Source organism: Cenococcum geophilum (genome assembly GCF_001692895.1).
Source record: "Cenococcum geophilum 1.58 unplaced genomic scaffold K441scaffold_1, whole genome shotgun sequence".
In the NCBI taxonomy this organism is placed as follows: domain Eukaryota; kingdom Fungi; phylum Ascomycota; class Dothideomycetes; order Gloniales; family Gloniaceae; genus Cenococcum; species Cenococcum geophilum.
Genome location: NW_027137559.1, coordinates 1,163,349 through 1,234,017, shown reverse-complemented (window position 1 = coordinate 1,234,017; position 70,669 = coordinate 1,163,349). Strand labels below are relative to the sequence as shown.

At 38.6% G+C, this 70,669-nt stretch overlaps 9 protein-coding genes across 9 annotated transcripts; 5 read left to right on the top strand and 4 right to left on the bottom strand.

The window, feature by feature from the left end:
• Positions 1 to 46,147: 46,147 nt before the first annotated feature.
• Positions 46,148 to 48,225, top strand: K441DRAFT_672377 (uncharacterized protein; the record flags this gene model as incomplete). Its single annotated transcript, XM_067650544.1, has 4 exons — positions 46,148 to 46,443; positions 46,500 to 46,589; positions 46,652 to 47,690; positions 47,743 to 48,225. The coding sequence occupies 4 exons, from the start codon at positions 46,148 to 46,150 to the stop codon at positions 48,223 to 48,225; spliced, it is 1,908 nt and encodes a 635-aa protein (XP_067510235.1).
• A 612-nt stretch (positions 48,226 to 48,837) lies between these two features.
• K441DRAFT_1839 (uncharacterized protein) lies at positions 48,838 to 49,514 on the bottom strand. The gene has a single exon (XM_067640392.1). The coding sequence runs from the start codon at positions 49,421 to 49,423 to the stop codon at positions 48,944 to 48,946; it is 480 nt and encodes a 159-aa protein (XP_067510234.1). The 5' UTR covers positions 49,424 to 49,514; the 3' UTR covers positions 48,838 to 48,943.
• An 843-nt stretch (positions 49,515 to 50,357) lies between these two features.
• Positions 50,358 to 51,176, bottom strand: K441DRAFT_672376 (uncharacterized protein; the record flags this gene model as incomplete). The annotated part of the gene is made up of 2 exons (XM_067650543.1): positions 50,358 to 50,864; positions 50,910 to 51,176. 2 exons carry the CDS (start codon positions 51,174 to 51,176, stop codon positions 50,358 to 50,360), a joined length of 774 nt encoding a protein of 257 aa, XP_067510233.1.
• Positions 51,177 to 51,875: 699 nt separating this feature from the next.
• On the bottom strand, positions 51,876 to 52,529 carry K441DRAFT_532604 (mitochondrial 37S ribosomal uS8m domain-containing protein; the record flags this gene model as incomplete). The annotated part of the gene is made up of 2 exons (XM_067642244.1): positions 51,876 to 52,232; positions 52,269 to 52,529. 2 exons carry the CDS (start codon positions 52,527 to 52,529, stop codon positions 51,876 to 51,878), a joined length of 618 nt encoding a protein of 205 aa, XP_067510232.1.
• Positions 52,530 to 53,017: 488 nt separating this feature from the next.
• K441DRAFT_530904 (uncharacterized protein) lies at positions 53,018 to 54,650 on the top strand (the record flags this gene model as incomplete). The annotated part of the gene is made up of 3 exons (XM_067642189.1): positions 53,018 to 53,055; positions 53,106 to 53,272; positions 53,341 to 54,650. The coding sequence occupies 3 exons, from the start codon at positions 53,018 to 53,020 to the stop codon at positions 54,648 to 54,650; spliced, it is 1,515 nt and encodes a 504-aa protein (XP_067510231.1).
• A 588-nt stretch (positions 54,651 to 55,238) lies between these two features.
• Positions 55,239 to 57,089, top strand: K441DRAFT_1801 (uncharacterized protein). Its single transcript, XM_067640365.1, has 2 exons — positions 55,239 to 55,471; positions 55,555 to 57,089. The coding sequence occupies exons 1-2, from the start codon at positions 55,379 to 55,381 to the stop codon at positions 56,740 to 56,742; spliced, it is 1,281 nt and encodes a 426-aa protein (XP_067510230.1). The 5' UTR covers positions 55,239 to 55,378; the 3' UTR covers positions 56,743 to 57,089.
• A 1-nt stretch (position 57,090) lies between these two features.
• On the top strand, positions 57,091 to 59,109 carry K441DRAFT_1802 (peptide N-myristoyl transferase). Its single transcript, XM_067640366.1, has 3 exons — positions 57,091 to 57,906; positions 57,959 to 58,050; positions 58,100 to 59,109. Exons 1-3 carry the CDS (start codon positions 57,280 to 57,282, stop codon positions 58,908 to 58,910), a joined length of 1,530 nt encoding a protein of 509 aa, XP_067510229.1. The 5' UTR covers positions 57,091 to 57,279; the 3' UTR covers positions 58,911 to 59,109.
• A 531-nt stretch (positions 59,110 to 59,640) lies between these two features.
• Positions 59,641 to 61,878, top strand: K441DRAFT_650176 (restriction of telomere capping protein 5). The gene is made up of 2 exons (XM_067646994.1): positions 59,641 to 59,728; positions 59,823 to 61,878. Exons 1-2 carry the CDS (start codon positions 59,686 to 59,688, stop codon positions 61,670 to 61,672), a joined length of 1,893 nt encoding a protein of 630 aa, XP_067510228.1. The 5' UTR covers positions 59,641 to 59,685; the 3' UTR covers positions 61,673 to 61,878.
• Positions 61,879 to 61,908: 30 nt separating this feature from the next.
• Positions 61,909 to 62,610, bottom strand: K441DRAFT_650174 (uncharacterized protein). Its single transcript, XM_067646993.1, has 4 exons — positions 62,284 to 62,610; positions 62,184 to 62,222; positions 62,053 to 62,120; positions 61,909 to 62,001 (listed from the first exon to the last, which is right to left on the bottom strand). Exons 1-4 carry the CDS (start codon positions 62,479 to 62,481, stop codon positions 61,992 to 61,994), a joined length of 315 nt encoding a protein of 104 aa, XP_067510227.1. The 5' UTR covers positions 62,482 to 62,610; the 3' UTR covers positions 61,909 to 61,991.
• Between the last annotated feature and the right edge of the window lie 8,059 nt (positions 62,611 to 70,669).

Below are 70,669 nucleotides of genomic sequence, written 5' to 3'. Positions count from 1 at the left end.
AGCGCCCCTAGTAGTATATCTCTATAGACTTTTATAAACTACTAGTAAACCGTAACGGGTATAATATGGTTATAATCTTAGTTAACTATTTTAGTAAACGCCCTTTTTTAATCCCCTATTATAAGAATATTGATGCTAAAGAGGCGGCCTAATTATATATCTCTTATATCTACCAAATTTACGGACTACTAAATACTATTATATTAGACCGCGGACCGTAGTTTATATTGGCTTTCTAGAATAAGTTTACCCAGATTCTAGGAATTAGGCTAAAGCTTTCTATAGTATATTACCCCCAAATAAATAGTTAAATAGAGATTATAAATTAATACTTAGACTAGAGACTCCGGCCCTTTATTAACTACTTCTAAGATAACTAGGGCGAACTATTACCTCTAATAGACTACGCCCAGGCGACCCTACTCTATAACTTTACGGGATTTGCACCTATCTAACTAGAAATAGGGTATCTACCCTAAATAAGCTTTAACTGGGATAGGCTAGAAGGACCATAGACTATACGCGAAAAACTGTCTTATAAGGAAGCCTAGTAGTACACTAAGCGCTTAGAGGAAGCTTAGATAGTAGCCTATACAAACCTAAAAAAGGCCTAAAAATTAATAAAATAGAGGCAAATAAGTATAGGCGTAAGCCCGACTTTACCGTAAGTAATATAGTTTAGGTTATAACAAAGAACTAAAAGACGGAACGGCCTAGCTATAAGCTTGATTATTAGATAGTAGGACCGTATAAGGTCCTTAAGAAAATAGGCAACTTATACAAAGTAGAGCTCCTAGATTTAATTAAGGTTTACCCTATTTTCTTGCCGAATAAGCTACGGAAGGCTATAAACAACCTATTACCTAGATAAAAGAACAAACCCCCCCTATTAATTTAAGTTAGTGGCGATAATAAATAGGAAATTGAAGAGATACTGGCCTATAAGCTAGTAAGGAAAATGCTAAAGTACCGCGTTAGTTGGAAAGGCTATAACCTAAATCCTACCTAGTACCCTATATAGAACTTTATTAGCAATCTCCATAAGCTTTAAGAATTTTATAGCCGTTACCCTAATAAACCAGGACCGCTAAAGTACCTAGACAAATAGATAGAATGCTAGTATAATAAAGATAATAAGCTACCGGAAGAGCATAAAGATAAGAACGCCCTATAGGCATAATACGGATATATAAAGCCTAAGGGCAGGCTTTTGCGGAGGGGGGGGTAATATTATAGCACTAGCAGAAAGCGGCAGCTATAGTAGACATTATAGTAAATATAGGGCTTACGTAACTCTTACGTGACTAGGGATTATATATAACTCCTCGCGTTACTACTTATCCTTTCCTTTCCTTTTTTTTAGCTTTAGATTCTCGTTTATAGACAATCTAATTATATAGGCTTGTACGTCCCTTATACCGTACTTATGCCTCGATTAACTAAGTCGCTAATATTCTATTACCTATAGGTAGAGGGCTTCCTAGCTAGTATACTTAGGCGTATTACCTTTTTAAGGGGCCCTCGCTCCTTATATATATCTTATTCCTTATATACGTTTTAGTATTTAGTATTTTTTTTTTTTACTAGGTGGCCTTATACTATAACTATTCTCTATATAGTAGTTATATTAACATATAAGTCTACTAATAAAACTACTACTTTATATTCTAGTATAGCGCGTATTATTCTCCTATAGGCCCCTATAGTTCTATATAGGTACTAGTTTTATAATTTAGCTAGTAGCGCTAGGGAGCTTTTTATTAATACCTTATTACCTAGTCCTAGGCCCTAGATCTAGGAGCTATATAGTATTATTAGCCTTACTATAAATAAATAAATAAATAAATATCTATATAATTTCCTATATAATTATTTCTATAAATTCTATAATTAATTACTAGTATAAAAATATATATCTATACGCCTATATATTTATATAAAGCTCTATATAAAGTTCTATATAAGGCTCTATATAAAGCTCTGCTTAAAGCTCTACATAAAGCTTTGCATAAAGCTCTGTATAAAGCTCTGCTTAAAGCTCTGCACAAAGCTCTGCTTAAAGCTCTGCACAAGGCTCTGCTTAAAGCTCTGCACAAGGCTCTGCTCAAAGCTCCACATAAAGCCCCGCGCGAAGCCCTGCTCAAGGCTCTGCTCGAAGCTCTGCTCGAAGCTCTGCTCGAAGCTCTGCTCGAGGCTCTGCACGAGGCTCTGCACGAAGCTCTGCACGAGGCTCTGCACGAAGCTCTGCACGAGGCTCTGCACGAAGCTCTGCACGAGGCTCTGCACGAAGATCTGCACGAGGCTCTGCACGAAGCTCTGCACGAAGCTCTGCACGAAGCTCTGCACGAAGCTCTACTAAAGCTCTACGTAAAGCTTACCCCCTTCTGCAAGGCAAATCTATACCTACTAGCAGTCCTTAAGTATTATTTAAAGCTGGCTTATTAACCTAGGTACTCTAGCTGCGGTAAAAAGAGGGCGGCGGTAGTTGTAGGATGGGTGCAGTTGCTACAACTCTGGGGCGTTGGGCGCGATAATAAGATAACGAATTAGAATTGGGCAAATTGGGTAACATAGTCTTCTTTACCAGGTTTAATTTAGTAATTCTAGCCATTAGGAATAGCTTAAGGAGCTACAGAAGTTAAGATAATTTGGCTTAAAGTAGGCGTATATAGGCCTAAATACCCCGCGCGGGACTAACAAAAATCCGAACCGTGTACCAGACTTATCTTATAAATCAGACCCCCGGGGAGAAATTGCGCTACGACGTGAAAGGACTAGCGCTACGCTTGTGGACCTTACCCTAGTCCTGTGGACTCCTAGACCAATCAGATCACACTAAGAGGAATTTCTCCCTAAGGGTCTAAGAGCTTATGGGCGCCCTTTATATAAGAACTTAATGTTTCTTATTAGGCGATAACTCTTTCACTATAACGTATATCTTAACCCTTTTATAACGTCTAGTTATTATAAAAATTCTATAAGGCAGGAGCTCTTTAATTTCTCTATCTATTGCATTAAATAATAATGTCGTAGCTATATTATATAGTTGGTTACGTTAGTTATATTTTATTAGTCGCATTTTATTAGTCGCATTTTCTTATCGGTTGCATTTTCTCGTCGCAATCTTGCCTTACTGCTATGCCTTATATACTTCTCTATGTCTAATTATCTCTAAAATAATACGAGCTAAAAGCTCTTTTTCTTCTCTATCGCCTCTATATTGTTAGCGACTCAGTCAATCGAGACATTAGCACGGCAAAAGGGTCGCGCAAGCCTATACGATTGGATTGTCTATAAACGAGAATCTAAAGCTAAAGAAAAGGAAAGGAAAGGACAAGCAGCAACGCGAGGAGTTATATACGATCCCTAGTCACGTAAGAGTCACGTGAGCCCTGCGTCTACCATAACGTCTACCATAGCTGCCGCTTTCTGCTAGTGCTGTAACATTACCCCCCCCTTCGCAAAAGCCTGCCCTCAGGCTTTGTATGTCCGTATTATGCCCATAGGGCGTTCTTATCTTTATGCTCTTCCGGTAGCTTATTATCTTTATTATACTAGCATTCCATCCATTTATCTAGGTACTTTAGCGGTCCCGGTTTATTAGGGTAACGGCTATAGAATTCTTAAAGCTTATAGGGACTGCCAACAAAGTTCTATATAGGGTATTAGGTAGGATCTAGGTCATAGCCTTTCCAACTAACGCGGTACTTTAGCGTTTTCCTTACTAGCTTATAGGCCAGTATCTCTTTAATTTCCCATTTATTATCGCCACTAACTTAAATTAGCAGGGGGGGTTCGTTCTTTTATCTAGGTAATAGGTTGTTCGCAGCCTTCCGTAGCTTATCCGGTAAGAAAATAGGGTAAACCTTAATTAAATCTAGGAGCTCTACTTTATACGAGTTGCCTATTTTCTTAAGGACCTTATACGGTCCTGCCATCTAATAATTAAGCTTATGGCTAGGCCGTTCCGTCTTCCAGTTCTTTATTATAACCCAAACTATATCACCTACAGTAAAGTCGGGCTCGCGCCTATGCTTATTTACCTGCTGTTTTATTAATTTCTAGGCCTTTTTTAGGTTTGTATGGGCTACCGTCCAGGCTTCCTCTAAGCGCTTAGCGTACTACTAGGCTTCCTTATAAGATAATTTCTCGCGTACGGTCTATAGTCCTTCTAGCCTATCCCAGTCAAAGCTTATTTAGGGTAGATACCCCATTTCTAGTTAAATAGGTGCAAATCCCGTAGAGTTATAGGGTAGGGTCGCCTGGGCGTAGTCTATTAGAAGTAGCAGTTCGCCCTAGTTATTTTAGAAGTAGTTAATAAAGGGCCAGAGTCTCTAGTCCAAGTATTAATTTATAATCTCCGTCTAACTATCTATTTGGGGGTAGTACACTATAGAAAGCTTTAGCCTAATTTCTAAGATCTAGGTAAACTTATTCTAGAAAGCCAATATAAACTGCGGTCCGCGGTCCGATATAATAGTATCTAGTAGTCCGTAAATTCGGTAAATATAATAGATATATAGTCGGGCCGCCTCTTTAGCATCGATATTCTTATAACAGGGGATTAAGAAAGGGCGTTTGCCAAAACGGTTAACTAAGATTATAACCATATCGTACCCGTTACGGTCTACTGGTAGTTTATAAAAGTCTATAAAGATATACTGCCAGGGGCGCTCTGGTATTAGAAGTAGCTTTAATAGTCCTAGGGTCTTATCTCGTGGAATTATAGACCTACAGCAGTTGTTATAGTTCCTTATATAACGGTTAATATCCGTAACCATTCTAGGCCAGTAGTAACGGTCACCAATAATTTTATAGGTCTTATTTTTTCTGGGGTAAACCGTAGAGACCTAGGTATGTGCTTTAGTAATAAGCCAGGTTCGTAAGTTCTTTTCTTTTACTACTACTAGCCGTTCCCGGTGCTTAAGTAGTCCATTTTTAAAGGACCATAGGCTGGTAACATCCTTTACCTTTTCGCGGTACTCCTATAGAGAAGGGTCCGTACGGTTTACTTGTAGTAGTTTATTAATAAGGTTAAATTCCATAGGGTTAATAGGATATATCTCGGCGCTTGAAGATTTAGTACTTAGTTCTTCCTATATCCGAGGGTTAAGGTGCTCTGGTTGTAGTAGCATCTAGGTCTATAATAAGACCTTTACGGCCATCTAGTTATCTAGGTCCTATTTACGCCTTATAAAAGCGTCCGCACGGTTAGTGGCGCCTGGCCTGTATATAATTAGGAAGTTAAACTAAGATAGGATATCCGCCTAGCGCGCCTGCTAGGCCGTAAGGGCTTTCGTTATTATAAAATATTCTAAGGCCTTATAATCTAAAACCACTTAAATAGGTTCGGGGGTCCCTTCTAACTGTGCTCGCCAGTGCTAAAAGCTATAGATAATAGCTAACATTTCTTTGTTATAAATTGGGTAGTTTAGCTTAGCATCTACTATAGTCTTTAAGTAGTAAGTAATAGGGTGCCATTCCCCGTCCCTCTGCTTCTAGGAATAAACGCCAGTAATAACACCATCTAAGGCATCCGTTTCTAGCATTGAGGGCCGTTCTGGGTTAAAGTGGGCGAGTAAAGGAGCGGAGACTAGCCGTTTCTTAAGTTCATTAAAAGCCTACCTATATGCGGTGTTAAAGTAAAAGGGCTAGTCCTTTATTATAAGGCGGCTAAGGGGCCAAGTAATCCTGCTATAGTTCTTAATAAAGCGTCGGTAGAAGTTATAGAAGCCTAGAAATGACTATATCCCTTTTACGGTCCGTAGTAGTTCCTATTAATTAATTACGGCCGTCTTTTCTAGGTCTGCCTTAATTCCGTCCATACTAATAATAAACCCTAGGTACTTTATTTACTTTATACTTGTTGGACTCACAAGGGGATATCACGTAGCTACGGTTCGTAGATAGTATGATGATTGTTCTTCTTTTTCTTTCTTGAAGAAAGGGGTGAGGAACTTAAGGTTCCTCACCACGCTAGTGCCGCGGCGGCACGTGATGGCAACTTGCCACACGTGACGGCAATATACCTTATATGGTGACCATTTGCCTTTATTCCCAACACTAGCAACTCTTCTTTTATGGTTGCCATTTATATATATATACCGCTTAACTAGCGGAACAAAAATTAATCCTCCTTACTTACTATTGCCATTGCAATATAAGTCTCGCTGTCCCAAAATTTGCCTCTTAGCACGTGGTGCTTTCTTGCTTATAAGTTATAGGTAGGTATCTTATTAATAGGGCCGCTAAGGCGCTAGCGGTAAGCGAGCCAATAGCAATTTTCCATCCCAGGGATGGAAAATCCTGATTGGCTGGTTTAAGTTAGGGTCTGCAGAATCTGACTAATTAGACAACTTTAACCGCCGGTCGAAGTTCTAGGATATCTTAAGACCTTATATGACTAAGAAATTTCTGGGGACTCCCTTTTAACCTAACCTTTAACTTATACACGTAGAGTATTTATGTTAACAAACGTCTCTAGTGCCTTATTTGGGTTCGCCTTTGTTATTACATCTACTGGGTTATCTTGGCCATTAATCCATTAAATCTTAAAGAGTTCTTAACGCTCGTAGGATTGCTAAAGTGCCATAATATTAATTATAAGGCGCTTCTCCTTTATAGTACCGAGCTTAACTAAATACTCGTAGAGGGAAAATAAATTAGTGCATACGATTATAGGAATAACGGGAAGTTCGAGTTAATCTGTAATTATCTTTAGGGTAGTTCCAATTGTAATTACCATATTAACTCCGCCAATTATTTTATATATCTCTAACGCTAAAATACTTTAAATAACGCGCTTGCTCTTAGTTAAGCTCCAATAGATAAGATTACTATAGATTATAAAGTTATTCTCTCTAGTAAATTCGTTCGCGATAATAATCTTATATCCTAACTAGGAGCTAAAATCTTTATTATTTACGAACAATCCATTAATAAATATAAAGAGCTTGGCGGTAGGAAGATTAATAGGCACGTAGAGTAGTCCCCGATTAAAATGGTTTATTTACTAGAAAAAACGTTTATTTAGGGCAAGAACGTCGTCCTTAGTTGGTTCCTAGTGTTAGGCAGCAACGGAGAGATTAAATGAAGCCTTAGGTTAATAGATAGAAGTAATATAAGCTCCGCAAGCGCGTTGCTCCACATATCCTTGCTTTAGGGAATTAATATTAATAACGTTAATCTTCTTACCTTAACCCTTCTAGCGCAAAGCAATGGAATCCTCGTTTAGGGAAAGGATGCATCTATTAAAGAGTAATAGTATTATTAAGTTAAGCTTTTCCTTTGGCTTTACTATAAGATTTGCCTTTACTAGCTCATCCTCTTTAAGAGCTAAGAATTGGTTGTCTCCTAAGATAATTATATTATTAGTTTACATACCAATAATTCCGAATAGAGTTCCCGTGGTTATAATAAGGAAGCAGGGATTGAATATAGAAGTAGTTATTAAAAGCTTCTCTTTATAGTGCTTGCTGTAGGTAGCCCACTAGTGAGTTCCTGCCTCTGCGATTCTATATAATGGCTTAAGCACAACCATGATCGTGTCTTTAGGATACTAGTGGCGAATTTGCTCCAGAAGGTATGCTAATATTAAGCGCTAAAGGTGCGTCTCTAATTGGGTGTAGGCTTAAGTAATATCTTACAAATAAACTGCCATTCCATTCTTTATTAAGGAGGGAGCTAATGTAATAATAACTTGCTAACTAGCTTATTAAATCGTAGGAGATTGTATAAGAATTATCTCTTTACCATTATCATTGTAACCTTAGATGATAAGCCTTAATTTCTTAAATAGGGCGTTAATAGCTTTGCCCTTAATCTCGTTAACCATTCTTAACTTAAAGATGCGAACTCTATCGAACTTAGTAGGGTCATATTTCTCGAATTTAAAGACTTCTCTTGCGATAAGACCGTCGATCTCCTGCTTATTGGATGCTTAGAAAGGAGCTCCTAGGGTTATAATACGACCTTCCTTTCGGAGCTATTTTGCGAGCTTAAAGTCAGCCTTCTCTTTAGCTGTTATAAAGGCCATTAATAACTTAACTCTACTCTCTATAGCAGCAACAAATTGCTCTTCAAAATTAATAAGATATTGGCGATTTTATAATCCCTTCAGGCGACCTCTACCGCGTTATAGTTGCGGCACGTCTACTATAATTATATTAGGATTATAGTTGCCTTCTAGGGCACGTTAGTCGTAGTTCTCCTCTAGGGTATCTTCTAGGGCATCTTCTAGGGTATCCTATAAAGGCTCGGAACTGTTATCTTTATAGTAGGGCCTAATAACGGTTAAACGGAATTAAGTGGGTCTATAGGGCATCTAAAGAGTGCAAGTTTAACTATTAGTTGTAATGAGTTTATATAGGCCTAACCATCCTCCCTTTTTACGCCATACCCGTACTTTAGATTGGAGTGGCAGATTAAGCGTAGTTAAGGTATTTAGGCCATTTCTCATTCCTAGTGCGTTATTAACCTAGCGCATAGCGTATAGACGTTATACCTCCTTCGTTGCTTTATAAATAGCCTTAGCTCATTACATAATAGAGGGAGATGGTGGAGAATTATTAGTTATTTAAGGGTAGGCGCTAAAGACTAGCAACATAGGTATAAGTCCATCCGGGCCAGCGGAATCGTTAATAGCTTTAACAGCTATTTACAAGGTAAGTTCTTTGCTAGCGTCCTTTAGTTCCGAAGAGATAATCTTATATACGCGGCGTAATGGCGCGTAATATCACTCCACTTTTCTGATACTATTATATGCCTTAATAGGGACTTCCTTAACCTTAATTGCTATTGCCTTTATTTATTATCGGAACTCTATAGATAAGAAGTTCTTTCCTACGTTATGGACGATTTAATTAGGGGGTCCTAGGTAGATATCAATCTAGTATAACTAAAGGGTATCCTATGCGTTCCTAGCTAATATATCCTTTAAAAATTGTGCGGCTTAGAAGGAGGTTAAGAAGTTAATAACTTGGAGTACTAGCTTGCTACTAAGGTATATAACATTAACGATAATACAGAAGTTAAAGTCGTAGTTATCTTTAAGGGTAAACTTAAATCGGCCAGGGGACCTCTGGTTTATTTAGCAGTAGTAGCAGTATTTTATAAGATGCTTAATTGCCTTGACCTTAACTTTATAGCCTGCTTACTAAAGAACCCTAAGTAATTGGTAAACTAATAGGTAACCAAAACGACAGTGTAGTTAGCGTAACTCTGACTTAGTTAAATGGCTCTAAGCAATACTTTTTTCTAGTTATTAAAGGAGCAGCTAAGGGTAACCCCACTTACGTATAATAGGCACCCGATTATCTCCCTATACAAGCATATTCTTAAGGTTATTAAGCTTAACACCTAGTTTATCTATATCTCTAATGCAAAATAGAAATGGGGTATTTATAGGAATAACGTAAAAAGTAATATACCCTAAGGGGGTTTAAACCCTAATTGTGCCGAGAGAGATTGTAGTACTTTTACTAAAACAAATCGTGTATTAGCCTGCCGTTAAATGGTTAATCTAAACAGAGCTATTAAGCTGCTAAAGGGCTCAAACTTAAGGTTCTCCTACTATAGATACTCCTACGGCTCTAGTATCCGGCATAATACTATAGAAGACGTTCGCCGAGTATTTATTATTAAAGGAAAACGCGGAGCTCTCTTTTGGCTTATTAAAGATATCTAACTTCGTAATAAAATGGAGTGTAGATTGGTTATTAAGAACAGCGACAATTTATATGCTATTTACCTTACCATACTTAGTAAAGTATTAGTTAGGTAAGTAGTCCTCAATTTCTATATCCATAAGAAGCTGTTCGGTCTTATTAACCTTACCCTTAAGGTCTTCTACGCCTTTATATTAAACTAGGAAGCTTTAGAAGTAGGCCGTAGTAACCTTATAATTTTTAACGTTTCTTATACTCTAACGGAACTTGTTATATGCCTCTTTTCGCTTATTAAGGGAGTGTCTAGTTAACTAGCAATTTGGCTTCTTATAAATGTAGTACTTCTTCTAGCAATTACTTCGAAATAAACCTCTATAAGGACCTCTATAATTACCTTATAGTTAACATTAATTATACCCTTTGCCGTATTCCCTACCACGGCCGCCATATATTCGATTAGTCTAGTTATAATCATATTAGTTAGGAATGCTTAATTAGGTAGGGCTTTCGGTATAGAGCTATTAAGATTCTTATATTTGCATCGCAGTACCTACAGCGGAGCGTAGCTCGGCATATACTTCTTTAAACGTGTCCGTAGGTTTATATAGCGCCAAGTTACACTTAGGAATGCTATAGCATGCTAAGATAACCTAGTCCCTTAGGCTATTCTTATTTTAGTAAGTTTTAGTAAATCCGCGTTAGATTTTCTAGAGTTTATTAAAGAGTAGTTAAAGACACTCTAGGTAAGTTATTGTCGGGTTAGAAGCGATAACTCTCTAGAATATAGTCTCCCGCTATTCGGATATATAGAGTTAATGGTTCTTATCGGTTTTAAAGTAGGCTCTAGTAAGCTAAAGCATTACATTAAAGCTATAGTTTTTACCTATAATATAGTCGTAATAGAACATTGCCGCCCGTCCCTTTAATATAACAGAGAAAGCATAATGGAACTAATGGCGTTAAATTCTAACCTTATTACAGCAGTTATAAAAGACCTGTAGTTTTACTCTAAGTATATTGTATAATTCTCCTCCAAACTTCTTCTCTTCGTCCAAATATACCTTTATTAGATTCGTAACTTCTTAAAATAAAGGCTTATTGGTTAGCTAAGATAGAGGAATTAGAGGTGGTAGAGGTAAAGGAAGAGCACCTCTAGGTAGGAGAGCACCTTTAGGTGGGAGAGTAGCGTTCTAGGGGTTTTGTTCCAAATTAAAGTTACCTTCTAAAGAATATAGGTTGGTTTTAGGTTTCCATAGTTAACGTATAATCTTAGCTTCCGTCCATACTGGTTCTTCTATACTAGTAAGAACGGCGTAAATATTACTAGTAATTGGGTTACCGTCCTCAGTAATATATACCCCATTCCTTTAAAGGGAGTCTCAAAAATCCTAAATAATATTAATATTGCTAAGTGCCTAGGTATCGGCGGTCCATCCTATAAAATCCTCCCTAAAGTATTCCCATAACTATAAATCGGCGTAATAGCTATCTCGGTAGAATAGAATATGGTGTAGGAGAAAGCCGTTAACTTATTTTGCGGTATAGGTTATTATATTAAAGGTAAATGCGTCCCAATCTTCATTAATAAGTTTCGCGTATATAGCTACCCCTAGTAGTAAGGAGTCTCTTTAGTCGTTTAAAGTGGCTATAGTTATATCTTCGGAGGAAGGGAATATTGGTAGTATAGGGATTGTCGTTTAGTACGCGTTCGTGATATATATTTGCAATTATAGGGCTTAGGACTAGTTCTAGCCTTAAATTGCAAAAACTCGTAAAGCGTATTGTTCTACGTGATAGACGCAAGAATCCATAATCTTAAAAAGGCTTAGGACCAGTTCTGGCCTTTAGATCCTTAGATTTGTAGAAGAGTTCTATTTAAGGTTTAGGACCAGTTCTAACCTTAAAAGACAGCTTCCCTTAGCACGAGTAGCACTGGTATAGTGGCTTGTCTCTTCTTGGTGAAAACCTAGCTGTTCTATGGTATAACAGTAAAGTTAACTACTAATCAGTGTTAGACTCACAAGGGGATATCACGTAGCTACGGTTCGTAGATAGTATAATGATTGTTCTTCTTTTTCTTTCTTGAAGAAAGGGGTGAGGAACTTAAGGTTCCTCACCACGCTAGTGCCGCGGCGGCACGTGATGGCAACTTGCTATACGTGACGGTAATATGCCTTATATGGTGACCATTTGCCTTTATTCCCAACAATACTAAACTCTAACTTTTTAATATTGGCCTAGAGGCTAGTATTACGGAGCCGTTATAGGACCTTATAGACGTGCTCCTTATATTCTAACTTGTTTTTAGAGTAAATTATAATATTATCCAGGTAGGCTGTATAGAAGTCATTGAGGTAGTTAAAGAGTACATTGTTTATATATTGTTGGTACGTAGTAGGTCTATTAGTTAGTCTAAAGGGGAGTACTTTATATTTATATAATCCGTATTAAGTCTAAAATATAGTAAGGTTTATAGATCTGGGGTTTATCCTAATTTAGTAGAAGGCCTAGTAGATATTGAGCTTTATAAATACCTTAGCTCTATTTATTCAGGCCAGCGTCTTATCTAGTAAGGGCAGCGGATAACGGTCTTTGCGGGTTATATTATTAAGCTTATAGTAGTTAATACAGAAACAAAGTCCTTTATTTAGCTTTTTTGTAAAGAGAATAGGGGAGGTAAATAGGGCCTAACTAGGCTTAATAAACCCCTTTACTAGGTTGTCCATAATATACTACTTAGTGGCCTATAATTCGGCAATAGATTATTTATAAAGGGGGGTATAGCCAAGGACGTTTTCCTTGTCTGGTTTAATCTTAATCTTATAGTTATATAGTTAGTAGGGTAGAAGCATATTAAATGCTGCCTTAGAGAATACGTCCTTAAACTCTTAGTACTAATAGGGTAGTTTCCGTTCTACTAGCTCCTTATCTATAAGCTTATCCTCCTCTTAGGCTAGGGTCTCTTTTTCTTTAATTATTTAATTAATTTTATATAAGCTAGTTATAAAGGCAATAGTATTAGGCTAGACCAAGTTCTAGTAGAATCCTACAGCGCCAATACAGCAGATATTAACTAGTGGGAGGTCCACAGGTTTCCTTATAGCCGTTTACCGGACCGTATTTTATGGTCTAGGGTTTATAATCTTTCTTAGCTCCTATTCCATCTTCCGTAAGTTATTCCTCCAGTTTATCAGTTTAGTATAGTGTCTAATATTCCTTACTATTCTTTATAGCTGTATAGGGCCTAAGCTCTCTATAGGGGGCTTTTTAGGGTTATTACTAACTTCCTGGGTCTTTAATACGGGTAGCGTGATATAGGTAGTTTGGGGGCGGCGTAGTATACAAATCTGTTATAAATTAAGCTATACGTCTTTCTTAAAGGCCTAGTCCCTACGTATAGTATCGGCCTGGTAAATAGTATTAATCTAGGGCCGTATAAGATTTTCTATTATAATGCTAATTTCTTTTATAAAGGAAGGAGTTAGGGGTAGGGTTTTGGGCTAGATAAGCCGTCTACTCTATACGTCTAGCTGTAAGCCTAAATAGGCTAGCTATTTTCTCCCTAAGATTATATTATGGCTTCCTAGGTCCGTAATAAGGAAGGGGACGTTATATTACCTTCGTCCGTTAACACGAAGGTAAATTCGCAATATAGTTGTGATAGGTGGTCCTACCTATCCGTTATACCTATAAATAGGAATTGGCTTGGGCAGTTCTTCCAGAGGCGCATTTAAAAAGTCAGCCAGTTTTACAGCGCACTTTATGTTAATTAAGGTAAAGGCATTTACTCCTAAGTCAGCTAAAGCAGAGGTTAAAACTTAATATCTATTACGGAATAAAGTATAAGGGATAGTGTAGCTTCTTTCACTAACTAGCCAATTTAGATCAATATGTAACATGTTAATTCCTTTTAACCCTAAGGAGAAGTCTTCCCCTAGGGTTCCTCTTTTTCTAACTCTATGCCATCCTCCTAAATTAATAGAACCTTATTTGTCTTTACCTTTATTAAGCAGTTCCTTATAGGGTAGCTAGGTTAACCGCATAAGAAGCAAGCTCCTTAATCGCTAAGGGCCTATATATAGGGGTCGCTGTATATAGGCCGGGTGTACACCGGACCCGTAGTAGGGGTAGCTGCGCGGCTAGCTGCTGGGTTAACTATAGGCTAAGCGGCTAGTACTATAGGGGTTGCCAATTGTGCCAGGGCACTACGGGCCGTTCTCGTAGTACTTATAGCCTGGTTTACGAGGTTTCTAGTTTTTAGCTAATTAGCGCGTACCTTAATTTAATAGAGGCCTTAGTTAATAGCTAGGCAATAGTTTATAAGTTCTTTTAACGTCTATGCCGTAGTATAAGCTGGTAATACGGCCCGCTATAGGTCTAGGGTAAGCTTATCAAAGAGGTCTGGCAGTAGGTCTTCTTAGGGGATCTAGGCCTATCCGGCCAGGTGTAAAAAGCGGGTCTAAAAGGCTAAAAAGGTCTCCGCTATTTTTATATTTAGACTTTTATAGCTAAGGCGGGCGTTCTATACCCTAAAAGGGTCCTTATAAATAGAAGACAGGTAGTTAATTATTTCTTCCTCTAAAATAAAAGGGTTTGCTAAGTCTATAGTGTATTACGGGCGTAAATACATCTAGGCGTCTCCGCCAGTACGGCTAAAGACGTAGGCCATCTTAGCTCGGGGGGTAGGAAAGTAGTTAGTATTAACTTTAAGCTTATCCCGTAATTAAAGCTTCCAGTTATTAAATATCAGGTTTATTCCATCCGTAAGTAGCAGGGGATCCGCAACCTTTGCTAACCGCTTTAGTACTGCATAGGCCTTAGTAGATCCACTAAGGCGCTAGGATAGGGCCTAAAGAACTGTAGTAAGTCTTTAGTTATCTAATAATAACTCATCATTAGATACAGGGGTATCTCTAGCTTTAAGCAGCTCTCGCAGTTATTTAATTTCAGTATTAGCTGCCGCAAGCTCCGCCTGGGGGGTTAAAACATTAATTATTTCTTTATCTAAGGTATTTAAGGGTCCTACAGCTGCTTTACCTGCTGCTATATTTCGTGGCATAGTAGTAGGGGTATTAGGTAATTCCGGGTAATTTCTTTAGGGGTTCTGGTCTATGCGTGTCTTATAAGTCCTTTCCTTAGGGTTCTATTCTTTTCCTTAGGGTCTTGTTCTATATTCTTGTCCTATTTATAGTCTTATAGATATATTTAAGTTCCTTCTCAGGAAGAGAGAGTAGAAAGAGCTTTAGATAATATTAGCGACTCAGTCAATCGAGACATTAGCACGGCAAAAGGGTCGCGCAAGCCTATACGATTAGATTGTCTATAAACGAGAATCTAAAGCTAAAGAAAAGGAAAGGAAAGGATAAGCAGCAACGCGAGGAGTTATATACGATCCCTAGTCACGTGAGAGTCACGTAAGCCCTGCGTCTACCATAACGTCTACCATAGCTGCCGCTTTCTGCCAGTGCCGTAACATATATTATGGCGATATTGTAGCTCTATTCTACAAGAAGTTAGATATAGGTAGTTGGTCAGTTTACGATTTTGCCTTACTGCCAAAACTTACGTACTTCTCTAGGTCTAATTATTTCTAAAATACTATAAGCTAAAAGCTCTTTGTCTTCTCTATCGCCTCTATATTATAGCAATATTGTAGCTCTATTCTATAAGAAGTTAGATATAGGTAGTTAGTTGGTTTTAGTTAAAATCTATAAAACATTCAAATTAAAATCTAACTTACGTTCTGCGACGATGTATCTCGCCCCCTAGTATTCTTAGTAGGGGGTTATAATTTATAAATATATAGATATAATTACCTAAAGAATCTATTATATTAATAAAATATATAATAACTCTTATAGTAAGGACGTCGCTTATAGAAATATATAAAATTTGATTTTTAAAACATTCAAATCTCACTAAAGCGACGCCCATAAGCTCTCAGACGCTTCGCAGAGGATTTTATCAGGTGACAGGGGTGCGCAGGGGGCTGAAATTAGTGCGCTGTTCTAATTGGTCCAGAAGAGGGTCTATGCGTTACCCATGTCACGGAACAAATCTTCTGCGGAGCGTCTAATTCATGAGATAATACCAGACCTTCTAACGAAGGTCTTGCCAAAAGCGGGTAGCGTCTTGGCAAGGTAAGCCTTGGCAAGAAGGTCTGGGAACGAGACAAAGGGAACGTTATCTCGGTCCCAGACGATCATCCAATCACAAGCTGCTTATATAAAGATTAATCAGCTTATAATAATGATCGTCTGGTACATAGTTCGGAAATTTATTAGTCCCGCGCGCTAATTTATATATGATCCTTATACAAACTCGCGCGCTATACTAAATTTTCAGCCATTAATCAATAACAAACCAACGCCTTTATAAACAATCGGCCAACGTTATGTTCTAGAACTTTATAAGGCGATTCCAACGCTGCCAAAATTATTGCGAACGGCCTAGTGGTTACCGCTACGTTTCGCCTTAAATATTACCGCCAAAGCAGTAAACATTCAGCTAGAGCCATTAACCATCACCAATTCTTAACGTTTAACCTCCTATATTAATATTTATAGTAGATAAACACCTAAGTGGCTAATATATTATATCTAGATTCATTCTGTACCTTATTACCTGCTTTATTGCTCCTCTACTGCCTGCACAAACGCCTATACAAAAGGCTGTACGAAGCCTGCACGAAGCCCGCACGAAGCCTATATGACACCTACACGACGCCTGTACGAACGCCTGCACAAACACAACCTCTATATAAAGCTCTGCACGAGGCTCTGCACGAAGCTCTACACAAAGCTCTGCACGAGGCTCTGCTTAAAGCTCTGGTCGAAGCTCTGGTCGAAGCTCTAGTTGAAGCTCTGGTCGAAGCTCTGGTCGAAACTTTGGTCGAAACTCTGGTCGAAACTCTGCTTGAGGCTCTGCTCGAGGCTCCGCTCAGAGCTCTGGTCGAAGCTCTGGTTAAAGCTCTGGTCGAAGCTCTGGTCGAAGCTCTAGTCGAGGCTCTGGTCGAGGCTCTGGTTGAAGCCCTATATAGAGTTCCAAAGCTCTACTAACACGCAGCGCTAATATACTAGGAAGGTTCTGCATTCGCCCGTACGAACGCCCATATGAACGCCCATACAATCAATCGATCAATTGCCCATACAATCGTCTCTACAAACGTCTCTGCAATTGATCGCCCGTACGAATGTCCGCACGTCTGCACAGCTACACGTCTGTACGCCTGCACGTGACTCTGCACGAAGTCTGCACGAAGCTCTGCGCGAAGCCCTGCACGAAACTCTGCGCGAAGCCCTGCACGAAGCTCTGCACGAAGCTCTGCACGAAGCTCTGTNAAAGCTCTACTCGAAGCTCTGCTCGAAGCTCTGCTTAAAGCCCTATATAGAGCTGCAAAGCTCTACTAACACGCAGCGCTAATATACTAGGAAGGTTCTACAATCGCCCGTACGAACGTCCGTACGAACGCCCATACAATCGTCTCTATAAACGTCTCTGCAATTAATCGCCCGTACGAACGTCTGCACGTCTGCACATCTNCACCTCTACACGCCCGCACGTGGCTCTACACGAAGCTCTGCACGAAGCTCTGCACACGAAGCTCTGCACGAAGCTCTGCACGAAGCTCTGCACGAAGCTCTGCACGAAGCTCTGCATAAAGCTCTACACGAAGCTCTGCTCGAAGCTCTGCACGAAGCTCTGCATGAAGCTCTGCATAAAGCTCTACACGAAGCTCTGCTCGAAGCTCTGCTCGAAGCTCTGCTCGAAGCTCTGCTCGAAGCTCTGCTCGAAGCTCTACGCGAAGCTCTGCACGAAGCTCTACGCGAAGCTCTACTCAAAGCTCTAAACGAGGCTCTACTCAAAGCTCTGCACAAGGCTCTGCTTAAAGCGGTAACTATAGAATAGTAGAATATGGCGTACTAACTAAATAGGCCACCCGTATATATATTAAGGTAAGGTATTTAAAATAGAGATGCTTTGCTAGCTATACATTTAGACCTAGGACCTTTATCCATAGTAGAAAGGCGGCTATAGATTCTACCTTCAATAGTTCTTTATATTAGGGGATAGTTTGTATTAACTATAGGGTGCTTTATATAGCTGCGTCTTATTTTTTCGCTACCTCCTTCTATTATCGCTTTTATTTAAGATTTATCTATCTTATAATTGGTATAGTAGATCTCTATCTATATTAGTAGCCTCCTATCCTCTATTACCGTTATAGCGCTCTACTAGTATAGCGCTAGGTCTCCGCCTGGTAAGTTAATAGTTCTTATATTTCCTTTTTTCTCTTTACCGCTTATAGGTAAAGGGCTTCCTAGCTAGTATACTTAGCGTATTACCCCTTTAAGGGGCCCTCGCTCCTTATATATATCTCATTCCTTATATACATTTTAGTATTTAGTATATATTTTCTTCTACTAAGTAGCTTTATACTATAACTGCTCTCTATATAGTAGTTAAGTTAATATATAAGTTTAGTAATAGAATTACTACTTCGCGTTCTAGTATAGCGCGTAGTGTTCTTTTATAGGCCCCTATAGTCCTATATAAGTACTAGTTTTATAGCTTAGTTAGCGGCGCTAGGGAGCTGTATAATTACAGCACCTGCTGTACTAACCGCGTGCTTACGCGGTTCGATACACCAAGTACGCGTTTACGCGTTCGGTTCGCTTACGCGTCTAGTACACTCCTGAAACACTAGCTTAGGGGGGAGGTGCGTTAGTATATAGACCACGTAGCCCACCTCAATAGAATCGACAGTTACCACCGTCTAAATAAGCATACGATACTATACGTATTTCGTACCCCTAGACACGACTCACTTATACCATTAAATTGGTACCAACAGGAGCTTTTTATTAGCACCTTACTGCCTAGTCCTAGGCCCTAGATCTAGAAGCCGTATAGTATTATTAGCCTTACTACTACTATATATAGTAGGCGTGTATATTTAAAAGGTCCTTATATTAATATAGCAATTTATAATACTATTAAAAATACTACTACTCCCCTATAAATCGCCTATATAATATACTCATTTTAGTTTAACCTAGAGTCTACCTAGACCCTTAGGACCTTAAGAGTAGCTTCTAGTTTTACTTTATATCCCTAGATATTTACTATTAAAGCTAGGTCGCTACTTACCCTCTTTTTCCTTATAAAGTATATAAGCTAGTATTTATCTAATGCAAATTTAGCGCTATATTGTTTTGCCTATATAATATACCTATTATACGCCTAGTTTAGCCTAGTATAGTTTTCTACTAGAGTATTTCTCTATATAATTAGGTTTATATTATCTATAAATCCTAAAGCTATTATATCCTAGCTATTATTATATATCTCTAGTAGTTTAGATATAAAGAAAAGAAATAGGGTTAGTAATAGGGTTAATCGCTATAAGATACCTAGTATAATTCGCTTTTATAGCTCTTAATTATAATTTTTATAGTACGCCCTATTAGGAAAACTTAGATAAACTTAATTATCTAGTCTAGTAGGCCCTTATTTCTTAAGATTTATATAAGTCTCTTATATAGTATATTATTAAATACTTTGCTTAGGTCTAGGCTTAGTATAGATATAATATATCCTAGGTAATCTTACTATACCGCTTAAATACTAGAGGTAATTAAGGAGAGGACTAAGAGTATTAATTAATTTTTCCTTATACCTATTTATATCTATAATAGTAGCTCCTATACTTCCGCCGCCTTTTATATACGTTCTATAACTATCTTTTCTAAAAGGTTTTCTAGTATACTATAAGTATATAATAATAAGTTTTAAAACGTTAGTAGGTATTATATTAATTTTAATCTCTATAAAGGGTTTTAAAAACTATATCTTAAATATACTTTTATATAATTACCTAATAAGTATAATTAAAGCTATAATGGTCTATTATAGGATTATTATAATTCCTTTAAAAGATCTTTTAATAAAGCAAATTTTTTTTAGGTATTAAAACTTTACTCTTTTATTATATAAGATTATTTTAATTAAGAAATATAATCTTTTATACTAATAGGCATTTCCCCCTTTATAACTTCTTATAAATAGTATAAGAATTAGTAACCTTATCCTATACTATTTAAATATTGTTTAGAAGGTTCTTTTTTAAAAGTTATTTTTAGTAAAAGCTATTACTATTACTTCTTACTATAGTATATAACTCTATATAAAGTCTATACTAGTAGGTTAATATATAATATAGATACTACTTATAAAGTTATTATAATAGAGTACCTTAGCTTATTAGTACTATAGTTATAAAGGTCATTTATATACTTTTTATAGTATAGTTAATGTAGTAGTACTAGATAAGCCTCCTGTAAGGCTTATTAACTATAACTTTTACTATATTATTAGTAGTATAGTATTAAGGATTATCCTTTTACTGCCTTTTTAAAACTCTTTTATATAGTCTAAGTAATATAATAGGATATTTACTAGGTTTAACTTACTAAGTTTATATTTAATCTTATAATTAAACTTAGTTAATTCCTTTATATAATGAGCCTAGTATACTAATTAGCTCTTTATAATTATTAAGTATATATTATATATAGAGTATATTAAAAATAGTATTTCTATACATTAAAGCTTTATACTATAGTATAAAGCTCTTTATTATAGGTATTATATTAAACCTCTAGCTATAATATATAATAGGGTATAAGTATTATAGTATATATAAAGTCTAAGGCATTAGTAATAATTATTAAAGAGAAATTAGGGTTAAAGTATAGAAGAGTAGCTTATATAAATATATACATAAAGTATATAAGACGCTTATATATCTATAGATAAAGCNGCTATAGTAGTAGAACGCGCCTACTACTTATTTAATAAAGAAATAACCACTCCTAATTAAATTTAGGGTATAATATACCTTAGAGCTAATATATATAGTACAGCTAGAAAGCCTACGCGATATAGAAGGGTTGTAATAAACTTAAAAGTAGGATGCTGTATAGAAAAACATAACATTATAATATACTTAATAGGAGACGACCTAACTATAATAACTAAAGGATAATAACTAGAAATAGTAGAAACTTATAAATATTCTAAAAGACATTAAAGAAGATCTAGAGAAGGGAGAAGATAATTACCTATATATAGGGGTAGCGCATATAGCTTAATAGGCAGAGCGAATCGCCTAGAAACTATAGATAAGATATAATAGGAATTAGAACGCTATAGAGAATAGGTGTATTAAAGATACGATAAAATTATAGGGAACACTAATAACGTATATAATAAAGCCCTTATAGGCTAATATTACGGCCAGCGCCTAACTAGTGCCCCCTTAGCNTATACCTAGCGTAGCACCTATTANGTCTATAGTTAGGGTCTAAATACTANAAGTTATAGAAGTAGAGCTAAAATAGATCCTTATATTAATTAGAGTGTATATACTAAAGGCAGTAGTAGTAAGGGTCCTATATAGTAGTAGTATAGAGGTTATACTCCCTAACTAATAGGTAAAGGACTAGGCTATTACCTAGGGAGATATNTNTAAGTATAAAATCCTCTACTAAAACTACCTAGTTAAAGTAATTAGGGTACCCCTTAATATATAAGTAGAAAGTAGGCAAGGCGCTATAAATTTATAACTTATCTAAAANATTATAAAGGTTATTATAAAGCTAGTCCTAGGAATTACTATATCTAAAGTTATATAAGTTTATATAGCTTTATAAAGTACGTATAATATATATAGAGGTATTACTAGGGTTCTAAAGGGTTAAAATATATAGTACTTTAATAATTAGCCTACTAATCTAAGAGATATAAGCGGCTGTAACGTATCCCGCCTTACGTTACTATACGGCTAAAAAGATATTAAGTACTTATAAACTTATTATAAGCATAGCGGGATCTAATATATATACTCTTATAGCGCCGGTAGTATATAAAGAAATAGTTTAAATAACCTCTAGTATAAAGCCCGGCTAGACGTAAATAGAAAATACCTATAAGTTACTAGACTAACTAATACTATAAAAGGGCTAATAATAGTATAATATAACTACAGATACTTAAACTATAGAGTAATGCGTCCTTTATTTAATAGCTTAGATCTAGAAGAGTACTAGATAATAGCTATATAGGAACTAGTATATAAAAAGTAAACCCGTAAAATATACTAACTAAAAGGATACTACCTCCTATACAAACTAGATATACTACCTATATATACTTCCTAGTTAGTTAACGTATTAATATATAAGTATAGAGCTACTATACTATTAGACCTAATATAGGCAAACTATAAGTAGCTACTAATAGAGGCTAAACTAGTATAATTAATATTTACGATCTAAGGGATAATAAGCCCTAAATTACTATATAGTGACTACTTTAATAAGCTATTAATATAGCGGAAGGTAAGGTAATAGTCTTAAGGGACTTTAATATATACTATATATTATAGGGAGGATAGTAGGCTATAGTTAAGGTATAGGCGATTTACTTACTAAATAAGCTAGAAACGCAGGGCCTTGCCTTAACTACTCTAACTAACAAACCTACCTAGAAAAGAGAAACCTAAGAGAGTATAATCGACCTTATATTTATATAAGAAATACTTATAAACCGACTAGTATTTTACGGACTAGAAAATATATAATTAATTACTATTAACTATATATCTATATAAATAATACTTAACTTTACCGCACTAATATAATAAACCTACTAAAGATACGTTACTAATAAACTTAACTAGGAAAGATATACCTAGGAAGTTACTAATAGGCTAGCAGCTATACCCTAGGTATTACTAGAGGATATTTAAAGGATTATAAGTAACTACTTAGAAGAATCCTACCTAAAGGCTTAGCCTAGTAAACATGCCCGCTATAAGTAGTTACTAAAGGCGGCCTAGCTACTCACGGGCGCTAAAAAAAGTAAGGCGATAGTATAGTGTAATAGGCGAAGCCTACTACTAATAGAGCTATAAAGTCCTGTCTGTATAAGTAGAGGTTGTAAATAGTGTTACGCGCAGAGCGTATACGGCAGGGGCCGCATAGCGTAGCGTAGGTCACCTGACCGCCTACGGCCCGATAGATAGTCCGACCTCAGCCCCCCCTATTTAGGCACCGCGATCCTTATAATCCTCTAGAAGAAAAAGCAGCAGAAATTAATTAAAACCAAAAACCCCCCTACCGTGGTTCCAACACTGATTAGTGCCGCATAGATTAGTAAGGTATAACGAAGAGAGGCACTGTTTAATTCTCTAGACCTCTTATTAAAGGCTAAGAATTAAGGTATTGCTTGCTAAGCCTAAAGGCCAGTTTATAAGGTTCCTTGCGCTTCTAACCTACGTCTATTACGCCTTTAGAATAACTAGTTTATGGTTGTTTCTACGCTTCTAGTCTAACTGTTAAATCAACTACGGAACCAAAAGATGGCTACCTCCGCGATAAATACCGAAAAATTTACCTCCGCGATAGATACCGAAAAATCTACCTCTGTAATAGATACCAAAAAATAGGAGACTGGAATTAACGCGACCGTAACCAATATTAAGGAAGTTAAAGCATTTATTAATTGGCGTTTATTAATATATAAGGAGAATGGATAGAAGGGATTTGACTTATGGGAGAGCTTTATTAACGACTTTGAGTTATTTATAAGGGATATACTTAATGACCTTGGCAAGGATCGATTAAAAAAAATCAGGGATTACCTCCGTGAAAATGGCATATATATACGGAAGGAGGCAAGGAAGTCAATTATAGACGGCCTTTTAGGAGCTATTTACGAACCAACTCCCTTAAAATGGCCTACTGACGACCCTACTAACGACCCTACTGACGGCCCTACTGACGACCCTACCGACGGCCCGACCGACAACCCTATCGACGACTCTACCCTAGCTCTACCATTACTATCGACTACCCCCGTTCAAATTATTCAGCTAACCCCAGTAACTACCCCCCTAACTTTAGCATAAATTACCTAAGCTATAGACCAGCTTGCCTTATAAGGAAGCTTTAGAAGAGAGATTACTAACTTAGCTAAGCTCTATACGGATGAAGTTAAATACTCTAGCAAATAAGATAACTTTGATTTTAAGTTTAAGATCTTCTAAAACTACTGCCTCTAAGCCGGCGTCCCTAAGTAGGCCTATATTATTACTATTCCAACTATACTCCGCGGCCTTGCTCTTAAATACTACTTTACCTACCTTAAAGATCTTAACCTTCTTGAGAATGTATGCATAGGCCTTAAATTATACTTTAAAGGCGATGAATATAAACGTGATATCCTATTAAAGTGGAATGCAATTACGCTTAAATAAGTTACTGCTTAAAAAGGATTTAATACAGGCCAAGCATTTCAGATATTAATTAACGAGATGTGGCAGCTACAACGTGGGTTAGTAAAGGACCTCTAAAATAACACAACATTCTATAATAAGCTCCTTACTGCGTGCTAAGACGTACTAGCCTATAAACCAGCCTGCTTTTAACCCGCTACTACCCTTACCAGCCTTATTAGCGACATTAAATCCTTAATCGTAACATACGGTAAATAAGAACTAGAGATTAAATTATTTTATACTAACTAACGATACCACTCCTCTAACTAATAATAGTACTCCCCTAATCGTTAATACCGCAATAAGGGCAAAAAGTGCTTTATATGCAGTAAATCTGGATATTAGTCTACAAACTATATAAAGGAAGAAAGGGACTAAAGAATATATTAATACATCTCCGATTTTAAGGGCAGCAACGGCAATACTAACGACAACAATAATAACTAAGGGGATACCTTTAGAGCTTCTAACTTCTACCTTAATATAGAACCCTGTCCTAGCTATTACGGCGACCCTAAGGTAGAGGCGTTTTAGACTAAGTTTATAAAGGGAGAGGGATAGAGATTATAGATACCTTAGTAACACCTTATACGCGCCTACCCGTTTCCACCGCAATATCCGAATATTTACGACATCCGCAATATCCGTAATATCCATAACAATATCCGCAATGTCTGCAATATCCGCAATATTCACAATACCCAAAATATCCGCGATTACTGCCTTAAGCACCTGTTGACGTATATACTTCTCCTTTATACTTTTTTTACCTTCTTTCCTTTTTGTAAATGTTGCCAGTGTCTATATAAGTAGAGGTTATAAATAGTGTTATGCGCAGAGCGTATGCGGCAGGGGCCGTATAGCGTAGCGTAGGTCACCTAACCGCCTACGGCCTGATAGATAGTCCGACCTCAGCCCCCCCTATTTAGGCACCGCGATCCTTACGATCCTCTAGAAGAAAAAGTAGCAGAAATTAATTGAAACCAAAAACCCTCCTACTATGGTTCCAACAAGTCCTAAAATATAGGCTTAAGAAGATAATATAGAAAGAGGGTAAAAATAACTAGCGCTAATTCCTAAAAGAAATTACCTTTAACCCTATTAAACTATATAATAAAGGACTTTAGCGTATATTAAAGTAGAGTAGGTAAGCCGCTAAGAAGATACTAGAGGATCCCTACTTACCTATACTCTACTAGATAGAATAGGACTAGTATATAAATAATAATAAGGAAAAAAAATATTAAAAGAGAGGTTCTTTTTAGGCGCGGGCTAAGTAGATCTAGATATTAGTAGCTAAACTTACCCCTTACCTCTAGAAATAAGCTATACAGTATTAGTAAAGAAATAAAAAATACTATATAAAAGCTCCCTACTAGTAAAGCGCTAGGGCTAAACAAGATTCTATATAAAATAATTTAAAGCCATAGTAAAAGCGGTAGTAATACTACTTACTAATACTATAACTACCTACCTCTAGGGAGGCGAACTACCTAAATACTTTAAAGTAATAACTATAGTCGTCTTATAAAAGGTAAAGAAAAAAAACTACTTCTTTTTAAGAAGCTACTAACTAATTACCCTAGAAAATACCCTAAGAAAGCTTTTAGAAAAGATAGTTATAGAACGTATATAAGAAAAAGTAGAGGTATAGGAGCTACTACTATAGATATAAATAGGCGTAAGAAGAAACAATTAACCCTCTTATTTATAAATCTTAGAGCTATTATATCTTAGTTATTATTATATATCTCTAGTAGTTTAAATATAAAGGAAGGGGAATAGGATTAGTAATAGAGGTAATCTCTAAAGAATACCTATAGGTATTAGTATTAATTCACTTTTATAGCTCTTAATTATAATTTTTATAATATGCCCTATTAGAAAGGTATAGATAAACTTAATTATCTAGTTTAGTAGGCCTTTATTTCTTAGGATCTATAAAAATCTCTTATATAATATATTATTAAAGGCTCCGCTTAGGTCTAGGCTTAGTATAAATATAGTATATCTTANGTAAGCTGGCTATACCNCTTAAATACTTAAGGTAATTAAAGAGAGGGATAATATAAACCTAATTATATAGGGAAATATAGTAGTAAAAAACTNTACTAGGCTAGANTAGGCGTATAATAAGTACATTATATAGGTAAAACAATACTATATTAAATTTACACTAGATAAACACTATCTTATTTACTTTATAAGGAAAAGGAAGACAAGTAGTAACCTAACCTTAATAGTAAATATCTAGGGCTATAAAGTAAAACTAGAAGCTATCCTTAAGGTCTTAGGGGTTTTAGTAAAGTCTTTACTAGACTAAAACGTATATATTATATAGACGACCTATAGGGGAGTAATAGCATTTTCGGCAGGATTATAGATTACTATATTAATATAGAGACCCTCTTTTAGACACATATATCTACTATATATAGTAATAGTGGGGCTAATAATACTATATAGCTCCCAGATCTAAGGCCTAAGACTAAATAATAAGGTATTAGTAAAAAGCTCCCTAGCGCTACTAGCTAGGCTATAAAACTAGTACCTATATAGAACTATAGGGACTTATAGAAGAATACTACGCGCTATATTAGAACGCGAATTAGCGGTTTTACTACTAGACTTATATATTAATATAACTACTATTTAGAGAATATTTAGAGTATAAGGCTACCTAGTAGAAGAAAATATATACTAAATACTAAAATATATATAAGGAATAAGACGTATATAAGAAGTAATGGCCTCTTAAAGAGGCGATATACCTAAGTATACTAGCTAGGAAGCCCTCTACCTATAGGTAAAGAGAGAAAAGGAAATATAGAAACTACTAGCTTATTAGATAAAGACCTACCGCCGCACTAGTAGAGCGCTATTATAGCGATAGAGAATAAGAGGCCATTAGTATAGATAAAGATCTACTATACTTATTATAAGATAGGTAGATCTTAAATAAAAGCGATAATAGAAGGAGGTGGTAAAAATATAATATATAGCTATATAGAATACCTTATAGTTAATACTAATACTTCCTCTATATAAAGGACTAATAAAGGTAGAATTTATAGCCGTCTTCCTACTTTAGATAAAGGTCTTAAGCCTAAATATATAGCTAGTAAGTATCTATATTCTAAATACTATATCTTAATATACTTATAGATAGCCTATTTAGTTAGTATACTATATACTACTTTTCTATAGCTATCGCTTAGTAAGGGACTAGCTATTTACTAATATAGATATAAATAATATTACCTAAATACTCTCTATAAGTAGAGGCCTATAAGTAGTAGTAAAATAGCTATAGGCTAAGGAGTCCTTTAGTAGTTCTAAATGTTATATTGTAACGGAACCTTATAGCAGGAACTACGATAGGCTCGTTAATGGGCTAGGTGTATAGGTGATGTAAGTTAAAGTTAACAAGTAATAATAACTGGTGGAGTGGTTGCCTAATAGATTAACTCTAATTATATTCTAAGAATTACTATAAAAAAGGAACTATCTAGGTAGGGACCGTGGTCCTTTAAATATACAACTATACCCCTAAGAAATCCTTCTTATACGTAATGTACGTCTTATACGCAAGGTACGTAAGTTTCTCTTGTTCCTCTTATTTAATACGTAGCATATTATATAACCTTGGTTACCATTCCTCGTTATATAGTTCTACCAGTTCCATCCTAGACTATGCCTAAATTAACTAACTAGCTTCTTCCGACTCTTCTCTAAGTAGTCGTAATATTATACTTAAAGCGTCCATAACACTATCTCCCTCCTCTTTATCTTCGTCCTTAAAGATCCTAAATATCTCTAGGTTGTTTACTAAAGGTATAATATCCGTCTAATTAATTTAGTTAATATTATTGCTTATTATACCTAAAGTAATTTCTTCCTTATACGCCCAACGTCGTGCTCGCACTGTTGCTGTAATATTATCTCTTAGTAAGATTATGCTATCTCCGTATTCTCGCTGTTTAAAAGAGGGGTTAGTTTATATTACGTTAGCGAACCCTTTTTTGCAATAACTGTTCTCTTACTTAAAGTGCACTAAAGCAAACATTCGTTCGTCCTACGACGTTCGCTCTACCTTTAATGCTAAATATACGCGACCTATTACTCTTAATAGTCGTCTAGTTCCCTAATTAATTTGTTTTAGGGTCTTATATTTAATCTACTGCTACGCGGCTAGATAGTAAACTGTCTTAAGCCCTTGCTAAATTAGAACGTTCTTAGGATGCGGAATAAAAGGCCCTAAATACTCGTATCGCGGCGTTTGCTCGTTTACTCCGTCTTAAAAAGGTTTATAAAAAGGTTCGTTCTAAAGAGTAGAAACTTATAGAATAGGGTCTATAGGAACTTAGTAATAAAAAAATAGATTCTCCTCTAATAGAGAAGGAAATAGATCTAAGTAGTTCGGCAACTGCTCTTCTTAGGTCCCCCTTAGGTAACTTATTCTTTAGCGATCCTTCTTTATTAATGCTGCCTAACCTAATTTCTTCCGATACTCCTATACCTTTTCTATAACATTCTTCAAATTCTTTAGTAGTTCCTAGGTAGTCTTATTATAGCCTATCTACTTTACCTTATACTATATTTTGTCGTTAATGTCCTTATAACTAACAATCTTCAAAACTTACTATTCGTCTTCTTCTTATCCTCTATACGTGTCTGCTTTATAAATTAGTGGCTTAATATTCCTATATACTGGCTCTAGCATTGCAATATGCTATATAGGGTAAATCTTTATTTTAGCTAGTAGGTCTAACTTAAATATAACTAGTAAAATCCTTTATATAATTTCAAAAGGTCCTAGTCTAATATAGTCTAACTTCTTACTTAGTTATTAACTCTTGAAATTTTTGTATAGTAGCTACACTTTATCTCCCTCCTTAAGATCTAGTCCCTTAGATCTCTTAGCATTATAGTACTTTTTTATTCTCTCTTATACTTTTCTTGCTAATTCTATAAGGTCTATATAAAGATTTATTAACGTCTTTATTCTTTCTTTAGCTATGCTACTTATCTTCTTCGCTTACTATAGTAACAACGATATTCTTAGCTTATATCTATAATTCGCCTTAAATAGTAATATACCTATTCCTTTTTAAGGTGTTATATTATATGCAAATTATATAACTGGTAATAATAATACCCAATTGTTTTATACGTAATTAATATAGTGCCTTAAATACTGCTCTAGTGTCTAGTTTAATCTCTCCGTTTAACTGTCTATCTGCGGATAATATACAGTAGAAGTTGCTGCTTTAACTCCTTACTCCGCTAAAAATACCTCCCAGAATACTGCTATAAATCTTAGATCTCTATCTAATATAATTTTACTTAGTGCTCTATATCTTATAAACACTTCCTTAATATAGATTCTAGCGACATCTTCCGCTAAGATTTCTTCTATACACGCTATAAAGTATCCCTACTTTATAAGCTTATCTACTATTACTAAGATTGCGTTATAATCTTATCCGGTAATAAGATCTCTTAACTTTAGCAACTTAACAATAAAGTCCTATAATATAACCTCCTATAGTCTCTCTGGTGTTTTAATAGGTTGTAGCCCTCTGTATGGCTTATGCCTTATTAGTTTATTTCTTTAGCAATCTAGATATTCTTTTATAACTTTTTACGCTAATCCCTAGATTCTATTAATAATATACTCTTCCTAGAGTCTTAATACTAAGCCTATAGCTCTATTATATCCTTAAGTTATTCCCTTATAGAAATCTTTTATAAAATATTCTGCTATACTTCTTAGAATATACTTAGCTTCTTAATTTTCGTATATATCCGTCTATAGATCTTCTAGCTGTGCTTTTAGAATTTTTTATACCTAAAAGCTTTCCGGTATCTTGTAAACTCTTTTTAGTTCTTCCTAAGTTGCTATAATCTTTAGATAATTATACCTAATTAATCCATCTATATCTTTTCGCAGTAAAGCCCCTAATGGCTTCTTATTATTCTATAGTTTAGCTTTTTAACTTAGAGCGTCTGCTCTCGTGTTATCCGTACCCTTAGTATACTAAATCTTAAAATAGTATTCTGCAAGTATCTCCGCCCATTTAACCTATCTTTAGTTAAGTTCCTTTATTATTAGAAATCCTATTAGGTTCTTATAATCTATCTTAACTATAAATAGTTTTTCTATACCTTATAAGAATGCTCTTTATTTCTTTAGTACTGTAACTATACCTAATAACTCCTTATTGTAAATGTTATAGTTTAACTCTAGTAGTATTATTTTTCGACTGTAATATGCCACTAGGTGCTATCTATCTTAATATTTCTATATAAAGCACGCCCCTAGTATATAGTCTAATATATCTATTTTTACAACCGTCTTTAGTCCTAGTTAATAGATCTTAAGAACTAGCTCCTAGGTAAATAACTCCTTAACTTATTTAAATAGCTTCTATTACTCCTCTCCCCATACCTATAGTTCTTCTTTCTTCTTTAATTGCGTAAATAGCTTAATGTTTTTTAACTACTGCGCTATAAACCTTCTGTAGTAATTATAAAACCCTAAGAATAATCTTAACTATATAACGTTCTCTAGTTCTTATTAATTCACTATAGCCTTAATCTTCTTTAGATCTATACTAAGTTGGCCTAGTTTAATAATAAATCCAATAAAATTTGTCTTCCTAGTAAAGAACTTGCATTTTTTAATCGCTACTAGCATTTATTCTTCTTATAGTCTCTTTAAAACCTATTTAACGTATTCCCCGTATTCTTCCTTAGTTATTAAGTAGATAATAATATTGTCAAGGTATACTATAACAAATTCATTTAAGTGTTCTCCTAATATATTGTTAATACGCTTCTAAAACGTTACTAGTGCGTTTATAAGCCTAAATTGTATAACTAATAGTTTATACAATCTTTCCTTTAATCTAAAAGCTGCTTTCTATTTGTCGCCTTCCTTAATTTTAATCTAATAGTACGCCCATCTTAGATCTATCTTTGTAAAGATTTACGTATTACCTATCCTATCTTAGATTTCGCTAATTAAGGGTAAAGGATACCTATCCTTCCTAGTAATGCTGTTTAACTATCTATAGTTATATATAGCCTTAGTTTACCATTTTTCTTTAGTACAAATAGTACTGGATATCCCGCTAATAACTGCGATAGTCTAATATATCCTTTTTATAGGTTTTCCTGGATAAACTCTTTTAATACTCTACCTTCTTCTTCGGTAAGCTTATAGATTAGAAAGAACTTTAGACTTATTCCTAGTTCTAATTCTATCTTATAGTCCTATGCTATATACTTTAACAGCTTTTTACTTTCTAATAACTATAGTTTTTTGCCGTACTTATGGTATCTTTTTAGTACGTAACTTAAGCCTCACTTAGTCTCCTTATATATCGCTCCGACTTAGTACCATACTAACTTAGCCTATTATTGCATCTTACGGCGTTAAGTATTCCTAATATTAACTTAACCTATAACCTAATTAATCTTTAGATTGTATTCCTGTAACTAAGGCATTCCTAGTACTGCCTTATTATTTCCTAATGGTAATATATTAAAAGACATCTTAATTTATCTCCCTTTAATGGTTAACTAAATAGGTCCTGTTTTAAGACTAATAATCCCTCCTCCGTAGGTTATTAGATCTCCTAAAATTATTACTAATAGGTAAGGCTTTTCCTTCTATCTATAAGGTAGTCCCATTCTCTTAACTACTGCTAGTAAGATATGGTTCCTTATTACTCCACTATCTATTAATACTTTAAACTGCTAATCTTGCCATTTAACTTATAAATTTAGGTGTTAACTTTGAATTCCTTTAAGGGTCTAAGGCTCTACTACTAGCTCCCTCTAGTCCTGTAGGCCTCTACTTTTCCTAACTATTAGCTGCTTAATCCTATTTATACTTAGTCCAACTTAAGCCAATACTTAGTTCGCTTTTTATCTTTAATATACTATAAATATATATTCTCTAGGTATTCCCACCACTATTATTTATCTAGGCATTCTTCCATAAGGAATCTTTTTAGCTAAAGTATTAAGTCTTCTAACTCCTAAACTTCTACTAGATGCCAGCTATATATATACTTAGCGTTCCGGTATTTCTATTCCTTAGTTATCTAATATATTCTTATAGGATATTTCTAATGCTTATCCTTTGGTGCTCTGTGTATATTATATATATTATCTATATATGCAATCCACGTTAATATATAATGTGCTAGGTGCTTTAGGTTAACTCTTAGCTTATCCCCGTCCTTAAGTTTAAACCTCTCTTATATTAATCTAAACGTTGCGACTTTATTTATAGGTACTAAGATACGTCTCTCGCTTCTCTAGTTCTCTAAACGCTCCTCTAGATCTCTTAATATTATAATTAAGGCTCCCTTAATGTAACTCATTGCCTTTTCCGTAATTGGGTGGTCTTAAATAACTTTCTCATCTAACCACATATAGAAATCTTCCCACTTATCGTTGTGCCTTTGCCTATACCACTTTTGGTATAGCTGCTAGAGTATATACAGCTCGTCCATAAGGAAGTATCTTCTTATTACTGCGTTATAACAGCCCTTTATATATCGTTCCTTAAACCTAGTTAAAATCCCTAGATCCTCTTCTTGTTCCAGTTTAGTAAGCCACTTAGCTCTTAGTGTGCCTACCCTAGGCCTATTAGTAATTCTTTATATAGGTGCTCTATCCTTAGTACGTCCTAATATACTAGATCTCTTATCTAGTTTCTATTCTTACCATAAGGTAATTCTTGCTCAAAACTCCTCTATAGTTTCTTTTCCTTTACATCTTATAAGTAGATCCTTAAAGTCTTCTTACTTCTTAATCTTAATATTAGTCTTCCGATCCTTAGTCCAAACACTATATTCTACTAGTAAGTCCTCTAAGTCTATATATCTGTCTCCTAGTCTAGTTGCTATTTATGCTACAGATTCTCTAATCTATTTAATAGTCCTTATTCGTTGCTTAAAATCTTAGTTCTATAGGATTCTCAATCCTAAGCTCGCTTCTAACTTAAGCTTTACTTCAGCCTTAGTCTATCTAGGCTTGCTTAGTGTTCTTATTTTATCTTAAGAGTCTTAAATCTCACTTATCTCGTCTTAAGAGTCTTATGCCTATAGGAAACTCTATCCCAAGCTTATTCGTATATCTTTAAACTAAGCTACTGCCCTGCTCTATCGGTTTCTATCTATTATAGGTTCTTAGGTATACCTTATCTCATCTTAAGAATCTTAGTCGTCTCTTATCTTATCTTAAGAATCTTAAGCCTTTAGCCTTTTGCCTTTACCAAGTGCCAAAGTAGTTCGCTGTCCTACTTCTCTTACGTCTCGCAAAGCGATAGATATTATGTCTAGTGGGGTCCTAATCCCTACTAATATTCCCTATTCTATAGTGGAATTATCCTTTACTTTTATTATAACATCTCTAAGGTTTACGTGCTTCTAGTAAGCCGCCTTTATTACCTTATCGTTACGGAATGTTTCGCCTATGTTAAAGTTATCGTCCTTAATGTCCGATCTACGAACTAGTTTATTGGTTCCTCTATACTATATAGATTTTAGCTTCTATAGCTAATAGCCTACGCTATACTTAGTGTCTTTATAAATTTAGTATACGTTATTATAATAAAACGCGAAACTTTTAATTAAATACTCTTTTATTCCTCGCAGTACACTATTATCCCTCTGTATATATATATCTTCTACTATTAGTCTTATTCCCTTTATTATATAGTAACTGTTACAGCTCGTACAAATGCCTCTAAACCGAAGCTTGTAGAATGCTATATTATGAAGATACTAAGCTAAGGAGCAGAAGAAGGTTGAGGAAAGGATACGTCTATATATACGAGCCAAGTCTCCAAGCGAGCCCCTAACTAGGCTGCATGTAGACGTCGCATAGGGCGGTGCCCCAGCGCCGTTATATTACCCCCCTCTTCCAAAAAAGCCTGCCCTTAGGCTTTAGCCCCTCATAGAGAAGAAAGAGAAAAGAAAAAAAATCTTGTATCTGGCGCTTGATCGCGATGCTAGTTAATATAGGACTTACAGCAGTCCTGCAGCTCCTGCTGCTGCGAGGTATATTACTATACCTAGTTGACGTAGGGCAGGCAGCCGTCCTGCAGCTCCTACTGCAGCGAGGGGTCTATTGCTAGGAGCCCTCCGTTAGTTATTATTCCTCCTCCCTCCTCCTAGGACTCCGGTACCTCCTAGCTATACTCTCCCCCCTTTTATTATAGCGCGCCCCAAGCCATAAAAAAAGCCCCCCTAACTCCCTCTTAAAAAAGTAGGCGTAAAGGTTTAATAAGGGTGGGAGGGTTAGGGAGTTACTTATATACATATCGGCACGAGTTCTTGTCCGTTTAGTAGCAGTATAGTGCTAGCAACAGGTCGTTCAGGTAGCAGTATAATGCTAGTAATAGGGTTATATTCTAGGGAGTAAAGCTCTACCTAGTTATATTTAGGTCGCAGGCGTATTAGCGCAACGGGTTGTTAGGGTATAGTTCCGCAAGTATATCGGCACGGTGTCTTATTAGTGGTGGTTCGCAGGCGTATTAGCGCGGTAACTTATTAGGATTATAGCAGTACAGTGCTAGTAACGGGCCGTATTTTAGGGAGTAAAGCTCTACCTTATATATAGGTGTTACCGCAGGCAGAGCAGTAAAAGTTGGTTAGCTATAGGCAGAGTAGCAAAAGTCAGCTAGCTACTAATAAAGCAGCGAGGGTTAGTTGGCTGCAGGTAGAGCAGTAAGGGTCTATTATAATAGCAGGCATATTAGCGCTATTATTTAGTTAGGTTTGCATTTAAATTATATTCGGGTATTATTTAAATTGCATTTAGGTCGCAGGCGGATCGCAGGCGTAACGGCACGATTGGTCTATTGGTTAGACTGTAGGCGTAGCAGCATAGTTATTATTAGGTTATAATAGCAGGCGTATTAGCGCTATTATTGTCTAGTTGGTTAGTTATAGGTAGAGCAGCAAGGTATTATCTAGTTAGGTAGTAGTATGGTACTAGCGTTAGGTAGTAATAGTAGGTTAAACATTTGGAGCTCAATCTATTAGTTAGCTAGTGGATTACAGGCATATTAGCACGATTAGTCGGTTGGGTATATATTTAAATTACGTTTAGGTTATATTTGAATCGCATTTAGATTGCAGGCGTATCGGCGCAATTGTTTAATTAGTTGGCTGTAGGCAGAGCAGCAAGGTATCAGTTCTTATGGCAGTGTAGTGCTAGCATTAGGTGGTAATAGTAGGTTAAGCATAGAGCTCGTCTATTAATAGGTTGTAGTTCTATAAGCGTATCGGCGCGAAGCTTATTAATTTAGGTAGTAGTACGGTGCTAGCGGCGGGGTCGTATTCTAAGGGGCAAAGCTCTCCCTTATATATAGTTATTACTACAGGCGGGGCAGTAGAAGTCGGTTGTAAACTGCAGGTAGAGCAGCAATGGTCTATTATAGTGCTGTAAGCGAGGCAGTAGAAGATGGTTCGCCGCAGGCAGAGCAGCGGAGGTTAAATTAGTATTAGCTGTAGGCAGAGTAGCTAGAGTTAATTATAGTACTGCGAGCAAGGCAGTAAGGTATTAGTTAGCTGTAGGCGGAGTAGTAGGTGTTAATAGTAATACTATAGGCAAAGTAGTAGAAGGTTAATTAGGTTACTATAGGTAGAGTAGTAGGTGGTTTATTATAATAGCAGTACGGTGCAAGCGTTAAGTGGTAATAGTTGGTTAAATATTTAGAGCTTAGTCTATTAGCTGGTTAATAGATCGTAGGTATAGTAGCATAATTATTAGTTAATAGATCGCAGGCGTAATGGCGCGATTGTTATCGTAGTAGTACGCAATAGCAGTTATATCGGCATAATTATCTCGTTTATAGATCACGGGCATATTAGCGCAATCGTTTAGTTGTTAGACTGTAGGCGTAGAGGTATAGTTATTATTAGGTTGGCGTAGGGCATATAGCCGTCCTGTTGCTGCGAGGGGTATATATTGCTAGGAGCCCTCTATGGTTGTTGTTCCTCTTAAAACTCTAGTACCTCCTTAGCTCTACTACCCCCTCCTTTAATATAGCGCGCCCTAAGCCATAGAAAAAAGAAATATAGCTCGTATACGTATTAGTATAAGCTTTTGTCTATTCGGTAGTAGTATAGTGCTAGCGTCTAATAGTAGATAGCAGGCATATCGGCGCTATTATTGGTCGATTAATTGTAGGCATAACGGCATAATTAGTTAATCAGTTTGCATTTAAATTGTATTTAAATTGTATTTAGATCGCAGGCGTAATGGCGCGATTATTATCCAGTTTGTTTAAATTAATTTTATTATTAAAGCTTATACAGCTTAGTATTAACCTTATTATTGGAGTGTATAAATGCTTAAGGTAAAGCTTATATAACTTAGTATTAACTATAGTCGTTCCTTAGTATACGTAGCTTAGTATTAGTTAAAAAGGATTACCGTAGGTAGAGAAGAAGACGATTAAATTGGTTAGGGAGGCAGTCGATTGTTAATAAACTCATACAGTTATTATTAAAGTCGTAGTTCGTATCGCAGGTATATTGGCATGACGGTCGGTCGGGTTTGTATTTAAATTGCGTTTGGGTCGCATTTGAATCGCATTTAAATTGCAGGCGTAACGGCATAATCCATCTATTGGTTTCTTGAGGTCTACTATTAATTAGTAGGTAGTTTAAGACATTATCGGTTATTTGAAGGTACGCTATAAAGTTAACAGGCGTATTTGAATACTTAGATTTGATTAAGGATATCGCTGTAAGTAGCAGATATTTAGGATTAATTAAGAACTTATAGGAATGCTGTTGTGACTTAGTATATTAAATCGTTGTTAGAGGTATTAAAAGAGGTATTAAGAGGGTACGTGTTAATATTTTAATTCTTATTAAAGGGTTAAAGGTATTAAAGAAAGAGTACGCTTTAATATTTGAGTATAGTTGTATAAGGGTAAGCTGTTATATAGCGTTTAATTTAATAAGATGCTATTAGAGAGCAGATTCGCATATTATTATTTAAGGAGGACTACCGTTAAGTAGTAGGCAGTTTAAAGGTAGTTAACAAATAGTATTAAAAGTGTATATACTAAGGCGTACGTGTTAATATTTTAATTCTTATTAACGATTAGCAAGACATACTTTTATAATGGTAGGCTGTCTCGTTTATAAAAGGTCGTATAAAAGGCTATTAAGAGAAACGCGTTAATAGTTCGTAAGAGGTTATAGAGATAAATAGGCTTATCTACAAAGCTGTTAGAGAGTGCCATAAATTGGAATAATTCTCCTAATCTGTTCTCCTGATTAAGAGTGCTATAAATTACTTAAATTCTCCCCTAGGTTCTTAGTACCCCTATATATAGAATGTAGATATATTCGGCCGTAAGATTAAGGGACTACTTAGGTCAATAGTAAGGTTCGGGTCAATTACGTACGGTGGTTATTAATAAGAACTTAACGGGTGTCTATAAGGGCGTTTATAAATAAGTTAAAGAGTTGTGTCGTAGGCATATTAGCGCGATAGGTTATTAGGTTTAGGGTTTTAGGGTAGTAGTACGGTGCTAGTAAGTCCTTCCTAATTAATTTCATCTCTCCTTATATAGCTTAGTATTAATTAGGGTAGTTATTATAGTATAGTCTATGCCAAAGAATATAGGTAGAATTTATTTTAGAGGACTTCGCGGATAATATACATCTACCGCCTAATAGTATGGCGCGGGTTATAAGTTAGCTTATTTTGGCCATTGGCCCGAACCTAATGCATACTAAAGGACTTTACGGATAATATACACCTACCGCCCAATGGCACGGCTTAGGTTATATCTTGGCTTGTCTTAGCCAATACTGCGGGATTAGTGCTAGGCTTAGTAATAGGATCACTATATCGTTCTCCGTAGTACTAGGCTAAGTCTTAACCGAGGTCGTCTCTATAGCTCGTACAACTCCGTATTAGTTAAAAAGGTTAGGGGGGTAAGATATTCTTACCTTTCTAGGTAGTTGTTTTTATCTACAGGAGACCTTCTAGCTGCTTAAATACCGGCTCCTAGTATTAATGATAGCGACTTAATGCGTTAACGACGCGTAGCTAGGGGTGTTTAACGCGTGTCCCCTTAGAACACGCGGAACGGGGGTAGGAGATTATCCAGGCCTTCCTAGGCGAGGTAAAGAGGGAGCTCCAAATAAATAAAGTCCCCCCTAGGTGGGTGAGCTTAGTATAATGTTACGGCTCGTACAAATGCCTCTAAACCAAAGCTTGTAGAATGCTGTATTACGAAGATACTAAGCTAAGGAGCAGAAGAAGGTTAAGGAAAGGATACGTCTATATACACGAGCCAAGTCTCCAAGCGAGCCCCTAACTAGGCTGCATGTAGACGTCGCATGGGGCGGTGCCCCAGCGCCGTTACAGTAACTCTAACTATCTTTGTAATCCCTTATAAAATAACCTTATTTCCCGCAATTTATATAAGCTCTATTTTTAAACTATTAACTTTACTATAGAGTCCGCCTAAACGTCTTCTGCTGCTAAGATCCCTAGTTTAACCTCTGCTTTTTAGTCCTATAATTACTAGATCCTTAACCTCTAGGTTTTTACAGTTTCTTACTCTATCTCTTATAGGCTTCTTTAGTACCACTTAGGTCTATTAGCTCTGCGCCATACTATAGTTTCTAACTTAGCTTTGGTTATTGCGTACTCTATATCTTATATAACTATAAAACTCTGTCTTAACTTCTCTTAGCCTACTCCCTTTAGTAGATCTAATTGTTAATCTTAATCGCTTAATCTATTAAATCCCTTAGGGTGTCCGTATCTTCTATTAGGATAATCACGTCCTAGACTTTAGCCTTAAGTCCTTATTTATACTGTGCCATAAGCGCCTTATTATTCTACTCTACTTATATTACCAGCGTCTGGAACTATATTGTGTACTTAATTGCTAATATTCGTTACGTAATGTCTTAGAGTTTTCTTTCCGCAGTGGTTACCGCCTCCGGGTCTCTAAATATTTATATAAGTTGCTCTGCAAATCCTTCCTAGCTTAAGAACATAAACTATACCTCTTAGTTAGTAGTCATTGTTCTATTTATCTGTATTTCTATAAGGTAAGGCTTAAACTATTTAAGTGCTCTTCCTAATAGGAATAGTCCTACATAGGCTATTTGATCTATAGGTGTTGGTAGCTTTACCCCTTCTTATGTGACTTTAAAGTGCATTTGCGTAAGAAATCCCTTAAGCTTCGTTCTTTCTTCTGAGAATCTCTTAATTAATAGTAACTTAACCTTTACTACTCCTATCCTATTAACCCTTTCCTCTAACGCTGCATTGTTTGCTATTAACTAGTCAATTACCTCTTGTAACTGTCCGACCGTTATAAGTTGCTAAGAGTTAGTGTCCGCTATACTGGTATCCCCTTCTAACCTTAAAGTAGTTGCCGCCGTTAATGGCGTTATGGTGGTGGCTGCTTTTAGTGGCATATTGTTTAACTTTCTGTACTTAATACTATAACTAGGTAGTAATTATATAATGGAACCTTATAGCAGGAACTACAATAGGCTTATTAATAGGCTAGGTATATAGGTAATGCAAGTTAAAGTTAATAAGTAATAATAACTGGTGGAGTGGTTGCCTAATAGATTAACTCTAATTGTATTCTAAGAATTACTATAAGGAAGGAACTATCTAGGTAGGGACCGTGATCCTTTAAATACACAACTGTACCCCTAAGAAATCCTTCTTATACGTGATGTACGTCTTATACGCGAGGTACGTAAGTTCCTCTCGTTCCTCTTGTTTAATACGTAGCACATTATATGACCTTAGTTACCATTCCTTATTACATAGTTCTACCGGTTCCATCCTAGACCGTGCCTAAATTAACTAACTAGCTTCTTCCGACTCTTCTCCAAGTAGTCGTAATATTGTACTTAAAGCGTCCGTAATATATATAAGATCTAATAGAAGGACACTAAAGGATACGCCCTCTTTTAGCCCTTAGAGACTAAATACCCCTATCTAGCCGTAGTTAGTACGTTAGCGAATTACTAAATACTTCTATTACCCCCTCTAGATCTTCTAATATACTTAGATAGAATAGTATATAAGGTAGACCTAAAGATATAAAGATATATTAGTTTAGTAAAGGTAAAACGTATAGGACTAGCTAAAAGGAAATACTTAGGTTTTTCTTTCTTATAGGGCCTTTTCCTATATAGAAAGGTATAAGTATATAGACCTAAAAAGGGACTAAATTGGGCAATAAATAGAAATAATATAATAATTATATACTTAAGCTTAAAGCTTAATATAAAGTTTTAAAGCTCTTTATAAATATTTATATATTTATATATCTATTATAAGGTATATTACCTAGGGTATATAGTAGGGAGGAGGTAAGCTAAGTAAGGGTTATGGGGAGTTAATAGAAGAGGATAATATAGTAAAGAGTATAGGTATAGCCTTAAAGGAAGAGACAAACCGATAAGAAGAGTAAGGAGGGCTATAAGCCTAAGGAGCTTATACTTAAGTAAGGGATAAAATATTCCTTATATCTATATAAATACTTATATAAATAAATAAATCTATTAAATCTATTTATTGCCTAATTTAGTCCCTATTTAGGTGTTTATAGGCTTTTACCTTTCTATATAAAAAAAGGTCTTTTAAGGGGAAAAACCTAAGTATTTCCTTTTAGATAGTACTACGCGTTTTACTTTTATCTAGCTAATATATCTTTATATCTTTAGGTCTACCTTATATACTATACTTTTTAGATATATTAAAAGATTTAAAGGGGGGTTTATAGGGGTATCTAGTAATTTACTAGCGTACTACTTATAGCTAGATGGGGGTATTTAGTCTCTAAGGGGCTAAAAGGGGGCATATCCTTTAGTGTCCTCCTATTAGATCTTATATAATATTTAAAACTACTAGAGGACTCCTTAATCTATAGCTATTTTACTATTACTTATAGGTCCCTACTATTACGGCAACTTAGTTAATTAAGGCACTAGTATAGCATAAAGTAACGACGTAAGCCTATATAATTAGTAGTTTATAGACTTAGATATTAAAATAAGGAGTAAAAAAAGGTAGTAAAAAGGATACGTCTATATATATAGAGGAGCTAAGCCTTTAGCCGACCCCTAATTAAGCCCCCTATCCAAGTTATGCGTTAATGCTATAATACCTACTTATAGAGAGTATAGGTAATATTATTTATATCTATACTAGTAAATAGCTAGTCCCTTACTAAGCGATAGCTATAGAAAAGTAGTATATAGTATACTAACTAAATAGGCTATCTATAAGTATATTATATATAATTCATTGCTTAACGTCCAATTCGGATCCCTATTGGGCCCACATAGACTACTCCTTATGTACATATAGGGAGAAAACTCTATTTGAGAAAACCCCGTAATCCATCTCCCCGCCTTTTAGGACTCGCCTATAAGGCGCCTGTAAGGCGCCTATAAGTTACCTATAGTGCTCCTACTACCTTACTTTTTAACCTCCTTAGGAACCACTACTGCCGTAATAAGCCTACGGACGCGCTAGTATCGCAAACTTTACTCTACTACTATAGAGTTATTAGGGAGCACCCGTTGCTCGCCCCCCTACCTTTTATTACTATTTCCTTTACAACCTAAAACTGGTTTAGTATATTTTAGCTAATAAGCTACTAGGTAACCGCCTTAAGGCCTTTTTATATTAAGAGTAGTGTTTTATAGTTCTCTATACCAGCTACTAAAAGTATTACTTCTTGGTTAATATGTAAGGGGTATAGCAGTATTACGTACTTTAGAGTCTATCTTAGCTAGCTACATTTGTATTTTAGGCTACCTACTAGGATACCTACCTAGTAGAGCTAGTCTTTTAGTCCTATTACTCCTATTCTTAAGAGTATTGCCATTATATTTTCTACCTTTATTAGGCCTTCTCGGAGCCCTAAAGTATTTACCCCCTATAGCGTTAACCATACTACAGCTTAGGTTCTTCTTGCCTTAGTTAACCTCTGTACCTTTAACTCCTATACGCCTCTTTAGTGTTAGTCTAGCCAGTATTATATTACGGTAGTTAGTTTCCTAGCGTTCTTTTATGCTTTACTTTAGCTCTTTTCTCTCTCTTACTGTTATCCTTACTGGCCTCTTACGCGTTTTCCTTCCTCCTCTATATAGGCCTGGGCCCTAAAGCAGCACTATTCTTCTTCTGCTTTCTTTACCTATTTCTTTAATATATCTTCCCTACTTTAGGGTTATTGGTTTGTTCTCCTATAAGGTACCCTAGGGTCCCTCTATAGTTTATTTAGGCGTATTTTAATATACTTTATAATATTAGAGTTACGTTCCTTTTACGCCCTTTATATTGCAGCGGCTTTAATATATAGTTATAGGGGGGGAATATTAGCTTCCTTCTTAAGCAGTGCTGTAGCCGTTCGCTTATATCCGCCTGTTATATTTTAGAGGTAGGCTATTTAGACCTTTTAGAGTGGTTTAAGGAGCAATTTAAGGGGGCCTTCCTTAGATTCTCCAATGGCCTAAATACTGGACCTATACGTTATAGTTAGCTAGACAACTGCTATATATAGTAGGCGTAACCTCTAAAAGCATAGACCCTATATAGAATTGACGATCCTAGATAATATAATATACTGTGCTTAGCCCTTACGGGCCGCTTGCGCCGTATATACGCTCTACTAGAGCTTACTATCTACCTATACTCCTAATACTCTTAGGCCCTAAACTGGCTAACCCCTAAAGCCTTAGATGTGAATTATGTGCTAGAGATCTACAGATTGGTTGCGTTTTCTTATAAAATAGATTAGCTAGTATTTCTTTAGTGAGAATTGGACTTTATATTATCTTGCCTATTTTATATAGGTATTATAAGCTTTCTCTAGTGTTCTGTAATTCTCTGCGGCTGTTAGCCCGTATATAATTAGGTTTATGTCGTTAACGAAGCCTATCCCTTAGGTCGCCCCTTCCTTAAAGGAGTTAAGTAGGTTACTTATAAAGAAAAGGAAGAGTATAGGCGAGAGGGGTAATCCTTATAGTATTCCTGTTGCAACTGTAATAGGGGGGCTTTAGTATCCGCTAAAGATTAGCGATATTTCTTTTTAACCTATAAACCCTTAAACAAATTATATAATCTATTCTAGGAAGCCTTTTGCTCTAAGGATATATAGGAGACACTTATAGGGTACGTTATCGTAGGCGCCACTAATATCTAGGCTGAGCATTAATACTATAAAGTCCCTTCGCATCGCCTATATAGATTTAATGGTGGTAGTAAGTAGCGTAAGTACTAATAGCGTTAAGCGGTTCTTTCTTGCCCCTATTTAGCTTTGTGGTAATAGGGCGTGTTCCTCAGCCGTGTCTGCTATATAGTCCGCTATTACCCTTTCTAAGATCTTGCTAAGGGTATTCTCTAAGGTAATAGGGCGGTAGCTCCCTAGAAATAAGTAGTCTGCTTTGCCTTCTTTATATAGGATAAATATTATTATAGCTCTTCCGAGTCTCGGGTAGTAGCCTATTATAAAGTATACTCTAGCTATATCCGTAAGCTAAGGTGCTATTAATAGTCCGCAGGTCTTTAGGGCTTTATTTAGGATCCTATCTAGTCCTAGTGCTATATTATTTAAAAGGCGGCTAATAGTTCTAGCTATTTCTTTAGTTGTTATATTACTGTTAACCCTTAGGCGAGTTACNGGTNCTTCNCCCNTAATATTNNTAAGGTCTNCTAANGCTAGTTANGGGAAAAATCTTTNTATAAGGATTTTTGCCTTTTTATTATTATTGCTTATGGCCAGTAATTTACCTGGTCTTCGTAAGGGCGGAAGGTATAGGTCTTCTACTGGATGTCCTGCCTTTCTCTTTGCCTATTTTGCTATTCTTTAGAGACCTTTATTATAGGGGAGGCTCGGGTTAGTAGTATGCTCATTTATAAACCGTCTCCAGCTATTCCTTACTTCTTTTTTTAGGGTATTCTTTAGCTGGTTTCTTGTGTCTTTATAATGTCTCTCGTCTTTAGGATCATGGCTGCTTGTGTATTTTCTTCTTGCTCGTCGTTGGCTGGCGACGAGAACCGCGCATTGCGCGGACTATGCGTGTCGCGCGTAGGGGCCCGCTTTTAAGTCTATAAGTATATTAAGGTATAATATTTAGAATATAGATACTTACTAGCTATATATTTAGCCTTAAGACCTTTATTTAAAGTAGGAAGATGGCTATAAATTCTACCTTTATTAGTCCTTTATATAAAGGAAGTATTAGTATTAATTATAGGGTATTCTATATAGCTATATTTTATATTTTTACTACCTCCTTCTATTATCGCTTTTATTTAAGGTCTACCTATCCTATAATAAGTATAGTAGATCTCTATCTATACTAATAGCCTTTTATCCTCTACTACTATAGTAATACTCTATTAGTACGGCGCTAGGCCTTTATTTAGTAAACTAATAATTTTTATATTTTCTTTTCTCTCTCTATTACCTATAGGTAGAGGCTTCCTAGCTAGTATACTTAGGTATATTGCCCCTTTAAGGGGCCCTCGCTCCTTATATATATCTCGTTCTTTATATAAGTTTTAGTATTTAGTATATATTTTTTCTACTAAATAGCTTTATACTATAACTATTCTCTATATAGTAGTTATATTAATATATAAGTCTAGTAATAGAACTACTACTAGTTTTATAGCTTAGCTAATAGTGCTAGGGAGCTTTTTATTAATACCTTACTATTTAGTCCTTGGCCCTAGATCTAAGAGCATATAGTATTATTAGCCTTACTATAAATAAATAAATAGATATCTATGTAATTTCCTATATAAGTATTTCTATAAACTCTATAATTAATTACTAGTATAAAAAAGATTTTTATACGCCTATATATTTATATAAAGCTCTATATAAAGTTCTATATAAGGCTCTACACAAAGCTCTATATAAGGCTCTACTTAAAGCTCTGCTTGAGGCTCTGCTTAAAGCTCTGCTTAAAGCTATGCTTAAAGCTCTGCTCGAGGCTCTGCACGAAGCTCTGCTCGAGGCTCTGCTCGAAGCTCTGCTCGAAGCTCTGCTCGAAGCTCTGCTCGAAGCTCTGCTTAAAGCTCTGCTCGAGGCTCTGCACGAAGCTCTGCTTAAAGGCTCTGCTTAAGGCTCTGCTCGAGGCTCTGCTCAAGGCTCTGCACGAAGCTCTGCACGAAGCTCTGCACGAAGCTCTACACGAAGCTCTGCACGAAGCTCTACACGAAGCTCTGCACGGAGCTCTGCACGAAGCTCTGTACGAAGCTCTGCACGAAGCTCTGCATGAAGCTCCGCACGAGGCTCTACCAAAGCTCTACGTAAAGCTTACCCCCTTCTGCAAGGCAAATATATACCTACTAGTAGTCCTTAAGTATTATTTAAAGCTGGCTCGTCGGTTTGGGTACTCTGGCTGCGGTAGGAAGAGGGCGGCGGTGGTCGTGGGAGAGGTGCGGCTGCTACGACTTAGGGGCGTCGGGCGCGACGATAAGACAACGAATTAGAATCGGGCAAATCGGGCAACGTAGTCTTCTTCGCCAGGCTTAATTTGGTAATTCTGGCCATTAGGAATAGCTTAGGGAGCTATAGAAGTTAAGATAATTTGGCTTAAAGTAGGTGTATATAGGCCTAATTACCCCGCGCGGGACTAATAAAAATCCGAACCGTGTACCAGACCTTCTAACGAAGGTCTTGCCAAAAGTGGTTAGCGTCTTGGCAAGGTAAGCCTTGGCAAGAAGGTCTGGGAACGAGACAAAGGGAACGAGCATTGCGCGCCGCTTACGTAATTCTGCCCTTTATAAACACCCCAAAAGAGCCGCATCGCTCGCCACTTCACTTTCGCCACGCCTCACCCCGCCTTTCCAATCGCATACAGCTGCTTAAGGATAAGCAGTATAAAACCTCTAAATTTGCGGTAGGAACCACTCCATTTGACGGATTTTGATTGAACTAAGGGCAACAGAACTTTGAAGATGTCCACTAATTTGTAAAATAGTCGGGTTCGCCCACGCGCAATCTACAAGTACGCTTCGTGACCGCTCGTCACATAGCAGCCCGCCCCGCACTAGCTTCTAGTTCTGACTTCGACCATCGAGCTCTTGCAGTATGGCAGCCTTTACCACGTTTCAAGATGCGGATCAAGAAGTCAGGGCTCTGTCGTTCATCTTGAGCTCGTTGGAAACCTCGGGAGTCATCAGCTTTGACGCGCCCATCGAACGCGATCGTCCTGAAATCGCTAAGCCACTGCAGAAAATCGCGAAGGTCCTTGTTAGGAGGAAAATTGACAACGTTGCCATCGGCGCTCTTGTTAGAAGCAACACATATGCCGCTATTGCCCTGGACAGTGATGTCTTTCAGCTGTGTGGATCAATCAACCCCGAGGCAGAAGACAAGAACAAAACGTAAGTGTGGCTTAGAATCGCTTTCATACTTATTACTCTAATGTCATGTTCTCTAGAGAGGTCTCGTTCAAAGATGAGGAGATTTTTGGGCGTGCTTGGTCCAATGGTGATGTGATCGGTTTCGTGGTAAATTATGCAAACCACAAGTAAGTAACAAACCATTATATACTTTTTAACTATTGAATAGGTTATGCTAAGGCTTCTTTAGGTCTGCTGTGCTCTCATTTCGTTCGCACGTATATCTGTTGCAAAAGCTGTGGCGGCAAGCCGTAGAGGACAATACCGCTCGTACGCAACTCCTAATCTACGTCCTAGTCATGGCGTACGATAAGAACGAAGCACGCTATAATCAAGCAGTCAGCGATCTGGATATTCAGCCACCTGCAGACGGGACAATTCCTGATATTTCTTTTGACATCGATGGGCATGTTGACACCGACAAAATTCAACATTCGCTTCCACCTGGTATATCACTCGGTAGGCAAGTAAAAGCAGACCTTGAACTCCGCAAATTCACAGGAAGTGTCTACAAGTTCGTCGCCACCTATATCACAATCACGATTAATCGTGCCCACAAGAATTTGCAGGATCTGTCAAAAAAACTACCTTTCGGTAGCCGGGGCAACACTACTCCGATCATCCTAACAACGGAAATTTCCGAAGAGCGGCAAATAGTGGCTCTCAAAGTCTATGAGGTCCTCTATTCTCAAGTGGCGTACTACCGATGTATGAAGCACCTAAAACCCCTTCTACCTTGCCTAGAGAAAGCGCTTGACACATACAACGAGATATGGAAGCGTGAGGCGAGTAGCTATGCTCGTCTCGACCAAGACTCTAGGCTACCAGTAACATACGGTCCGGCACTAGTAAAACTTCTTAAAGAACCTTTAATTCATATAAATGGCGCCTATTCCATACTGAAATTCGCCCGCCGTAAGCCACCTACTCCTCTCGCTAAACTCTTCAACGGAACACCCCAGAGCAAAATCGAAGTTTTGGAACACAGGTGGCCTCAAGAGCGCACAATGGCGAATGTGGAGGAGGCTTTGGAGAACGCATTCGCTGGCAGTGACAAGGTGTCGCGAGAGGTATTGCGACAAGTTAAAGAATTGATCACCTGTCATGAGAACCATTTTGTCAAGCTAAACGCGATCAAGGATTCTTCACGGAAAGAGTGGGATGGCAAGCTCAAGTTCACCGGCACAGTACATTGCGAAGCAATTGTAGCGGTGGATCTTGTCAAACATGTAAGTGACCTCATCTTGATTGACTAACGCTGAATTTACTAACGTAAGTTAGCTTAAAGATCGTAATCCCAAGCCACTTCCCTTACTCGGCATTTCCCGTCGATGTTGTTTCGTGTGCGCCTGGTTCCTTCACGAAATCTATTCCCGTTACATTCCGGGATTTGATGGCAAGGTCTCCGTAGCGCGTGAATCCAACCGAGTATGGCCTATTTCGCTCCCAGAACAGACAGATGTGCCTATTGCGAACAAAATCATTGATCAGCTTCGTGACCTCCTTCATCGCAAGCTGATGCAGGAAGATGGCAAGATACAGATGTTTTATGATCAGATACAGCACGACAAGCGGCGAATGAGTCATGGCGAACTGAGCTCTTCTGGGGACGAATCAATCCAGGACGAGGAGGAGGAAGAGAATATCGACAACGATGTGTTTAAGCTTGTGGAAGAGGCTAGGGCAAAGCAAAAGCTTAAGGAAGAGGCTATGGGAAAACTTAAGGCGGAGGCTAGGGCAAACCTGCCAGATGACTATCTATGAGGACTCTCCATCGCAAGGGAGCCCGTTAGCCTAAATGTACACAGACGTTGACCTTTAGGCAGAGAATATAGTATACAGCCTATGTGGCATTAACAATGCGAATTATCCATCTTCGGAGCGCCAGAGGTCATCCCTCCAGGCGAGTAATCTGTAGCATTACGCATGATAATGGCAGTAGTAACATCAACGAGCCGGCCATATCCCTTACGGTCCTTGGATCAAGGAAACAATAAATTCTCATAAATTCCTTTGGCTGCATTGTGCAAGAGAACAGAATAAACGGGTAATATATTTAGCAAGTACTAAAGAGTAAACAAGAGGACACAGTTCACCGAGGTAAGTTGTTGGCTTTAGGCTGAATATAAACATGTCAACCGTTGAGGTCACTGTCAGGTACCACCTTATGACTCACACCCTGTTTCTTGCCATCGTATGTCTTACTATCTATTTTCTATTACCTATTTATTACCTATTACCGACTGAGTGGCAATATCGACCTGGTGGCGATTGAGTAACAGTTACCAAATCGTCGTCAGCGTCGTCGTCAGTCTTTTGCCCCTACCTCGTGTATATAGAGAGCTTCTAGAACCAATCGACAGAATTCTTATGAGTGACTTGTCCGTCTGACAAAACAGAAAGGTTTCGTCGTCGACCAAATCCCGGACTCTAAGACGAGTTGAATGGAAGAACGCAGCAAAGTCTCGCCGTGGACTAAATCCTAGACTCGAAGAAGAATTGAAGAGATAAAAGCAGCAAAATCTCGCCGCCAGTTAAGCCCCGGACTTGAAGGAGAGATGAATGGAAAAATAGGCAAACGGTGCGCCACTACCTCAGAGCGCGGGAATGCGATATGTGAGTAATAAGGGCAAAGAGTGTAGTGCTGCTTGGTTGAGTGTTTTTTCTTGATCAAGTGTGTCCAAGAGGGTCCCAACATGAATTGCCATTTCAATCTCCTCAAGATTGTTGAGTAAAGTCCTCTTAACATCGGTGGGAATGCCATTAAAGAGCTCTTCCTAAAATCCTGTCTCCTCAAGCTCCTTAGGCATATAGAACATGCAGTTCCGATATCTGCCGGCGAGATTGTGTACTCTACTAAGCCTAGCACCAAAAGGAAGGCTCTTCGACAGCTCCCAATTAACAACGCCGGACACCTAGCCGCTATCCTCCACAAGAATGTTAAGGCGATTAAGGTCGGCATGGGAGACCCACAGAGGCAAGTATTTAAGTTTGTCGATCGAATTCAACAGCTGTTAGATATTGGCTCAATACTTCCATAGGTTGTTGTTCTTTAATTTAAGTAGTTGTTTAAGCTTCCTTAATCTCGCTCTTAACTACTGCTTTAGAAGCTCTAAGAACGTAACCTTAAGAAAGAATTTAACTAAGCGATTTTATAGCTTTAACGTTTACCTTTAGATCCCATTTGCCCTAGAGATACGACTCTACCCACGTTTTACTAGGCATATAAGTCATAAAGTACGTCTTAATGCCGCCTCTATCCCGCTCTGTGTCCTAGAGGCGCTTAATATCCAGAACAACTAGTCCAAGGACGTCTCGTGCTTAATAGAAGGACGCCACGTTAACCGGTTCCACTTGGAATTAAATATTAGCTTCTTCCCCATTATCTATAGTTACTTTTACCGTTCTGCTAAAAAGACCTTAGACTCATAGGCCTTTGGCTTTTTAGCTTTTACTCCAAGGTGTGCTACAGCTAAGGTTTTGGCTCTTGCAATCTGTTTTACATTGGAGTTTAGGGTCTTAGGAAGATCGGCATTAGACTTAACGAATTTAGTCACGACGAACGGTGCCAAACGAAGTCAAGGCGGATTTAAGTATGCAGCTCTCTAGTAGAGAGAATATTTTCAGGACGTGGACGATCAGAAGTGGTGGGAGAGCATAGCTGCAGTTTTCTCGTCGCTTGGTTGCCTGGGCTTGCTGAGGTATTGTTGAACGCCCAATTGGTTCAAAAAGACCGGTCCTTCTGACGAAGCCAGATAGGACATATTTTATAGGTTGACAGGTATCAACGCCAATCCCGCTTAGGCCATGGGAGCCCTCGTTGCACGGCGGCTAATTACTCGGCGTTATAGTAGGTGCATGATCATAATGCACCATCGTTCACTCCTCAGCCTTTTTTAAAGCCCTCCGATATGGCTATAATATTGCCCACCATACTGGAGTCCACGTTGCTGTCTCATATCATCAAAATAGACTTTTCTGCACATTTCTCTGACCAGCAAATCAAGGCCAGCAACTAGCCTGTCGTATCTGGACTGTGCCGCAGTTACCAATCCCTTCACTTCTGAGGGACGAACTACGCCGCATTCATAAGTCACCAGGGTCCTCATACCGCTCAAGATCCACTTTTCCCTGTTGTGCCGAAACACCTCAAGCTCCGCCGCCAGCTCCACCAGCAGTGGCGCTGCGCATGGCACCACCGGAAGTGGAGTTGGTGCGATCAGAACAGCTGGAACGACGCAAGGAGCACCAAGACGCGGGAATGGCACACAATGGGGGCTCCCAATCCCCCGAATCCTCTCCTTCCGGACCCGGGGGCTGCGAACCTTCACCTCCCCTGGGCCCAGAGAATAGGCACGCCTATACAGGCGCTGATAGGCGGCGATGATAGCCATCACATATCGCTAAGTAGAGCTCGGAATAGAAGCTAGGTAAGGAGGCCTGCTCACTTTCCGTGATGACAAGTCCGGAGGGTAGCGGGCCACAAAACGGGAAGCCGAAGAGCTCCCCGTGGTCCCATTGCTAAGGATGCCCGTAGATGAAGCAGAAATGGTAGCCGCACTCGCAGTGGACGTGGTTGTATGAGGCAGAGAGATCTGCGGGAGCGGCGTAGCGCGGGCACGGCTTGTGATTCTGCTCAAGGGCGTAAGCCAAGAACCCTTGATCTTGAGGCGTGAGCGCGGAGGCGGTGGAGCAGGCCGTTGGGTGTGTGGCATCGAGAGGCCTAGTGCATATCAGACAAGTGGTTGTGGAGCAACCTATACGGGTTCCTGAAGTCTTAAAGGCGTAGAAAAGGTTGGTTTGAAGAATACGACTGAAACCCTAGATAGAAGCGGTCAAACGAAAGAGTTCAACCGTGGCAAGCAAAAAACGAGACGGATGGGATGAGAAGCGAGCGGGAGAAAACCTATCAACTGCGAGTGATGTATATCTTGGGATCTTAGGAGAAGTCTTTTGGCAAGTATCTGGAACTGTGCCGGCTGCTGTATATGTACTAACTCTGACTTCAGGATGATTCTGAGAGAGTATGAAATGTGAGAAGGAATTAGAGACGGGACGAGATATCCGAGAAGTTAAGCTGAAGTTGAGTTGAGAATAGAGGAGGCTGGAGGGTGGTAAAATAGAATGAAGTCTATGCCTGGCTTATAGTCTGGTTTGCGAAGTAGACCTTATATGGGCACGTCTCTTCACAAGAAATTCAAACAATGTTGAGGAGATGTCTCATCTTACCGTGAGGATAGCATTTCATGAGTATAAGATATGATGCCGAATGTGCTTCGCTTGAAGGAGACGGGGAGAATATCTCCCAACCACGATGATACTGCACACTAAATGTTGGTCTGACATTAATATCGGTACATCCCAAACACCTTGATATCATACAAGCTCTTTCTATTTCCTGAACCATTTCTCACCTATACCACCTTGACCAACATCATCCCTCCAATCCTTTTCTCCGCGCATTCCCGGGCTTCCAAAATCCCCCTGTCTGTTGTCACAAACAAGCATTCTCCTGGCTTTGACAAGCCCTTTACATAACCCGCGTCTCTGCCTCTTATTATCGCCGCGATATCGGTTGAATTGAGCCATATCCGTTTCGTGGGTTTGCTGACTAGTTTCATTTTACTCAAGACGGGCTCGTTATTCCAATATTTCAATCCAAGCCATAATCTCCTCTTGGCTGGATTATCAGGTACTGGTTCTTCGTAGTTTGCTTCTATTGATTCCGTAGCTGCGCTTTTCACGGGTTCCGGGATGGGGGAGTTGGTGGCCTTTGCCCAAGTCTCTAACAATGCTTTCTCATGCACTTTGTCCGGTTGGGGAAATGCTCTCCAAGGCTCATCTCTTATTTTTTGCTGTGAAATCTCTACCAAAGTGTTGTCTTGTAATAAGAAGGGTTTAGGAGGTGATGGGCCGCCGAGGGTTACGCTGGAGAGAAAGCCTTCCTTTTGAAGACCTAACATGAGTGCGACATGAAGTTTCGAGACGGGTATCGAGGTGAGCCCAAGCCGCGCTTTTGAGGCATTTTGAAGATGTGAACAGACGTGGGCGAGGTTGACAAGAGACATGGCGAAGGTTAGGAGGTTAGGGGGAGATGCTAGGTGAGAGCCCCCTCGGGCTGGAGAACTGTTATTCTCGAGCTGAGGAGTCGTTTCTGTAGCGTCTTCTGGGGCGGTAGATTATCGCAATGTCATTTAGACAGTAACAAGGTGGATGGATTTCAATCAGGGTTTACCAATGGAGGTTGCTGCGAGCGGTTGGTGATCGCTTGCAGCCGCCAAAAATTTGGTGGTGGTGGATTCCGCGTGCATGTAGCCCTGCGCTTGTTCATTGGAACAGCCAACCGCTCAAGACTTGGGCGCTTGGAACGCGACCCTCTAGAAATAGATCTTTCTATCTCCACAGAAGCTATATATGCTGACTTCTTCAGTGGGCTTTATGACTTGACGATTGTTTTCTATTTGCTATAACTTTCTCTTCTTGTGCTTGCTTTGTGACTTACGTTAACTTTCTGCGCCTTCTTTCAGCTCGACTCTAGCTACTCATTCTGCACAGCATGCCTCAGTTACCTGGAGAAGTGTCCCTACTGACGCTGTATGTTTTGAAGGAGTCGCGAAACAAGCCTCCTTGCTGACTTGAATTAGCTTTGCTGACATTCACTACTTCTTCGGCCCTCCTACATCTAAACCCCCGCACCACCGCTTTGATAAGACTTCTTATGTCTATCTTTACCACAATCCCATGCAACAGCAGGGAAGGATGGAGATTGCAAACCATGCCGGAACGCCTGAGCAAGACGCCTTTATGGGCTGTAAGTTGGGACTAATCTGGATACAAGCCCTTCAAAGATACGTCTGAACTGACATAACTCTATGATAGATATGGACTCTGTTCGCGTTGAGCAATCTTACAAACATCCAGCTCTATTTACCATCACTGTCGATGGATACCGAAGCCAAAATGGAAGCACCCATTCAAGCCCACAACAGGATATGTCGCAGTGGCATCTTCCAGCTCCCGATCTGCGAAACGATGGAAGGTATATGTATAGGTTGCACACTATTGACATATATTTCTGGACTACTGAAGACTCTACGTTGTTCCTCGATTCGTTGAGGAGAGTTTTGCAAGCTCACCAGCTACAAATCATAGAGGCACCCACCGCCCATTCTGAGCATCGAGATACCATGAGCCCTGTCGTCGAGAAATTAGAGCAAGCCGTTATCTCGAAGCCATATCCATCTCGAAGCGACAGTATCAGTACAACACAGTCGTTCAACGGACCACCGACCGTCCCAACCCCAGCAAGCAGCGGTGCTGGCCATTCTCAAAGTGCTGAAGCACCAACCAGTTTTGCACCCATGGCATACAATCCTGCTTCCCCTGCTGCGCCAGAACCCATAGCACACCGTGAGAAAACACCGCCCCCACCTGATGCCGAAGGTGGCACTGGTCTTGCAGCCGCAGCAGTTCATGATAATTATGGTCAATTCGGAGCCCCACCGATTCAAGGATCATTTGCTCCGCAACCCACCATGCACAAACCATACATGCCAGGACCAACTTCACTACAGCCCGTTCAAAATTTTTCTAATAGCCCACCAGTTGGAATTCAGCGTTCCAACACGTCTGGTGCATTTCTCCCTCCACCTCCACCTCAAGGTTCCAGTAGTGCTGGTCCTCCACAAGGCCAGCAATATGCGCATTCGTTCGCACCTCCTCCACAAGATCCTGCCTCGCAGTATGGGCGGAATGGAACACCTCCACAGCCTGGATTGCAACGGCAGGCCACCATGCCATCATCCTACGGTCAGTATGCCAACTATCCTGGGTCTCCTGGTCACCCTCCGGTCCAATCACCAGGACTCCCACCAACTCCTGGTCATGCACCGCTTCATTCACCGCTTCATTCACCAGGATACCCTCCTGCTCCTGCGTATGCTCCAGCTGCATCGCCTGGCCTTCCGCCGGCAAGTTATTCACAGTACCCTTATGGACAATCGCAGGCTGCACCTGAAGCATACCAAATCCATAACAAGCTCTACAGACCAACGGAAGCAGAGGCTAAGGCGCACGGGAAGAAGTCTGTTGGTGCAGGGCCAGGACAGCAACCAGGTCGATTAGAGCAACGAGCAGACAAGCTCGAGAAGGGTGTAGGCCGGTTTCTGAAGAAGTTGGATAAATTCTAGTGATGAGTTGGATTTCGCCCAGACTAAGGGAATCGTGTTAGATTTTATTAATGAAAGCGCAAAGGCTGTTGATAATATGGATGAAAGATCTGGCACAGTATATTTTCAGGTATATACCCATAATCTCGGGAGGTCTGGCTAGGATTCCCGTTGGATAAAGTTAGGGCGTTTAGAGGAGAATCATTGCCCAATTCAATGCATCCGCAGCTTAACAAGCCCATTGGCGTTAGTTAGCGACCCAAAATAGCAACACGTTCAAGCGGGCAACGACCGATGCTGACGAGGGCATGGGGCGCAATATTTTCGATTTATGAGCAACTACTACTCTCTTATATCAGCGAGCAGTTCGCAAAACATATTGCGCTCGCAACAGTGATTGTCGTCGAAGTCTTGCGTGCGATGGCTGCGACCTACAGCCGCCCTTCGGGATTTTGCCCCTGCTGCTGAGCCACCACTCGCCCAGACCCATTGCGCAACCCGCAACATCAATCCTAGCCTCCATCATCAACACGCCCCTCTGTGCTAGTCCTTCGCTGCTCGTGTTCTTGTTCTCCTGGCTTAATTGAATCAAATCGAGAGATACACTTCTGTCGTTCCGAAAATCGCACTTCGATAGCTCAGCTGCAATATAACGTCCTTGGTAATTGAAATAAATTCCGGAATCCTGCGTCCAGACACTTTCACATACAGCCTTCTTGCATGACTGCCTTCGAGCGTCCGCAAACAAGATGCGGTCACCCGTAGCATCTGGATGGGATACTTCCTTAAGCAAGCGGGATCAAAGCAAGGACTCCGGCAGCAAAAGCAATACAGTCGTAATCGTAAGCCCAATTTTCGCCAAACCTTCGCCAATCTTAACTATCGAACGTGATAATAGTTCAACAGCTAACTGAAGTCGCCACAGGTTACTGTCATAGTCATCTCTGTCTTCGTCGTCCTTATCATTGTCTTCTTCGTATACCGTTACTTCCGCGCCAAGCGAATCTCTCACAGCTCGAGCTCTTCCACAAAATCAAAATCGAAGTCAAAATGGCGATGGCGTCTACGGCCGCGGACATCCGAGTACTCATCTCGCCTTCAAAGCGATGAGCTCGAACGGGGTAGTCGGAGTGGAAGTCGTGACAGGGAGATGACTGCGTCGGGATCCAACGGCACAACCACTTCTGGTGGTGCGGGAGTCGATCGAAACACATCAGTACGCAGCATCATGACATTACCAGCATACTCTCCTGCTGCACGTGAGAACGAACGGATATTGGGACGTGAAGGCGAGCGAGCGGGCATAGATACTGTTGTGGAATTTCCGGAGACAGTTGATGAAGAGGAGGAGCGCAGGGAGGGCGAGATGGAATCACTCTACCAGATTCGCCTTGCGCGGCGGGCCGAGCAACGTGAAAGAGAAGAGCGACGACGACTACGCAGAGAGGCGCGCGCAAGGGGTGACACAGAAACACTCGCGGAATTACGACGCAGAGCGGAGAGTGCCGCGTCTGAAAATCTATCTAGCATGCTGATCGTTGAGCATCAAGCGCAGAATCGCGAGCGACGCGTCTCAAGCGTCCAATATGCGGAACTAGGTGTTGCAAGACATGATGGTACCCGGCTGCGTGCTAACTCTGCGGAAAGCGATAACCGCCCACTACTAGACTCGGCCGCGTCTATCGGGGGAGCCAGCACTAGGAGTAGGCCGCTGAGTGGTAGGACTCTGTCAACCCATTATCGTGGCCCTTCTGCTTCATCTGTCCTCTCCATCTCAACCCGAGCATCAGACGAGTTCGAGTTCCCTCAAGCACATCGCACTGAGAGTGGTGGAAGCGGTAACGATGATTTCGAAATCGTCTCGCTTACCCAGTCGCGTTCTCGGTCTGCTAGTCGAGGTCCCGCAACACCTGGTCTTGAGATACCTCACACAGATCCTCCAAATTACGATGATCATACCGGATTTGAAGAGGCCCCGCCATATGAAAGTCCTATCAACACACAACTGCCGACGGTTGAGCGGTTACCCTCCATACAAATCACCGCTGAATTAACCCCGGTGGAGGGGAGGTCAACGGAATCACTTCATGGGGAGCAACCGCAGAATAGGTGATTACGAGAAAGAAATAAGGAAAAGAAGGATGATATAAGCAAGGGGAGACTGGGCGTTATTAGCGACCTTTCGTGGAAGGAATATTGGAATTTCCGTATTTGGTTAATATGAAGCCATGAATTTATCTAGGAGATTGTATCATTTCTTAACGATGTAATGGGACTAACAAGCTGGCCTGTGATATTCCTGGTATGTACAGTAGGTTCGCTACCTAAACTTTTGGCGTACATGTGTGGCGGAATTGGTTACCGGATACTGTGTTTGGCATACATAATCTGGCGTATGACCCCTCACCTGAGGCTTTAAATAGTACATCATACATTTTCCAAGCATTCAGACCTTAAATTTCGCTATGAAGAGGATCTATATGCTTTCAGTAATAGCAATGAAGCTAGCATGGTAGCTCATAATTGCTCTTCAGGCATACATACTCCGTCACTGTTCGGCAAACTAGCCCCACCACTCCACTTCGAAGGCCAGCCACAACCTCCATAGTAATCGGCTTACATCGTTTCCCTCTCCACCAATACCCCCACAATGCCCGAAGAATCTAAACTCACTGATCCCTCCACTACCGCCGAAGCTGCTGCCGAGGTGGTTCAAGAAGCAGCGCAGATCTCTGCCGGCGTAGAAGATGAGGAAGGCTCGAGCAGTGGCGAGGAAGCCGGCGCGGCGGGTGCAGCAGAAGGCACAGAAGGCGCGAAGAAGAAAAAGAGGAGGGGCCGGAAACACAAGATCAAGAATGCGCTGATGGGCAAGAAGGATGGCGAGGAGGGCGACACTGGTCCAGCATCAAAGCTGACCAAGGAGCAGTTGCAAATGCTGCTCGATTCTAACCCGGCGCTGCGGAATGAGCTGGAGGGACAGGCAGGGGTAGGCGTTGGGGTTGAGGGTAAGGGGAAGAGAAAGATGGATGTGGAGGCTATGCTTAAAAAGCTGAATGTGAGCGAGCTGTTGACGGGTATGGCGCCTGGTGGGAAGAACAAGAAGGATATGGCGTCGCACGCTTTTTGGCGGACGCAGCCTGTGCCAAGTTTCGAAGAGGCCGGATTAGTGGAGGACGGCCCAATTAAGATGATTGAGATTGACAAGGTCGAGAAAGAGCCGAGCCAGATGTATCCTGGGTTTGAGTGGGTTACAATGGATTTGAGTGATGAAAATCAGGTGTGTGCCGTGTCAGGATAGGGAATTATTAGGCTGAGCTGACCGAGAATAGCTTGAGGAGGTCTACGATCTTCTGTCCAATCATTACGTCGAAGATGACGAGGCTATGTTCCGATTCAAATACTCGAGCTCATTCATCAATTGGTATGTCACCTTCTCTAACTTCCTCTATACTGAAATCTAATATAACTAGGACCCTCAAAGCTCCAGGCTGGCGGCAGGAGTGGCACGTAGGTGTTCGCGCATCTGAATCTCGAAAACTTGTCGCATTTATCTCTGGTATCCCCGTTGATCTACGTGTACGCAAAAATGTTCTCCACTGCTCCGAAATCAACTTCCTCTGTGTGCACAAAAAGCTCCGGTCAAAACGTTTAACCCCCGTCCTGATCAAGGAGATTACCCGCCGCTGCTACCTTGTTGGTGTTTTCCAGGCTATCTACACCGCCGGCGTCCTAATACCAACACCCGTCTCGACATGCCGGTATTTTCATCGGGCATTGGATTGGGAAAAGTTGCATGAGGTCGGGTTCTCGCCGCTCCCACTAAACAGCACGAAGGAGAGGCAGTTGGTCAAGTATAGACTTCCGAACAAGACATCGACACCAGGTCTGCGACCCATGGAAGCCAAAGACATCGAAAATGTGCTAGACCTTTTAATGCGCTACCTTTCGCGTTCAGACCTAGCGCAAGTATTTACCAAAGAAGAGGTCGAACATTGGCTATTGCACAACAAAGAATCTCAACCGAAGGAACAAGTCATCTGGTCATATGTTGTTGAGGACCCCAAGACAAGAAAGATCACGGATTTCTTCTCATATTACCTTCTGGAGAGCACAGTGATAGGGAGCAAAAAGCACAAGGTTGTGCGAGCAGCATATCTTTTCTACTATGCAACAGAGGCAGCGTTTGACAAGGACAAGAGCGTGTTGAAGACAAGGCTGAATGCCCTAGTGAAGGATGCGCTGATTCTGGCTAAAAATGTGAGTTCCTCTATCCCAACTTAAAGGGAAACATCAATTGCGACGTGGTCTTCATCCACCCAAAGAAAAAAGGCTGGAAATGTTTTACCACGATTTTTTAGTCACCTTGATTAACAGAAATGCTTGTCTTCATCGTACGCGGGAGAAAAAGTGCGATTCTTGGATAATGCTAAATTTTCCCACTTTCACAGGCTAAATTCGATGTCTTCAATGCTCTTACTCTCCTTGACAACCCTCTCTTCCTGGAAGAACAGAGATTTGGTGCTGGCGATGGTCAATTGCATTACTATCTTTTCAATTACCGCACGGCGCCAATTCTAGGAGGTGTGGACACTAAGAACCAGGCGAATGATAAATTCATGGGTGGCGTAGGTGTGGTGATGCTTTGAGGGATGGGTAGGGAATTATATCCAAAAGGACTTTATTTGAGCAAACGGAGCACGGCATGAGCATGGAAAGCATGCGTAGCCATTGGCCCCATTGCCATTAGGACTTGAGTCCATTTAGGATTAGTATGACAAGCTCTTATCCCACAAAAATGAAATGCCGCTGCAAGTGTAGGTGAAAAGGTCTATCTGAACCTGTCAAACTCACAACCAAATGTCTCCAAAGACGCGAGTGATCACTGCAGGGGGGAAGAAAGGAGTTTTGGAGGCGCTATCCCGTGTCACGGAACAAATCTTTTGCGAAGTGTCTGATTCATGAGATAACCCACCATACATCAACCTCACGAATAGATCAAGCAGGCAATAGCCACAAAGCTTTAATCCATGCATCAACCCTTGTGCACATCCACATTATGGGTCAAGGAGGTTCTACAGAAGCCCCTCCTCTATCTCTAGGTATCTCAACCTGAGCTTGTCTCACTATATGTTGCTAGGGCTGCATCACCTGTGAGCTCCCATATTACTAGACCGCCAGCTAAATGCATCCTAGAACAGCTCAGTCACGCCCTCGCTCACCGATTTGCTCAAAAGTGCTACACTCCTCTCGAACTATACTGCTTCAACTCTGTCTTCCGCTCACTCGCTGACTCTGAGTCCGGAGTCCGGTACTGGAGTGAGACAACACTATGCCGTTTCCTCGAACTGCCTGATGCCTTGGGCGCTGGATCTGTGATCTTCCATATGGCGAGCTATTTAGGTGCATTTCCGTTCCCTAGTCAGGCTCCGGCCATACTCACGAGCGGGGCACTCTTGAAAGTGACCACAATATTTACGGAGAGGTATGGAGCTGTTATAAAGAAGAGAGGACGGGAGATGTGGTTACGAGAGCTATATCGGAGTATGGCAGTCTATGATCGTGGTGTTACCATTGGAATAGAAGATGAAGAGAAAACCAAGAGCGGGGAAAGGCCAAGCAGAGATATTAATACTGATACTAGTGGAGGTGGTATTAAGGGCTTCGTTATAGATGAAGCTATAGATGATGAAGATGAAGAGCAAGACGACGACGAACTGGTACTGGCCGCGCTGGACTCAATGGATGCTACTGAGGTATTTAAACACGGCGAGAAATCAAATGTTCATCACTCAATAATTCCAACGGATAATCTCCTCAAACTTGTCGAATTGCTTCTTCTCATTGCACCCATCGACCCCCAGGAAAGCGTGTCAACATTCGCTACCCAGATATTAGATAAACGAGTTGCAGAGCTGAGGAGAACTGCAAATGATATCCTATCCTCATTTGGCGTGGAAAAGAACCCTGGGGTTACTTTCAAGACCTTTAATGTTGTCGTCTCTTCCTCTTTACCATACCTCTTTGATGGGCTGAACCCTTTATTTGAGCACTTTCTCTTCGCAAAAGACTTTAATCTATCCAAACGAAAACCCTCTGCAACCCCAACAACCGAAACAACTCCAGTAATTCCATCAGCTAAAGCATCTTCGGCCCCAGAACCAATCCTTCGCAATCCAGGTGAAATACTAGACCTTAACGTCCTCAGCCAACTTTCCTTCTTTATAAAAGGCAATAATCTTTTCCGCCGTCTGCGTCCTCTCTACTCCGGCAACGCTGCCGGCTTTAGCATGGGGTCCTTTGAAAAATCCGTCTTTAATTGGCGTGCGCCCTCCATCCTTCTCGTCTCCGGAACACTACTCCCTGCGAGCCCCACCAGCGCCCGTGAGCGTACCCTCTCCGACTCTCTCCCTCCTGCTCGGCTCCCAAGCAGCCTCTCTCTCACCCCGTCATTAAATCTCGAAAGCACAGCCCTTACATTTGGTGCTTACATTCCCGTTCCTTGGAAACAATCGCACAAAACCTGCTTCAGCGACTCCTCAACAGTACTATTCCAACTATCTCCTACACATGACATCTTCAAGGCCTCAAATTTCAGTACAGACTACGTCTACTTTAACAAACCCCCCACGCGACCTTCAGGGCTAGGATTTGGCTCTGCAGTCCCTCATCAGACCCAATTGCAACAGGCATCCCACTACAGCTCTCATATCTCGCTCGGCCCTGTATCCCTGCATCTTGACGACGCGCTCGAATTCGCCATCTTTACACATCACTCTTCGGGTGGTGGCTCCTTTCACACGTCGCAACTTCCGTGTCGTAAAAATAAGGACTGGCAGGACCGGTTTGAGATCGAAGCGTTGGAGGTATGGGGATGTGGTGGGGATGAGGAGGCTGAGGCGCAGAGGAGAGAATGGGCATGGGAGAAGCGAGAGGCGGAGATGAGGCGGAGGATTAATTTGGGCACAGGTAATATTGATGCTGATAGAGAGTTGTTGAAGTTGGCGGGGTTAATTGGAGCTGATAGGAGCGGTGGGAGTATGTGAGATGCATGTGGTGAGGATAGGAAATTTGATGAAGTTGATGGAGTGGGCAAATTCGGGTTTGGCGTTTGGGAGTTTTGGGGTGGCAGCGGCCATGATAATAATACATGACTGCAAAATATTCTATTGAGTAGTTTATATGATCCGCAACATCCCTCCTTCCGACACATAACTACGAAGGTCCCTGTAAGGGATTTCGAGAGCATGACATGATGATAGTTGAGAGTGATTCATGATTTCCTCCAGCAATACTCTATGAACGCCATTTAGTGCTAGCATATACTACACAATATACAAATCCTCCCTACACCAAACAACCGATTTATCCTTGCCTACAACCTTTGTCAGTGCCATTTTATTTTTATATTGAGTTAAGTGCATGCCTCTGTTTATGCTTCTGATTCTTACTGCAGATAATATAGACGTATTTCCCGCCTTTCCTCCTAACACTCTATTCCTAACATCAACCCTCTGTCCCTAGGGAAAAAGCGCCCAGATCTACGCGAAAACTCACCTTGCACCCATCGCACAGCTTCTTGACCGAACTCCGGACCTGTTGCGGGATCATTAACCCCGTTCTCATCCTTCCAGCATAGAGAAAGGATTCAACCAACCTTCATCCCTCTAACCTGTCCAAACCCCATCCCGCACTTTAGTGACCCTTGTATCATCGGCCGCGCAGCAATCGTACCAGGAGCCCGCCGTGCTGTGCTGGGCGCGTGTGTATAGAAGAGAGTTCGAGTAACATTGAGAAAGGCGCGCGGGGAGAAGAGCGTTTGCCGGAGCGGAAGGAGGAACGTTCGGGGGAGCATTGTGGTTGTGAGAGCTTTAGAATAGTATGTAAGGGTAATTATTGACGTCTATTAGGCTCTAGGCTAAGAGACTATCATTTGATATGAGAAGTGGCGTAGTGGGAATGCGATGCGGGAGATGAGATTTGGGATAATGATTTGGTGGTATTGACTGCCCGGCTGATCGTCCGTCAGCGAAAAAATCACGTGTTCAGCCAGCCACCTGGGGCAGATTCGCGTATATCCACAGCGCCACCAGTGCCAAGCTGTGGATATACGCGTATCAAGGGCCGCCCGCTGATCGAGCCGTTGATCGACGCCGACCGTAGGGTAATTAGGGCCATTAGGGCCCCAATTATATATAAAAAAGGCCTCCCTGCCTAATCCTCAATCGCGGCAGCACGTCTGCTATTATTGACCCGAGTTTACGAGTGGTCTATTACTTTCAGGTCCCAAATTTCAAACTCTGCCAAGCCTGCTTTTAATTGGTTTAAATTTTTGCTAAGCGTGCTTTTGATTGGGTTAAAAAAAAGTTGCGGGCGGTATTTACCTGTAGAATACGGAGGCAGCAGGCAAAAGTACCTGGCCCCCCCTGCGCCACAAATGCGCCACCAATAAGCCACAAAACTACTTTCTTGGCGTTCCAGATTAGGAAGGAGGCTGGTATTGATATAGGATTACTGCTTCTGCCCACTACCTCGTCCACTACCTCGTCCACCACCTCGCCCACCACCTCGCTGTGGCTCCTGCTGCTGTGGCTCCTGCTGCTGTTGTGGCTCTTGCTCGGGCTCAATAAACGTCTCATTGAGTAGCTCGATTGGCAGGCGCCGTCGTAGGTTTCGTCGTGGCTCTGGAGGTGGAGCTTATGGTGGTTTGGGAGGTGATTTGGGAGGTGATTCGAGAGGTGGCTCTAGAGGCTCTTAGGGTGGTTCTTGAGATATTTAATGAGCTTCTTGTATCGCGAAGATAGCAGTAAGGGCAGCACCAGCAGCGCTCTTAGCTGCTACTGCTGGTGTCTTCTTTGGAGCACGCTTGTTACGGACACTTTAAGTACAATGTTACGACTACTTGGGGAAGAGTCGGAAGAAGCTAGTTGGTTAATTCAGGCACAGTCCAGAATAGAGCCGGTGGAGCTATGTGACGAGGAATGGTAACCGAGGTTACGTAATATAATCTATATAATCTATAGGATCTATATAATCTATAATAGAGCAGATAGAGCACACGTATATTACGTACAAGAAGGATTTTATAGAAGTATAGTTGTATATTTAAGGACCCTTAGTCCCTACCTAGATAGTTCCTTCCTTATAGTAATTCTTAGAATATAATTAGAGTTAATCTATTAGGTAACTACTCCACTAGTTATTATTACATTGTTAACTTTAATTTATATTACCTATATACCTAGCCTAATAATAAGCCTATTATAGTACCTGCTAAGGTTCTGTTATATAATTACTACCTAGTTATAGTATTAAATAACGTAGGTGACAGGGTTTTGACGGTGTGATGAGTTTTGACGGTTTTAAGGTTTCCCATACAGTTAAAACTCTTTATAACGATGCGGGTTGTACGGCCGACCGTATCGTAATACNAATGGTATTGTTATACATGGAGTCACGTGTTAGGTTAGTAAGCAAGAAAAAGGAGGCTAACGCGTGGCTAAGCATCCTAAAAGGGCGTAGGGCATCTACTTCACGGGCCAAGTAGGACCCCTCCCATACAAAATCTCTACTGGTTATAACGATTTTGGTAGAGAAAACTTAACGATATTGTAAATAGTCAGTATATCGTAATATTACACCAAAAAATTTTTAATTAAGGGGTGTAGATCGTAATATAGAGTATATCGTTGTAATCAAATATCGTACTAAAGAGTTTCGACTGTACAAACTTTGTCTGTGTCCTCTCGCTTAAAGTTTTGATGTTCAAAACCGTCAAAACCCATCACACCGTCAAAACCCTGTCACCCACGTTACGGAAAGTTAAATAATATGCCACTAAAAGTAGCTACTATAACGCCATTAACGGCGGCAACTACTTTAAGGTTAGGAGGAGACACTAATATAGCGGACACTAACTTACAGCAACCTATAACGGTTAGATAATTATAAGAGATAGTTAACTAGTTAATAATAAACAATATAGCGTTAGAGGAAAGGGTTAATAGAATAGGAGTAGCAAAGATTAAGTTACTATTAATTAAGAGGTACTTAGGAGAAAGATTAAAGCTTAAAGGATTTCTTACGTAAATATACTTTAAGGTTATGTAAGAAGGAGTAAAACTACTAATACCTATAGATTAAATAGCATATACAGGACTATTCCTATTAGGAAGAGTACTTAAGTGGATTAAACCTTACCTTACGGAAATATAGGTAAACGGAATAATAACTACTAATTAGGAAGTACGGTTTATATTCTTAAGCTAGGAAGGGTTTACAGAGCGACTTATACAAATATTTAGAGACCTAGAGGTAGTAACTATAGCGGAAAGAAAACTCTAAGATATTACGCAATAAACCTTAGTAATTAAGTATATAATGTAGTTCTAGATACTAGTAATATAAATTAAGTAGAATAATAAGGCGCTTATAGTATAGTATAAACAGGGACTTAAGGCTAAAGGCTAAAATATAATTATCTTAATAGAAGATATAGATACCCTATAGGATTTAATAGATTAAGCGATTAAGATTAATAATTAGATCTACTAAAGGGAATAGGCTAAGAGAGGTTAGGATAGAGTTCTATAGTTATATAAAACGTAAATTACGCAATAATTAAAGCTAAGTTAGAAACTATAGTATAGCGCAGAGCTAATAGACCTAAGTGGTACTAAAGAAGCCTATAAGAGATAAAGTAAAAAACTATAGAAACCTAGAGGTTAAGGATTTAGTAATTATAGGACTAAGAAGCAAAGGCTAAACTAAGGATCTTAGTAGTAGAAGATATTTAGGCGGACTCTATAGTAAAGTTAATAGTTTAAAAATAGAGCTTATATAAATTATAGGAAATAAGGTCATTTTATAAGGGATTATAAAGATAGTTAGAATTACTATATAATAAAGGGAACTAGACTAGTAGTTAAAGATATATATATATATAGAGGGATAATAGTATACTACGAGGAACAAAAGAATGTTTAATTAAGAGTTTTACGTTTTACTATAATAATATATGCCGAATTTATAAAGACGCTAAGTATAGCGCAAGCTATTGGCTATAGGAGCTAAAATCCTTAAAATATAAAGGAACTAATAAACCAGTTCGTAGATTGGATATTAAAGACAATAAATTTAACGTAGGTGAAATATTTTATAACAATAAGGCGATAAAGGTAGCTTACTAGGAGTATACGGACCTTAAAGATGTTATATAAGAGGCAGAGGATAATTTTACTATAGAATAGGGAATATTAGTAAGGATTAAGACCCTACTAAATACGATATCTATCGCCTTATAAGACGTAAGAGAAGTAGGACAGCGAGATACTTCGGCACTTAATAAAGGTAAGAAGCTAAAGGCTTAAGATTTTTAAGACGAGATAAGAGATAACTAAGATTCTTAGGAAGAGATAAGGTAAACCTAAGGACCTATAACGGACAGAAACTAATAGAGTAGGGTAATAGCTTAGTTTAAGGATATACAAATAAGCTCGGGATAGAGTTTCCTATAGGTATAAGACTCTTAAGATAAGATAAGTAAGATTTAAGACTCTTAAGACGAGATAAGAACACCTAAGCCTAGTTAGACTAAGGTAGGAGTAAAGCTTAAAACAGAAGTAAGCTTAGGATTAAGAATTCTATAGAACTAAGACTTTAAGACATAAATAAGAACTATTAAACAAACCAAGATTAAGAAGTAAGAAGACTTTAAGGATCTACTTATAAGGCGAAAACTAAAGGAAACTATAATGGAATTTAGAGCAAGAATTATCGCATAGTAACAACAGAAGTTAGATTAGAGGACTAATACACTAGGACGTACTAAGGACAGAGCACCTATATAAAGAATTATTAATAAACCTAAGATAGGTATACTAAGAGCTAAGTAGCTTACTAAATTGGAAAATAAAGAGGACCTAGGGATTTTAACTAGGTTTAAGGAACGACATATAAAAGGCTATTATAATATAGTAATAAGAAGATACTTCCTTACGGACGAGCTATATATACTCTAGTAGCTATACTAAAAGTAGTATAGGCAAAGGTATAATAATAAATGGGAAGATTTCTATATATGGTTAGATAAGAAAGTTATTTAAAACCACCCTATTACGGAAAAGGTAATAAGTTACATTAAAGGAGCCTTAATTATAACGTTAAAGGATTTAAAGGAACGATTAGAGGACTAAAGAAGCAAAAGGCGCATCTTAGTACCTGCGAATAAAGTTATAACGTTTAGATCAATATAATAAAGGTTTAAACTTAGGGACAAAGACAAGCCAAGGGTTAACCTAAGACACTAAGTATACTACACGTTAGTATAGATCGCATATATAGATAATGCGTATAATATATATAAAGCACCTAAGGATAAGCATTAAAAATACCCTATAAGAATATACTGGATGGCAGAAAAACAGAGATATAGAAACGCTAAGTATATATATAGCTAGCACCTAGTAGAAGTACAAAAGTTAGAAGACTTAATACTTTAGCTAAGAAGATTCCTTATAGAAGAATGCCTAGATAAATAATAGTAGTGGGAATACCTAGAGAATATATATCTATAGTATATTAAAGACAAAAAGCAAACTAAGTATTAGCTAAAGGTAGACCAAATATAAACAGGATTAAGTAGCTATTAGTTAAAAAAAAGTAGAGGCCTATAGAACTAGAGGGAACTAGTAGTAAAGCCTTAAACCCTTAAAGGAATTTAGAGATAATACCTAAACCTATAAATTAAGTGGCGAGATTAATAGTTTAAAGCTTTAATAGATAGTGGAGTAATAAGGAACTATATCTTACTAGTAGCAGTTAAAAGAATAGGATTACCACATAGGAAGAAAGAATATCCTTACCTATTAGTAATAATTTTAGGAGATCTAATAGCCTACGGAGGAGGTATTATTAATCTNNAAATAGGACCTATTTAGCTAACTATTAAAGGGAGATAAATTAAGATGTCTTTTAATATATTACCGTTAGGGAATAATAAGGCAGCACTAGGAATGCCTTAGTTACAGGAATACAATCTAAAGATTAATTAGGTTATAAGTTAGGTTAATATTAGGAATACTTAACGCCGTAAGATATAATAATAAGCTAAGTTAATATAGTACTAAGTAGGAGTAACCTATAAAGAAATAGAAAAAGGATTAAGTTATATACCAAAGAGATACTATAAGTATGGTAAAAAACTATAGTCGCTAGAAAGTAAAAAGCTATTAGAATATATAGCATAGGACTATAAGATAGAATTAGAACTAGGAATAAGTCTAAGGTTCTTTCTAATCTATAAGCTTACTAAAGAGGAAGAAAGAGCATTAAAAGAGTTTATCTAGGAAAACCTATAAAAGGGATACATTAAACCATTACAGTTATTAGCGGGATATTTAGTATTATTCGTATTAAAGAAGAATAGTAAACTAAGGCTATATATTAACTATAGACAGTTAAACAGCATTACTAGGAAGGATAGGTATCCTTTACCCTTAATTAGCAAAATCTAAGATAGAATAGGTAACGTATAAATCTTTATAAAGATAGATCTAAGATAGGCATACTATTAGATTAGGATTAAGGAAGGCGATAAATAGAAGGCAGCCTTTAGATTAAAGGAAGGACTATATAAACTATTAGTTATATAATTTGGGCTTATAAACGCACTAGTAACGTTCTAGAAGTATATTAACAATATATTAGAAGAATACTTAGATGAATTTATTATAGTATACCTTAATAACATTATTATCTACTTAATAACTAAGGAAGAATATAGAGGATATATTAAATAGGTCTTAAAGAGACTATAGAAAGAACAGATACTAGTAGCAATTAAGAAATACAAGTTCTTTACTAAAAAGACTAATTTTATCGGATTTATTATTAAACTAAGCTAACTTAGCATAGATCTAAAAAAGATTAAGGCTATAGTAAATTAGTAAGAACTAGAGAACGTTACGTAATTAAGATTATTTTTAAGGTTTTGTAATTACTATAGGAGGTTTATAACACAATAGTTAAAGGATATTAAACTATTTACGTAATTAATAAAGAAAGAAAAACTATAGATATAGGGAGAGGAATAGTAAGAGTTATTTATAAAAGTTAAAGAGCTATTTACCTAGGAGCTAGTTCTTAAAATATATTAACTAGGACTAGAGACGGTTATAGAAATAAATACATTAGACTATATACTAGGGGCGTACTTTATACAGAAATATTAAAATAGATAGTACTTAGTAGCATATTATAGTTAAAAGATAATACTACTAGAGTTAAACTATAACATTTATAATAAGGAGTTATTAGAAATAGTTATAGTACTAAAGAAATAGAGAGCATTCTTATAAGGTATAGAGAAACTATTTATAGTTAAGATAGATTATAAGAACCTAATAGGATTCCTAATAATAAAGGAACTTAACTAAAGATAGGTTAAATAGGTAGAGATGCTTATAAAATACTATTTTAAGATTTAGTATATTAAAGGTATAAACAACATATAAATAAACGCTCTAAGTTAAAAAGCTAAACTATAAAATAATAAAAAGCTATTAGGAGCTTTACTATAAAAGGATATAGACGGATTAATTACGTATAATTATCTAAAAATTATAGCAACTTAGGAAGAACTAAACAAAGTTTATAAGTTATTAGAAAGTTTTTAGAAATAAAGAATTTTAAAAGCATAGCTAGAAGACCTATAGGTGGATATATATAAAAATAAAGAGGTAAAGTATATCCTAAGAAGTATAGCAGAATACTTTATAAAAGATTTTTATAAGGGAATAACTTAAGAATATAATAGAGCTATGGGCTTAGTGTTAAGACTTTAAGAGGAGTATATTATTAACGGAATCTAAAGTTTAGTATAAAAAATCACTAAAGAATATCTAGATTACTAGAGAAATAAACTAATAAGGTATTAGCTATACAAAGGGCTATAACTTATTAAAATACCAGAGAGGCTATAGGAGGTTATATTATAGGACTTTATTATTAAGTTACTAAAGTTAAGAGACCCTATTACTGGATAAGATTATAATATAATCTTAATAATAGTAAATAAGCTTATAAAGTAAGGATACTTTATAGTATATACAGAAGAGATATTAGCAGAAAATGTCGCTAAAATCTATATTAAAGAAGTATTTGCAAGATATAGAGTACTAAGTAAAATTATATCCTATAGAGATCTAAGATTTATAATAGTATTTTAGAAAGTATTCTTAGCGGAATAAGGAGTTAGAGTTACAGTATATTATCCGTAGATAGACGGTTAAATAAAAAGATTAAATTAGACGCTAGAGCAATACCTAAAATATTATATTAACCACGTATAAAATAATTGGGTATTACTATTACTAGTTATATAGTTTATATACAATATAATAGTAGTAGATTCTTTAATTAACGTCTAATACGAATCCTATCTAGGCCCACGCAGACTACTCCGTATATAAGGGAAAAGTAATATTAACGGGAAAAAACCCTTGCTATTAGGGGGAAGGAAAAACTCTATAAGCCACCTCAGTAGGATAAAAAACCCCGTTTTGCCATATCCGTCCATAGCAGCGGCCCTACGGGCCTACAACTACGTCCTATCCTCCTTAGATGTTTAAACTTTTTGGGAACTACTACTTCCTTCTCTAGCTTATCTAAGCTAGGGTTTACTACATCCCAGCTAGGCCTTACCAATTAATTGCTTATTATTGTTGTTGTTTCCCATATCTTGGCCATCCCCTATATACTATCTCTTGTTTAACCATTACCATATACGCCATACCTCCTCCCCCCTAAGGCCTATCAAAGGCGTAAGGGGGATTCATCCATTAACTACTGTAATACTAAAGCGAGCGGGATATGTTGTGTACTTTAGGTATCTTTTATACCTAGGCCCCAGCTAGGCCCTTTTTAAGGGTCACTACTCCGTTAAAAGAAGATAAGGAAAACCATGGGTCGTAATCTAGGCTGCTAGGTAGTACTTAATAGTTAATAGTAAGTGACCGCATGCTCCGCGGGCGATCACCCTAGGG

What these genes read in the sequence shown, in the direction of transcription:
- K441DRAFT_1839 (XM_067640392.1), bottom strand. Translation starts at nt 49,423, where the DNA reads ATGCCGACCTTAATCGCCTTAACATTCTTGTGGAGGATAGCGGCTAGG.
- K441DRAFT_1801 (XM_067640365.1), top strand. Translation starts at nt 55,379, where the DNA reads ATGCGGTCACCCGTAGCATCTGGATGGGATACTTCCTTAAGCAAGCGG. An exon ending in AAAGCAATACAGTCGTAATC is followed by an intron (nt 55,472 to 55,554) that starts GTAAGCCCAATT and finishes AAGTCGCCACAG; the next exon opens with GTTACTGTCATAGTCATCTC.
- K441DRAFT_1802 (XM_067640366.1), top strand. Translation starts at nt 57,280, where the DNA reads ATGCCCGAAGAATCTAAACTCACTGATCCCTCCACTACCGCCGAAGCT. An exon ending in ATTTGAGTGATGAAAATCAG is followed by an intron (nt 57,907 to 57,958) that starts GTGTGTGCCGTG and finishes GACCGAGAATAG; the next exon opens with CTTGAGGAGGTCTACGATCT. An exon ending in TCGAGCTCATTCATCAATTG is followed by an intron (nt 58,051 to 58,099) that starts GTATGTCACCTT and finishes TAATATAACTAG; the next exon opens with GACCCTCAAAGCTCCAGGCT.
- K441DRAFT_650176 (XM_067646994.1), top strand. Translation starts at nt 59,686, where the DNA reads ATGGGTCAAGGAGGTTCTACAGAAGCCCCTCCTCTATCTCTAG. An exon ending in AGCCCCTCCTCTATCTCTAG is followed by an intron (nt 59,729 to 59,822) that starts GTATCTCAACCT and finishes AATGCATCCTAG; the next exon opens with AACAGCTCAGTCACGCCCTC.
- K441DRAFT_650174 (XM_067646993.1), bottom strand. Translation starts at nt 62,481, where the DNA reads ATGCTCCCCCGAACGTTCCTCCTTCCGCTCCGGCAAACGCTCTTCTCC. An exon ending in GACAGGTTAGAGGGATGAAG is followed by an intron (nt 62,223 to 62,283) that starts GTTGGTTGAATC and finishes ATCCCGCAACAG; the next exon opens with GTCCGGAGTTCGGTCAAGAA. An exon ending in AGCTGTGCGATGGGTGCAAG is followed by an intron (nt 62,121 to 62,183) that starts GTGAGTTTTCGC and finishes TGTTAGGAATAG; the next exon opens with AGTGTTAGGAGGAAAGGCGG.